Below are 71,794 nucleotides of genomic sequence, written 5' to 3'. Positions count from 1 at the left end.
CACACTGTCATAAGAATGCAGCTAGTTGAGAGCTGGCTTCTAGGCATGCTTCCCTGTGAGAGCTGAGGACAGGGCAGAACCCTCCCGCATCCTGCCTGACTGTAGACGTACCTGCTAACCTCCTTATGTTAGTGGCAGGGATAGGTTGTGAGAAAAGCCTGTGTAAGCATTGGGCCTGAACTCCTGTGTATCTGAGTTGAATAAAGCGATTTCCAACATCCTTCTTCAATAGGAGTGTAGCTAGGTTCCAACTCCCATGTCCGAGTGGGTAGCAGACATCTGCCTCCCATGCATACACACTTCTGAGAGTTGAGCTCATGGCCTGTAACCCTATATTATGCCTGACTCTACCTTTCGCTTCCAAAAGGCCTAGGCTCGCTGCTTGACGCAAGTGTTGGAGAGGTAACTGGAATCTCCCGGCACACAAGACGAGTGCCTCCAAGCTCAATCAAGCGATTTCCTAGTAATTCCTGGGGTAGACTGGTGCTACATACTAAGTTCCATACGTGAGTAGGTAGTTGAACGCCTTGTCCAAAAACATCTTACTTCTGAGAGTTGAGCTCACCCTCAGTCCCTCACAGTTCCACACTGCCTGCAGAGTGAGTTTCGCACGTCTTCACCAGAGACGTTTGCCAGAGGCTTCTGAGACGCAAGTTAACAATGCAGACCTGGAGGGTATCTCCAGGTGCAGTAGAGTGGTAATCTGGGAACCTCCTGTCTCAGAATACTGCTACCTTCACCCTGCCATAAGAATGCAGCTAGTTGACTGGTGGCTTCAAGGCATGCTTCCCTGTGAGAGCTAAGGACAGGGCACAACCCTCCCGCATCCTGCTTGACTGTAGAAGGAGCTGCTAACGTCCTCATGTTAGTGGCAGGGAAAGGTTGTGAGAAAAGCATGTGGAATCGTTGTGCCTGAACCCACGTATATCTGAGTTGAATACAGCGATTTCCAAAGTCCTTCTTCATCAGAGTGTAGCTAGGTTCCCACTCGCATGTCCGAGTGGGTAGCAGACATCTGCCTCCCATGCATACCCACTTCTGAGAGTTGAGCTTATGGCCTGTAACCCTACCTCCTGCCTGCAGCTACCTTTCGCTTCCAAAAGGCCTAGGCTCGCTGCTTCACCGAAGTGTTGGGTGAGGTAACTGGAATCTGCCGGCACACAAGACTAGTGCCTCCAAGCTCAATCCAGCGATTTCCCAGTAATTCCTGGGGTAGACTGGTGCTACATACTAAGTTCCATACGTGAGTAGGTAGTTGAACGCCTTGTCCAAAAACATCTTACTTCTGAGAGTTGAGCTCACTCTCAGTCCCTCACAGTTCCACACTGCCTGCAGAGTGAGTTTCGCACGTCTTCACCAGAGACATTTGCCAGAGGCTATGAGACGCAAGTTAACAATGTAGACCTGGAGGGTATCTCCAGGTGCAGTAGAGTGGTAATCTGGGAACCTCCTGTCTCAGAATACTGCTACCTTCACCCTGCCATAAGAATGCAGCTAGTTGACAGCTGGCTTCAAGGCATGCTTCCCTGTGAGAGCTAAGGAAAGGGCACAACCCTCCCGCATCCTGCTTGACTGTAGAAGGAGCTGCTAACGTCCTCATGTTAGTGGCAGGGAAAGGTTGTGAGAAAAGCATGTGGAATCGTTGTGCCTGAACCCACGTGTATCTGAGTTGAATACAGCGATTTCCAAAGTCCTTCTTCATCAGAGTGTAGCTAGGTTCCCACTCGCATGTCCGAGTGGGTAGCAGACATCTGCCTCCCATGCATACCCACTTCTGAGAGTTGAGCTTATGGCCTGTAACCCTACCTCCTGCCTGCAGCGACCTTTCGCTTCCAAAAGGCCTAGGCTCTCTGCTTCACCGAAGTGTTGGGAGAGGTAACTGGAATCTGCCGGCACACAAGACTAGTGCCTCCAAGCTCAATCCAGCGATTTACCAGTAATTCCTGGGGTAGACTGGTGCTACATACTAAGTTCCATATGTGAGAAGGTAGCTGAACGCCTTGTCCAAAATCATCTTACTGCTGAGAGTTGAGCTCACCCTCAGTCCCTCACAGTTCCACACTGCCTGCAGAGTGAGTTTCGCACGTCTTCACCAGAGACGTTTGCCAGAGGCTATGAGACGCAAGTTAACAATGCAGACCTGGAGGGAATCTCCAGGTGCAGTAGAGTGGTAATCTGGGAACCTCCTGTCTCAGAATACTGCTACCTTCACCCTGCCATAAGAATGCAGCTAGTTGACAGCTGGCTTCAAGGCATGCTTCCCTGTGAGAGCTAAGGACAGGGCACAACCCTCCCGCATCCTGCTTGACTGTAGAAGGAGCTGCTAACGTCCTCATGTTAGTGGCAGGGAAAGGTTGTGAGAAAAGCATGTGGAATCGTTGTGCCTGAACCCACGTGTATCTGAGTTGAATACAGCGATTTCCAAAGTCCTTCTTCATCAGAGTGTAACTAGGTTCCCACTCGCATGTCCGAGTGGGTAGCAGACATCTGCCTCCCATGCATACCCACTTCTGAGAGTTGAGCTTATGGCCTGTAACCCTACCTCCTGCCTGCAGCTACCTTTCGCTTCCAAAAGGCCTAGGCTCGCTGCTTCACCGAAGTGTTGGGAGAGGTAACTGGAATCTCCCGGCACACAAGACTAGTGCCTCCAAGCTCAATCCAGCGATTTCCCAGTAATTCCTGGGGTAGACTGGTGTTACATACTAAGTTCCATATGTGAGAAGGTAGCTGAACGCCTTGTCCAAAATCATCTTACTGCTGAGAGTTGAGCTCACCCTCAGTCCCTCACAGTTCCACACTGCCTGTAGAGTGAGTTTCCCACGTTTTCACCAGAGACTTTTGCCAGAGGCCTCTGAGACGCAAGTTAACAATGCAGACCTGGACGGTATCTCCAGGTGCAGTAGAGTGGTAATCTGGGAACCTCCTTACTCAGAATACTGCTACTTTCACACTGTCATAAGAATGCAGCTAGTTGAGAGCTGGCTTCTAGACATGCTTCCCTGTGAGAGCTGAGGACAGGGCAGAACCCTCCCGCATCCTGCCTGACTGTAGACGTACCTGCTAACCTCCTTATGTTAGTGGCAGGGATAGGTTGTGAGAAAAGCCTGTGTAAGCATTGGGCCTGAACTCCTGTGTATCTGAGTTGAATAAAGCGATTTCCAACATCCTTCTTCAATAGGAGTGTAGCTAGGTTCCAACTCCCATGTCCGAGTGGGTAGCAGACATCTGCCTCCCATGCATACACACTTCTGAGAGTTGAGCTCATGGCCTGTAACCCTATATTATGCCTGACTCTACCTTTCGCTTCCAAAAGGCCTAGGCTCGCTGCTTGACGCAAGTGTTGGAGAGGTAACTGGAATCTCCCGGCACACAAGACGAGTGCCTCCAAGCTCAATCAAGCGATTTCCCAGTAATTCCTGGGGTAGACTGGTGCTACATACTAAGTTCCATACGTGAGTAGGTAGTTGAACGCCTTGTCCAAAAACATCTTACTTCTGAGAGTTGAGCTCACCCTCAGTCCCTCACAGTTCCACACTGCCTGCAGAGTGAGTTTCGCACGTCTTCACCAGAGACGTTTGCCAGAGGCTTCTGAGACGCAAGTTAACAATGCAGACCTGGAGGGTATCTCCAGGTGCAGTAGAGTGGTAATCTGGGAACCTCCTGTCTCAGAATACTGCTACCTTCACCCTGCCATAAGAATGCAGCTAGTTGACTGGTGGCTTCAAGGCATGCTTCCCTGTGAGAGCTAAGGACAGGGCACAACCCTCCCGCATCCTGCTTGACTGTAGAAGGAGCTGCTAACGTCCTCATGTTAGTGGCAGGGAAAGGTTGTGAGAAAAGCATGTGGAATCGTTGTGCCTGAACCCACGTATATCTGAGTTGAATACAGCGATTTCCAAAGTCCTTCTTCATCAGAGTGTAGCTAGGTTCCCACTCGCATGTCCGAGTGGGTAGCAGACATCTGCCTCCCATGCATACCCACTTCTGAGAGTTGAGCTTATGGCCTGTAACCCTACCTCCTGCCTGCAGCTACCTTTCGCTTCCAAAAGGCCTAGGCTCGCTGCTTCACCGAAGTGTTGGGTGAGGTAACTGGAATCTGCCGGCACACAAGACTAGTGCCTCCAAGCTCAATCCAGCGATTTCCCAGTAATTCCTGGGGTAGACTGGTGCTACATACTAAGTTCCATACGTGAGTAGGTAGTTGAACGCCTTGTCCAAAAACATCTTACTTCTGAGAGTTGAGCTCACTCTCAGTCCCTCACAGTTCCACACTGCCTGCAGAGTGAGTTTCGCACGTCTTCACCAGAGACATTTGCCAGAGGCTATGAGACGCAAGTTAACAATGTAGACCTGGAGGGTATCTCCAGGTGCAGTAGAGTGGTAATCTGGGAACCTCCTGTCTCAGAATACTGCTACCTTCACCCTGCCATAAGAATGCAGCTAGTTGACAGCTGGCTTCAAGGCATGCTTCCCTGTGAGAGCTAAGGAAAGGGCACAACCCTCCCGCATCCTGCTTGACTGTAGAAGGAGCTGCTAACGTCCTCATGTTAGTGGCAGGGAAAGGTTGTGAGAAAAGCATGTGGAATCGTTGTGCCTGAACCCACGTGTATCTGAGTTGAATACAGCGATTTCCAAAGTCCTTCTTCATCAGAGTGTAGCTAGGTTCCCACTCGCATGTCCGAGTGGGTAGCAGACATCTGCCTCCCATGCATACCCACTTCTGAGAGTTGAGCTTATGGCCTGTAACCCTACCTCCTGCCTGCAGCTACCTTTCGCTTCCAAAAGGCCTAGGCTCGCTGCTTCACCGAAGTGTTGGGAGAGGTAACTGGAATCTGCCGGCACACAAGACTAGTGCCTCCAAGCTCAATCCAGCGATTTCCCAGTAATTCCTGGGGTAGACTGGTGCTACATACTAAGTTCCATATGTGAGAAGGTAGCTGAACGCCTTGTCCAAAATCATCTTACTGCTGAGAGTTGAACTCACCCTCAATCCCTCACAGTTCCACACTGCCTGCAGAGTGAGTTTCCCACGTCTTCACCAGAGACTTTTGCCAGAGGCCTCTGAGACGCAAGTTAAGAATGCATACCTGGACGGTATCTCCAGGTGCAGTAGAGTGGTAATCTGGGAACCTCCTTACTCAGAATACTGCTACCTTCACACTGTCATAAGAATGCAGCTAGTTGAGAGCTGGCTTCTAGGCATGCTTCCCTGTGAGAGCTGAGGACAGGGCAGAACCTTCCCGCATCCTGCCTGACTGTAGACGTACCTGCTAACCTCCTTATGTTAGTGGCTGGGATAGGTTGTGGGAAAAGCATGTGTAAGCATTGGGCCTGAACTCCCGTGTATCTGAGTTGAATACAGCGATTTCCAACATCCTTCTTCAATAGGAGTGTAGCTAGGTTCCAACTCCCATGTCCGAGTGGGAAGCAGACATCTGCCTCCCATGCATACACACTTCTGAGAGTTGAGCTCATGGCCTGTAACCCTACATCCTGCCTGCCGCTACCTTTCGCTTCCAAAAGGCCTAGGCTCGCTGCTTGACGCAAGTGTTGGGAGAGGTAACTGGAATCTCCCGGCACACAAGACGAGTGCCTCCAAGCTCAATCAAGCGATTTCCTAGTAATTCCTGGGGTAGACTGGTGCTACATACTAAGTTCCATACGTGAGTAGGTAGTTGAACGCCTCGTCCAAAAACATCATACTTCTGAGATTTGAGCTCACCCTCAGTCCCTCACAGTTCCACACTGCCTGCAGAGTGAGTTTCGCACTCTTCACCAGAGACATTTGCCAGAGGCCTCTAAGACGCAAGTTAACAATGCAGATCTGGAGGGTATCTCCAGGTGCAGTAGAGTGGTAATCTGGGAACCTCCTTACTCAGAATACTGCTACCTTCACACTGTCATAAGAATGCAGCTAGTTGAGAGCTGGCTTCTAGGCATGCTTCCCTGTGAGAGCTGAGGACAGGGCAGAACCCTCCCGCATCCTGCCTGACTGTAGACGTACCTGCTAACCTCCTTATGTTAGTGGCTGGGATAGGTTGTGGGAAAAGCATGTGGAAGCATTGGGCCTGAACTCCCGTGTATCTGAGTTGTATACAGCGATTTCCAACATCCTTCTTCAATAGGAGTGTAGCTAGGTTCCAACTCCCATGTCCGAGTGGGTAGCAGACATCTGCCTCCCATGCATACACACTTCTGAGAGTTGAGCTCATGGCCTGTAACCCTACATCATGCCTGACTCTACCTTTCGCTTCCAAAAGGCCTAGGCTCGCTGCTTGACGCAAGTGTTGGGAGAGGTAACTGGAATCTCCCGGCACACAAGACGAGTGCCTCCAAGCTCAATCAAGCGATTTCCTAGTAATTCCTGGGGTAGACTGGTGCTACATACTAAGTTCCATACGTGAGTAGGTAGTTGAACGCCTTGTCCAAAAACATCTTACTTCTGAGAGTTGAGCTCACCCTCAGTCCCTCACAGTTCCACACTGCCTGCAGAGTGAGTTTCGCACGTCTTCACCAGAGACGTTTGCCAGAGGCTTCTGAGACGCAAGTTAACAATGCAGACCTGGAGGGTATCTCCAGGTGCAGTAGAGTGGTAATCTGGGAACCTCCTGTCTCAGAATACTGCTACCTTCACCCTGCCATAAGAATGCAGCTAGTTGACAGCTGGCTTCAAGGCATGCTTCCCTGTGAGAGCTAAGGACAGGGCACAACCCTCCCGCATCCTGCTTGACTGTAGAAGGAGCTGCTAACGTCCTCATGTTAGTGGCAGGGAAAGGTTGTGAGAAAAGCATGTGGAATCGTTGTGCCTGAACCCACGTGTATCTGAGTTGAATACAGCGATTTCCAAAGTCCTTCTTCATCAGAGTGTAGCTAGGTTCCCACTCGCATGTCCGAGTGGGTAGCAGACATCTGCCTCCCATGCATACCCACTTCTGAGAGTTGAGCTTATGGCCTGTAACCCTACCTCCTGCCTGCAGCGACCTTTCGCTTCCAAAAGGCCTAGGCTCGCTGCTTCACCGAAGTGTTGGGAGAGGTAACTGGAATCTCCCGGCACACAAGACTAGTGCCTCCAAGCTCAATCCAGCGATTTCCCAGTAATTCCTGGGGTAGACTGGTGTTACATACTAAGTTCCATATGTGAGAAGGTAGCTGAACGCCTTGTCCAAAATCATCTTACTGCTGAGAGTTGAGCTCACCCTCAGTCCCTCACAGTTCCACACTGCCTGTAGAGTGAGTTTCCCACGTTTTCACCAGAGACTTTTGCCAGAGGCCTCTGAGACGCAAGTTAACAATGCAGACCTGGACGGTATCTCCAGGTGCAGTAGAGTGGTAATCTGGGAACCTCCTTACTCAGAATACTGCTACTTTCACACTGTCATAAGAATGCAGCTAGTTGAGAGCTGGCTTCTAGGCATGCTTCCCTGTGAGAGCTGAGGACAGGGCAGAACCCTCCCGCATCCTGCCTGACTGTAGACGTACCTGCTAACCTCCTTATGTTAGTGGCAGGGATAGGTTGTGAGAAAAGCCTGTGTAAGCATTGGGCCTGAACTCCTGTGTATCTGAGTTGAATAAAGCGATTTCCAACATCCTTCTTCAATAGGAGTGTAGCTAGGTTCCAACTCCCATGTCCGAGTGGGTAGCAGACATCTGCCTCCCATGCATACACACTTCTGAGAGTTGAGCTCATGGCCTGTAACCCTATATTATGCCTGACTCTACCTTTCGCTTCCAAAAGGCCTAGGCTCGCTGCTTGACGCAAGTGTTGGAGAGGTAACTGGAATCTCCCGGCACACAAGACGATTGCCTCCAAGCTCAATCAAGCGATTTCCTAGTAATTCCTGGGGTAGACTGGTGCTACATACTAAGTTCCATACGTGAGTAGGTAGTTGAACGCCTTGTCCAAAATCATCTTACTTCTGAGAGTTGAGCTCACCCTAAGTCCCTCACAGTTCCACACTGCCTGCAGAGTGAGTTTCGCACGTCTTCACCAGAGACGTTTGCCAGAGGCTTCTGAGACGCAAGTTAACAATGCAGACCTGGAGGGTATCTCCAGGTGCAGTAGAGTGGTAATCTGGGAACCTCCTGTCTCAGAATACTGCTACCTTCACCCTGCCATAAGAATGCAGCTAGTTGACTGGTGGCTTCAAGGCATGCTTCCCTGTGAGAGCTAAGGACAGGGCACAACCCTCCCGCATCCTGCTTGACTGTAGAAGGAGCTGCTAACGTCCTCATGTTAGTGGCAGGGAAAGGTTGTGAGAAAAGCATGTGGAATCGTTGTGCCTGAACCCACGTGTATCTGAGTTGAATACAGCGATTTCCAAAGTCCTTCTTCATCAGAGTGTAGCTAGGTTCCCACTCGCATGTCCGAGTGGGTAGCAGACATCTGCCTCCCATGCATACCCACTTCTGAGAGTTGAGCTTATGGCCTGTAACCCTACGTCCTGCCTGCAGCGACCTTTCGCTTCCAAAAGGCCTAGGCTCTCTGCTTCACCGAAGTGTTGGGAGAGGTAACTGGAATCTGCCGGCACACAAGACTAGTGCCTCCAAGCTCAATCCAGCGATTTCCCAGTAATTCCTGGGGTAGACTGGTGCTACATACTAAGTTCCATATGTGAGAAGGTAGCTGAACGCCTTGTCCAAAATCATCTTACTGCTGAGAGTTGAGCTCACCCTCAGTCCCTCACAGTTCCACACTGCCTACAGAGTGAGTTTCGCACGTCTTCACCAGAGACGTTTGCCAGAGGCTATGAGACGCAAGTTAACAATGCAGACCTGGAGGGTATCTCCAGGTGCAGTAGAGTGGTAATCTGGGAACCTCCTGTCTCAGAATACTGCTACCTTCACCCTGCCATAAGAATGCAGCTAGTTGACAGCTGGCTTCAAGGCATGCTTCCCTGTGAGAGCTAAGGACAGGGCACAACCCTCCCGCATCCTGCTTCACTGTGGAAGGAGCTGCTAACGTCCTCATGTTAGTGGCAGGGAAAGGTTGTGAGAAAAGCATGTGGAATCGTTGTGCCTGCACCCACGTGTATCTGAGTTGAATACAGCGATTTCCAAAGTCCTTCTTCATCAGAGTGTAGCTAGGTTCCCACTCGCATGTACGAGTGGGTAGCAGACATCTGCCTCCCATGCATACCCTCTTCTGAGAGTTGAGCTTATCGCCTGTAACCCTACCTCCTGCCTGCAGCTACCTTTCGCTTCCAAAAGGCCTAGGCTCGCTGCTTCACCGAAGTGTTGGGAGAGGTAACTGGAATCTGCCGGCACACAAGACTAGTGCCTCCAAGCTCAATCCAGCGATTTCCCAGTAATTCCTGGGGTAGACTGGTGCTACATACTAAGTTCCATATGTGAGAAGGTAGCTGAACGCCTTGTCCAAAATCATCTTACTGCTGAGAGTTGAACTCACCCTCAATCCCTCACAGTTCCACACTGCCTGCAGAGTGAGTTTCCCACGTCTTCACCAGAGACTTTTGCCAGAGGCCTCTGAGACGCAAGTTAAGAATGCATACCTGGACGGTATCTCCAGGTGCAGTAGAGTGGTAATCTGGGAACCTCCTTACTCAGAATACTGCTACCTTCACACTGTCATAAGAATGCAGCTAGTTGAGAGCTGGCTTCTAGGCATGCTTCCCTGTGAGAGCTGAGGACAGGGCAGAACCTTCCCGCATCCTGCCTGACTGTAGACGTACCTGCTAACCTCCTTATGTTAGTGGCTGGGATAGGTTGTGGGAAAAGCATGTGTAAGCATTGGGCCTGAACTCCCGTGTATCTGAGTTGAATACAGCGATTTCCAACATCCTTCTTCAATAGGAGTGTAGCTAGGTTCCAACTCCCATGTCCGAGTGGGAAGCAGACATCTGCCTCCCATGCATACACACTTCTGAGAGTTGAGCTCATGGCCTGTAACCCTACATCCTGCCTGCCGCTACCTTTCGCTTCCAAAAGGCCTAGGCTCGCTGCTTGACGCAAGTGTTGGGAGAGGTAACTGGAATCTCCCGGCACACAAGACGAGTGCCTCCAAGCTCAATCAAGCGATTTCCTAGTAATTCCTGGGGTAGACTGGTGCTACATACTAAGTTCCATACGTGAGTAGGTAGTTGAACGCCTCGTCCAAAAACATCATACTTCTGAGATTTGAGCTCACCCTCAGTCCCTCACAGTTCCACACTGCCTGCAGAGTGAGTTTCGCACTCTTCACCAGAGACATTTGCCAGAGGCCTCTAAGACGCAAGTTAACAATGCAGACCTGGAGGGTATCTCCAGGTGCAGTAGAGTGGTAATCTGGGAACCTCCTTACTCAGAATACTGCTACCTTCACACTGTCATAAGAATGCAGCTAGTTGAGAGCTGGCTTCTAGGCATGCTTCCCTGTGAGAGCTGAGGACAGGGCAGAACCCTCCCGCATCCTGCCTGACTGTAGACGTACCTGCTAACCTCCTTATGTTAGTGGCTGGGATAAGTTGTGGGAAAAGCATGTGGAAGCATTGGGCCTGAACTCCCGTGTATCTGAGTTGTATACAGCGATTTCCAACATCCTTCTTCAATAGGAGTGTAGCTAGGTTCCAACTCCCATGTCCGAGTGGGTAGCAGACATCTGCCTCCCATGCATACACACTTCTGAGAGTTGAGCTCATGGCCTGTAACCCTACATCATGCCTGACTCTACCTTTCGCTTCCAAAAGGCCTAGGCTCGCTGCTTGACGCAAGTGTTGGGAGAGGTAACTGGAATCTCCCGGCACACAAGACGAGTGCCTCCAAGCTCAATCAAGCGATTTCCTAGTAATTCCTGGGGTAGACTGGTGCTACATACTAAGTTCCATACGTGAGTAGGTAGTTGAACGCCTTGTCCAAAAACATCTTACTTCTGAGAGTTGAGCTCACCCTCAGTCCCTCACAGTTCCACACTGCCTGCAGAGTGAGTTTCGCACGTCTTCACCAGAGACGTTTGCCAGAGGCTTCTGAGACGCAAGTTAACAATGCAGACCTGGAGGGTATCTCCAGGTGCAGTAGAGTGGTAATCTGGGAACCTCCTGTCTCAGAATACTGCTACCTTCACCCTGCCATAAGAATGCAGCTAGTTGACAGCTGGCTTCAAGGCATGCTTCCCTGTGAGAGCTAAGGACAGGGCACAACCCTCCCGCATCCTGCTTGACTGTAGAAGGAGCTGCTAACGTCCTCATGTTAGTGGCAGGGAAAGGTTGTGAGAAAAGCATGTGGAATCGTTGTGCCTGAACCCACGTGTATCTGAGTTGAATACAGCGATTTCCAAAGTCCTTCTTCATCAGAGTGTAACTAGGTTCCCACTCGCATGTCCGAGTGGGTAGCAGACATCTGCCTCCCATGCATACCCACTTCTGAGAGTTGAGCTTATGGCCTGTAACCCTACCTCCTGCCTGCAGCGACCTTTCGCTTCCAAAAGGCCTAGGCTCGCTGCTTCACCGAAGTGTTGGGAGAGGTAACTGGAATCTCCCGGCACACAAGACTAGTGCCTCCAAGCTCAATCCAGCGATTTCCCAGTAATTCCTGGGGTAGACTGGTGTTACATACTAAGTTCCATATGTGAGAAGGTAGCTGAACGCCTTGTCCAAAATCATCTTACTGCTGAGAGTTGAGCTCACCCTCAGTCCCTCACAGTTCCACACTGCCTGTAGAGTGAGTTTCCCACGTTTTCACCAGAGACTTTTGCCAGAGGCCTCTGAGACGCAAGTTAACAATGCAGACCTGGACGGTATCTCCAGGTGCAGTAGAGTGGTAATCTGGGAACCTCCTTACTCAGAATACTGCTACTTTCACACTGTCATAAGAATGCAGCTAGTTGAGAGCTGGCTTCTAGGCATGCTTCCCTGTGAGAGCTGAGGACAGGGCAGAACCCTCCCGCATCCTGCCTGACTGTAGACGTACCTGCTAACCTCCTTATGTTAGTGGCAGGGATAGGTTGTGAGAAAAGCCTGTGTAAGCATTGGGCCTGAACTCCTGTGTATCTGAGTTGAATAAAGCGATTTCCAACATCCTTCTTCAATAGGAGTGTAGCTAGGTTCCAACTCCCATGTCCGAGTGGGTAGCAGACATCTGCCTCCCATGCATACACACTTCTGAGAGTTGAGCTTATGGCCTGTAACCCCACATCCTGCCTGCAGCTACCTTTCGCTTCCAAAAGGCCTAGGCTCGCTGCTTGACGCAAGTGTTGGGAGAGGTAACTGGAATCTCCCGGCACACAAGACGAGTGCCTCCAAGCTCAATCAAGCGATTTCCTAGTAATTCCTGGGGTAGACTGGTGCTACATACTAAGTTCCATACGTGAGTAGGTAGTTGAACGCCTCGTCCAAAAACATCATACTTCTGAGATTTGAGCTCACCCTCAGTCCCTCACAGTTCCACACTGCCTGCAGAGTGAGTTTCGCACTCTTCACCAGAGACATTTGCCAGAGGCCTCTGAGACGCAAGTTAACAATGCAGACCTGGAGGGTATCTCCAGGTGCAGTAGAGTGGTAATCTGGGAACCTCCTTACTCAGAATACTGCTACCTTCACACTGTCATAAGAATGCAGCTAGTTGAGAGCTGGCTTCTAGGCATGCTTCCCTGTGAGAGCTGAGGACAGGGCAGAACCCTCCCACATCCTGCCTGACTGTAGACGTACCTGCTAACCTCCTTATGTTAGTGGCTGGGATAGGTTGTGGGAAAAGCATGTGGAAGCATTGGGCCTGAACTCCCGTGTATCTGAGTTGTATACAGCGATTTCCAACATCCTTCTTCAATAGGAGTGTAGCTAGGTTCCAACTCCCATGTCCGAGTGGGTAGCAGACATCTGCCTCCCATGCATACACACTTCTGAGAGTTGAGCTCATGGCCTGTAATCCTATATTATGCCTGACTCTACCTTTCGCTTCCAAAAGGCCTAGGCTCGCTGCTTGACGCAAGTGTTGGGAGAGGTAACTGGAATCTCCCGGCACACAAGACGAGTGCCTCCAAGCTCAATCCAGCGATTTCCTAGTAATTCCTGGGGTAGACTGGTGCTACATACTAAGTTCCATACGTGAGTAGGTAGTTGAACGCCTCGTCCAAAAACATCATACTTCTGAGAGTTGAGCTCACCCTCAGTCCCACACAGTTCCACACTGCCTGCAGAGTGAGTTTCGCACTCTTCACCAGAGACGTTTGCCAGAGGCCTCTGAGACGTAAGTTAACAATGCAGACCTGGAGGGTATCTCCAGGTGCAGTAGAGTGGTAATCTGGGAACCTCCTGTCTCAGAATACTGCTACCTTCACCCTGCCATAAGAATGCAGCTAGTTGACAGCTGGCTTCAAGGCATGCTTCCCTGTGAGAGCTAAGGACAGGGCACAACCCTCCCGCATCCTGCTTCACTGTGGAAGGAGCTGCTAACGTCCTCATGTTAGTGGCAGGGAAAGGTTGTGAGAAAAGCATGTGGAATCGTTGTGCCTGCACCCACGTGTATCTGAGTTGAATACAGCGATTTCCAAAGTCCTTCTTCATCAGAGTGTAGCTAGGTTCCCACTCGCATGTACGAGTGGGTAGCAGACATCTGCCTCCCATGCATACCCTCTTCTGAGAGTTGAGCTTATCGCCTGTAACCCTACCTCCTGCCTGCAGCTACCTTTCGCTTCCAAAAGGCCTAGGCTCGCTGCTTCACCGAAGTGTTGGGAGAGGTAACTGGAATCTGCCGGCACACAAGACGAGTGCCTCCAAGCTCAATCCAGCGATTTCCCAGTAATTCCTGGGGTAGACTGGTGCTACATACTAAGTTCCATATGTGAGAAGGTAGCTGAACGCCTTGTCCAAAATCATCTTACTGCTGAGAGTTGAGCTCACCCTCAGTCCCTCACAGTTCCACACTGCCTGCAGAGTGAGTTTCCCACGTTTTCACCAGAGACTTTTGCCAGAGGCCTCTGAGACGAAAGTTAACAATGCAGACCTGGACGGTATCTCCAGGTGCAGTAGAGTGGTAATCTGGGAACCTCCTTACTCAGAATACTGCTACTTTCACACTGTCATAAGAATGCAGCTAGTTGAGAGCTGGCTTCTAGGCATGCTTCCCTGTGAGAGCTGAGGACAGGGCAGAACCCTCCCGCATCCTGCCTGACTGTAGACGTACCTGCTAACCTCCTTATATTAGTGGCAGGGATACGTTGTGGGAAAAGCATGTGTAAGCATTGGGCCTGAACTCCCGTGTATCTGAGTTGAATAAAGCGATTTCCAACATCCTTCTTCAATAGGAGTGTAGCTAGGTTCCAACTCCCATGACCGAGTGGGTAGCAGACATCTGCCTCCCATGCATACACACTTCTGAGAGTTGAGCTTATGGCCTGTAACCCCACATCCTGCCTGCTGCTACCTTTCGCTTCCTAAAGGCCTAGGCTCGCTGCTTGACGCAAGTGTTGGGAGAGGTAACTGGAATCTCCCGGCACACAAGACGAGTGCCTCCAAGCTCAATCAAGCGATTTCCTAGTAATTCCTGGGGTAGACTGGTGCTACATACTAAGTTCCATACGTGAGTAGGTAGTTGAACGCCTCGTCCAAAAACATCATACTTCTGAGATTTGAGCTCACCCTCAGTCCCTCACAGTTCCACACTGCCTGCAGAGTGAGTTTCGCACATTTCACCAGAGACGTTTGCCAGAGGCCTCTGAGACGTAAGTTAACAATGCAGACCTGGACGGTATCTCCAGGTGCAGGAGACTGGTAATCTGGGAACCTCCTGTCTCAGAATACTGCCACCTTCACCCTGCCATAAGAATGCAGCTAGTTGACAGCTGGGTTCAAGGCATGCTTCCCTGTGCGAGCTAAGGACAGGGCAGAACCCTCCCACATCCTGCCTGAATGTAGACGTACCTGCTAACCTTCTTATGTTAGTGGCTGGGATAAGTTGTGAGAAAAGCATGTGTAAGCATTGGGCCTGAAATCCCGTGTATCTGAGTTGAATACAGCGATTTCCAACATCCTTCTTCAATAGGAGTGTAGCTAGGTTCCAACTCCCATGTCCGAGTGGGTAGCAGACATCTGCCACCCATGCATACACACTTCTGAGAGTTGAGCTCATGGCCTGTAACCCTACATCATGTCTGACCCTACCTTTCGCTTCCAAAAGGCCTAGGCTCGCTGCTTGACGCAAGTGTTGGGAGAGGTAACTGGAATCTCCCGGCACACAAGACGAGTGCCTCCAAGCTCAATCAAGCGATTTCCTAGTAATTCCTGGGGTAGACTGGTGCTACATACTAAGTTCCATACGTGAGTAGGTAGTTGAACGCCTTGTCCAAAAACATCTTACTTCTGAGAGTTGAGCTTACTCTCAGTCCCTCACAGTTCCACACTGCCTGCAGAGTGAGTTTCGCACGTCTTCACCAGAGACGTTTGCCAGAGGCTTCTGAGACGCAAGTTAACAATGCAGACCTGGACGGTATCTCCAGGTGCAGTAGAGTGGTAATCAGGGAACCTCCTTACTCAGAATACTGCTACCTTCACACTGTCATAAGAATGCAGCTAGTTGTGAGCTGGCTTCTAGGCATGCTTCCCTGTGAGAGCTGAGGACAGGGCAGAACCCTCCCGCATCCTGCCTGACTGTAGACGTACCTGCTAACCTCCTTATGTTAGTGGCTGGGATAGGTTGTGGGAAAAGCATGTGGAAGCATTGGGCCTGAACTCCCGTGTATCTGAGTTGTATACAGCGATTTCCAACATCCTTCTTCAATAGGAGTGTAGCTAGGTTCCAACTCCCATGTCCGAGTGGGTAGCAGACATCTGCCTCCCATGCATACACACTTCTGAGAGTTGAGCTCATGGCCTGTAACCCTACATCATGCCTGACTCTACCTTTCGCTTCCAAAAGGCCTAGGCTCGCTGCTTGACGCAAGTGTTGGGAGAGGTAACTGGAATCTCCCGGCACACAAGACGAGTGCCTCCAAGCTCAATCAAGCTATTTCCTAGTAATTCCTGGGGTAGACTGGTGCTACATACTAAGTTCCATACGTGAGTAGGTAGTTGAACGCCTTGTCCAAAAACATCTTACTTCTGAGAGTTGAGCTCACCCTCAGTCCCTCACAGTTCCACACTGCCTGCAGAGTGAGTTTCGCACGTCTTCACCAGAGACGTTTGCCAGAGGCTTCTGAGACGCAAGTTAACAATGCAGACCTGGAGGGTATCTCCAGGTGCAGGAGAGTGGTAATCTGGGAACCTCCTGTCTCAGAATACTGCTACCTTCACCCTGCCATAAGAATGCAGCTAGTTGACAGCTGGCTTCAAGGCATGCTTCCCTGTGAGAGCTAAGGACAGGGCACAACCCTCCCGCATCCTGCTTGACTGTAGAAGGAGCTGCTAACGTCCTCATGTTTGTGGCAGGGAAAGGTTGTGAGAAAAGCATGTGGAATCGTTGTGCCTGAACCCACGTGTATCTGAGTTGAATACAGCGATTTCCAAAGTCCTTCTTCATCAGAGTGTAACTAGGTTCCCACTCGCATGTCCGAGTGGGTAGCAGACATCTGCCTCCCATGCATACCCACTTCTGAGAGTTGAGCTTATGGCCTGTAACCCTACCTCCTGCCTGCAGCGACCTTTCGCTTCCAAAAGGCCTAGGCTCGCTGCTTCACCGAAGTGTTGGGAGAGTTAACTGGAATCTCCCGGCACACAAGACTAGTGCCTCCAAGCTCAATCCAGCGATTTCCCAGTAATTCCTGGGGTAGACTGGTGTTACATACTAAGTTCCATATGTGAGAAGGTAGCTGAACGCCTTGTCCAAAATCATCTTTCTGCTGAGAGTTGAGCTCACCCTCAGTCCCTCACAGTTCCACACTGCCTGCAGAGTGAGTTTCCCACGTCTTCACCAGAGACTTTTGCCAGAGGCCTCTGAGACGCAAGTTAAGAATGCATACCTGGACGGTATCTCCAGGTGCAGTAGAGTGGTAATCTGGGAACCTCCTTACTCAGAATACTGCTACCTTCACACTGTCATAAGAATGCAGCTAGTTGAGAGCTGGCTTCTAGGCATGCTTCCCTGTGAGAGCTGAGGACAGGGCAGAACCCTCCCGCATCCTGCCTGACTGTAGACGTACCTGCTAACCTCCTTATGTTAGTGGCTGGGATAGGTTGTGGGAAAAGCATGTGTAAGCATTGGGCCTGAACTCCCGTGTATCTGAGTTGAATACAGCGATTTCCAACATCCTTCTTCAATAGGAGTGTAGCTAGGTTCCAACTCCCATGTCCGAGTGGGAAGCAGACATCTGCCTCCCATGCATACACACTTCTGAGAGTTGAGCTCATGGCCTGTAACCCTACATCCTGCCTGCCGCTACCTTTCGCTTCCAAAAGGCCTAGGCTCGCTGCTTGACGCAAGTGTTGGGAGAGGTAACTGGAATCTCCCGGCACACAAGACGAGTGCCTCCAAGCTCAATCAAGCGATTTCCTAGTAATTCCTGGGGTAGACTGGTGCTACATACTAAGTTCCATACGTGAGTAGGTAGTTGAACGCCTCGTCCAAAAACATCATACTTCTGAGATTTGAGCTCACCCTAGTCCCTCACAGTTCCACACTGCCTGCAGTGTGAGTTTCGCACTCTTCACCAGAGACATTTGCCAGAGGCCTCTGAGACGCAAGTTAACAATGCAGACCTGGAGGGTATCTCCAGGTGCAGTAGAGTGGTAATCTGGGAACCTCCTTACTCAGAATACTGCTACCTTCACACTGTCATAAGAATGCAGCTAGTTGAGAGCTGGCTTCTAGGCATGCTTCCCTGTGAGAGCTGAGGACAGGGCAGAACCCTCCTGCATCCTGCCTGACTGTAGACGTACCTGCTAACCTCCTTATGTTAGTGGCTGGGATAGGTTGTGGGAAAAGCATGTGGAAGCATTGGGCCTGAACTCCCGTGTATCTGAGTTGTATACAGCGATTTCCAACATCCTTCTTCAATAGGAGTGTAGCTAGGTTCCAACTCCCATGTCCGAGTGGGTAGCAGACATCTGCCTCCCATGCATACACACTTCTGAGAGTTGAGCTCATGGCCTGTAACCCTATATTATGCCTGACTCTACCTTTCGCTTCCAAAAGGCCTAGGCTCGCTGCTTGACGCAAGTGTTGGGAGAGGTAACTGGAATCTCCCGGCACACAAGACGAGTGCCTCCAAGCTCAATCAAGCGATTTCCTAGTAATTCCTGGGGTAGACTGGTGCTACATACTAAGTTCCATACGTGAGTAGGTAGTTGAACGCCTTGTCCAAAAACATCTTACTTCTGAGAGTTGAGCTCACTCTCAGTCCCTCACAGTTCCACACTGCCTGCAGAGTGAGTTTCGCACGTCTTCACCAGAGACGTTTGCCAGAGGCTTCTGAGACGCAAGTTAACAATGCAGACCTGGAGGGTATCTCCAGGTGCAGGAGAGTGGTAATCTGGGAACCTCCTGTCTCAGAATACTGCTACCTTCACCCTGCCATAAGAATGCAGCTAGTTGACAGCTGGCTTCAAGGCATGCTTCCCTGTGAGAGCTAAGGACAGGGCACAACCCTCCCGCATCCTGCTTGACTGTAGAAGGAGCTGCTAACATCCTCATGTTAGTGGCAGGGAAAGGTTGTGAGAAAAGCATGTGGAATCGTTGTGCCTGAACCCACGTGTATCTGAGTTGAATACAGCGATTTCCAAAGTCCTTCTTCATCAGAGTGTAACTAGGTTCCCACTCGCATGTCCGAGTGGGTAGCAGACATCTGCCTCCCATGCATACCCACTTCTGAGAGTTGAGCTTATGGCCTGTAACCCTACCTCCTGCCTGCAGCGAACTTTCGCTTCCAAAAGGCCTAGGCTCGCTGCTTCACCGAAGTGTTGGGAGAGGTAACTGGAATCTGCCGGCACACAAGACTAGTGCCTCCAAGCTCAATCCAGCGATTTCCCAGTAATTCCTGGGGTAGACTGGTGCTACATACTAAGTTCCATATGTGAGAAGGTAGCTGAACGCCTTGTCCAAAATCATCTTACTGCTGAGTGTTGAGCTCACCCTCAGTCCCTCACAGTTCCACACTGCCTGCAGAGTGAGTTTCGCACTCTTCACCAGAGACGTTTGCCAGAGGCCTCTGAGACGTAAGTTAACAATGCAGACCTGGACGGTATCTCCAGGTGCAGGAGAGTGGTAATCTGGGAACCTCCTGTCTCAGAATACTGCTACCTTCACCCTGCCATAAGAATGCAGCTAGTTGACAGCTGGCTTCAAGGCATGCTTCCCTGTGAGAGCTAAGGACAGGGCAGAACCCTCCCGCATCCTGCCTGACTGTAGACGTACCTGCTAACTTCCTTATGTTAGTGGCTGGGATAGGTTGTGAGAAAGCATGTGTAAGCATTGGGCCTGAAATCCCGTGTATCTGAGTTGAATACAGCGATTTCCAACATCCTTCTTCAATAGGAGTGTAGCTAGTTCCAACTCCCATGTCCGAGTGGGTAGCAGACATCTGCCACCCATGCATACACACTTCTGAGAGTTGAGCTCATGGCCTGTAACCCTACATCATGCCTGACCCTACCTTTCGCTTCCAAAAGGCCTAGGCTCGCTGCTTGACGCAAGTGTTGGGAGAGGTAACTGGAATCTCCCGGCACACAAGACGAGTGCCTCCAAGCTCAATCAAGCGATTTCCTAGTAATTCCTGGGGTAGACTAGTGCTACATACTAAGTTCCATACGTGAGTAGGTAGTTGAACGCCTTGTCCGAAAACATCTTACTTCTGAGAGTTGAGCTCACCCTCAGTCCCTCACAGTTCCACACTGCCTGCAGAGTGAGTTTCGCACGTCTTCACCAGAGACGTTTGCCAGAGGCTTCTGAGACGCAAGTTAACAATGCAGACCTGGAGGGTATCTCCAGGTGCAGTAGAGTGGTAATCTGGGAACCTCCTGTCTCAGAATACTGCTACCTTCACCCTGCCATAAGAATGCAGCTAGTTGACAGCTGGCTTCAAGGCATGCTTCCCTGTGAGAGCTAAGGAAAGGGCACAACCCTCCCGCATCCTGCTTGACTGTAGAAGGAGCTGCTAACGTCCTCATGTTAGTGGCAGGGAAAGGTTGTGAGAAAAGCATGTGGAATCGTTGTGCCTGAACCCACGTGTATCTGAGTTGAATACAGCGATTTCCAAAGTCCTTCTTCATCAGAGTGTAGCTAGGTTCCCACTCGCATGTCCGAGTGGGTAGCAGACATCTGCCTCCCATGCATACCCACTTCTGAGAGTTGAGCTTATGGCCTGTAACCCTACCTCCTGCCTGCAGCGACCTTTCGCTTCCAAAAGGCCTAGGCTCTCTGCTTCACCGAAGTGTTGGGAGAGGTAACTGGAATCTGCCGGCACACAAGACTAGTGCCTCCAAGCTCAATCCAGCGATTTCCCAGTAATTCCTGGGGTAGACTGGTGCTACATACTAAGTTCCATATGTGAGAAGGTAGCTGAACGCCTTGTCCAAAATCATCTTACTGCTGAGAGTGGAGCTCAACCTCAGTCCCTCACAGTTCCACACTGCCTGCAGAGTGAGTTTCGCACGTCTTCACCAGAGACGTTTGCCAGAGGCTATGAGACGCAAGTTAACAATGCAGACCTGGAGGGTATCTCCAGGTGCAGTAGAGTGGTAATCTGGGAACCTCCTGTCTCAGAATACTGCTACCTTCACCCTGCCATAAGAATGCAGCTAGTTGACAGCTGGCTTCAAGGCATGCTTCCCTGTGCGAGCTAAGGACAGGGCACAACCCTCCCGCATCCTGCTTCACTGTGGAAGGAGCTGCTAACGTCCTCATGTTAGTGGCAGGGAAAGGTTGTGAGAAAAGCATGTGGAATCGTTGTGCCTGCACCCACGTGTATCTGAGTTGAATACAGCGATTTCCAAAGTCCTTCTTCATCAGAGTGTAGCTAGGTTCCCACTCGCATGTACGAGTGGGTAGCAGACATCTGCCTCCCATGCATACCCTCTTCTGAGAGTTGAGCTTATCGCCTGTAACCCTACCTCCTGCCTGCAGCTACCTTTCGCTTCCAAAAGGCCTAGGCTCGCTGCTTCACCGAAGTGTTGGGAGAGGTAACTGGAATCTCCCGGCACACAAGACTAGTGCCTCCAAGCTCAATCCAGCGATTTCCCAGTAATTCCTGGGGTAGACTTGTGCTACATACTAAGTTCCATATGTGAGAAGGTAGCTGAACGCCTTGTCCAAAATCATCTTACTGCTGAGAGTTGAACTCACCCTCAATCCCTCACAGTTCCACACTGCCTGCAGAGTGAGTTTCCCACGTCTTCACCAGAGACTTTTGCCAGAGGCCTCTGAGACGCAAGTTAAGAATGCATACCTGGACGGTATCTCCAGGTGCAGTAGAGTGGTAATCTGGGAACCTCCTTACTCAGAATACTGCTACCTTCACACTGTCATAAGAATGCAGCTAGTTGAGAGCTGGCTTCTAGGCATGCTTCCCTGTGAGAGCTGAGGACAGGGCAGAACCCTCCCGCATCCTGCCTGACTGTAGACGTACCTGCTAACCTCCTTATGTTAGTGGCTGGGATAGGTTGTGGGAAAAGCATGTGTAAGCATTGGGCCTGAACTCCCGTGTATCTGAGTTGAATACAGCGATTTCCAACATCCTTCTTCAATAGGAGTGTAGCTAGGTTCCAACTCCCATGTCCGAGTGGGAAGCAGACATCTGCCTCCCATGCATACACACTTCTGAGAGTTGAGCTCATGGCCTGTAACCCTACATCCTGCCTGCCGCTACCTTTCGCTTCCAAAAGGCCTAGGCTCGCTGCTTGACGCAAGTGTTGGGAGAGGTAACTGGAATCTCCCGGCACACAAGACGAGTGCCTCCAAGCTCAATCAAGCGATTTCCTAGTAATTCCTGGGGTAGACTGGTGCTACATACTAAGTTCCATACGTGAGTAGGTAGTTGAACGCCTCGTCCAAAAACATCATACTTCTGAGATTTGAGCTCACCCTAGTCCCTCACAGTTCCACACTGCCTGCAGTGTGAGTTTCGCACTCTTCACCAGAGACATTTGCCAGAGGCCTCTGAGACGCAAGTTAACAATGCAGACCTGGAGGGTATCTCCAGGTGCAGTAGAGTGGTAATCTGGGAACCTCCTTACTCAGAATACTGCTACCTTCACACTGTCATAAGAATGCAGCTAGTTGAGAGCTGGCTTCTAGGCATGCTTCCCTGTGAGAGCTGAGGACAGGGCAGAACCCTCCTGCATCCTGCCTGACTGTAGACGTACCTGCTAACCTCCTTATGTTAGTGGCTGGGATAGGTTGTGGGAAAAGCATGTGGAAGCATTGGGCCTGAACTCCCGTGTATCTGAGTTGTATACAGCGATTTCCAACATCCTTCTTCAATAGGAGTGTAGCTAGGTTCCAACTCCCATGTCCGAGTGGGTAGCAGACATCTGCCTCCCATGCATACACACTTCTGAGAGTTGAGCTCATGGCCTGTAACCCTATATTATGCCTGACTCTACCTTTCGCTTCCAAAAGGCCTAGGCTCGCTGCTTGACGCAAGTGTTGGGAGAGGTAACTGGAATCTCCCGGCACACAAGACGAGTGCCTCCAAGCTCAATCAAGCGATTTCCTAGTAATTCCTGGGGTAGACTGGTGCTACATACTAAGTTCCATACGTGAGTAGGTAGTTGAACGCCTTGTCCAAAAACATCTTACTTCTGAGAGTTGAGCTCACTCTCAGTCCCTCACAGTTCCACACTGCCTGCAGAGTGAGTTTCGCACGTCTTCACCAGAGACGTTTGCCAGAGGCTTCTGAGACGCAAGTTAACAATGCAGACCTGGAGGGTATCTCCAGGTGCAGGAGAGTGGTAATCTGGGAACCTCCTGTCTCAGAATACTGCTACCTTCACCCTGCCATAAGAATGCAGCTAGTTGACAGCTGGCTTCAAGGCATGCTTCCCTGTGAGAGCTAAGGACAGGGCACAACCCTCCCGCATCCTGCTTGACTGTAGAAGGAGCTGCTAATATCCTCATGTTAGTGGCAGGGAAAGGTTGTGAGAAAAGCATGTGGAATCGTTGTGCCTGAACCCACGTGTATCTGAGTTGAATACAGCGATTTCCAAAGTCCTTCTTCATCAGAGTGTAACTAGGTTCCCACTCGCATGTCCGAGTGGGTAGCAGACATCTGCCTCCCATGCATACCCACTTCTGAGAGTTGAGCTTATGGCCTGTAACCCTACCTCCTGCCTGCAGCGAACTTTCGCTTCCAAAAGGCCTAGGCTCGCTGCTTCACCGAAGTGTTGGGAGAGGTAACTGGAATCTGCCGGCACACAAGACTAGTGCCTCCAAGCTCAATCCAGCGATTTCCCAGTAATTCCTGGGGTAGACTGGTGCTACATACTAAGTTCCATATGTGAGAAGGTAGCTGAACGCCTTGTCCAAAATCATCTTACTGCTGAGTGTTGAGCTCACCCTCAGTCCCTCACAGTTCCACACTGCCTGCAGAGTGAGTTTCGCACTCTTCACCAGAGACGTTTGCCAGAGGCCTCTGAGACGTAAGTTAACAATGCAGACCTGGACGGTATCTCCAGGTGCAGGAGAGTGGTAATCTGGGAACCTCCTGTCTCAGAATACTGCTACCTTCACCCTGCCATAAGAATGCAGCTAGTTGACAGCTGGCTTCAAGGCATGCTTCCCTGTGAGAGCTAAGGACAGGGCAGAACCCTCCCGCATCCTGCCTGACTGTAGACGTACCTGCTAACTTCCTTATGTTAGTGGCTGGGATAGGTTGTGAGAAAGCATGTGTAAGCATTGGGCCTGAAATCCCGTGTATCTGAGTTGAATACAGCGATTTCCAACATCCTTCTTCAATAGGAGTGTAGCTAGTTCCAACTCCCATGTCCGAGTGGGTAGCAGACATCTGCCACCCATGCATACACACTTCTGAGAGTTGAGCTCATGGCCTGTAACCCTACATCATGCCTGACCCTACCTTTCGCTTCCAAAAGGCCTAGGCTCGCTGCTTGACGCAAGTGTTGGGAGAGGTAACTGGAATCTCCCGGCACACAAGACGAGTGCCTCCAAGCTCAATCAAGCGATTTCCTAGTAATTCCTGGGGTAGACTAGTGCTACATACTAAGTTCCATACGTGAGTAGGTAGTTGAACGCCTTGTCCGAAAACATCTTACTTCTGAGAGTTGAGCTCACCCTCAGTCCCTCACAGTTCCACACTGCCTGCAGAGTGAGTTTCGCACGTCTTCACCAGAGACGTTTGCCAGAGGCTTCTGAGACGCAAGTTAACAATGCAGACCTGGAGGGTATCTCCAGGTGCAGTAGAGTGGTAATCTGGGAACCTCCTGTCTCAGAATACTGCTACCTTCACCCTGCCATAAGAATGCAGCTAGTTGACAGCTGGCTTCAAGGCATGCTTCCCTGTGAGAGCTAAGGAAAGGGCACAACCCTCCCGCATCCTGCTTGACTGTAGAAGGAGCTGCTAACGTCCTCATGTTAGTGGCAGGGAAAGGTTGTGAGAAAAGCATGTGGAATCGTTGTGCCTGAACCCACGTGTATCTGAGTTGAATACAGCGATTTCCAAAGTCCTTCTTCATCAGAGTGTAGCTAGGTTCCCACTCGCATGTCCGAGTGGGTAGCAGACATCTGCCTCCCATGCATACCCACTTCTGAGAGTTGAGCTTATGGCCTGTAACCCTACCTCCTGCCTGCAGCGACCTTTCGCTTCCAAAAGGCCTAGGCTCTCTGCTTCACCGAAGTGTTGGGAGAGGTAACTGGAATCTGCCGGCACACAAGACTAGTGCCTCCAAGCTCAATCCAGCGATTTCCCAGTAATTCCTGGGGTAGACTGGTGCTACATACTAAGTTCCATATGTGAGAAGGTAGCTGAACGCCTTGTCCAAAATCATCTTACTGCTGAGAGTGGAGCTCAACCTCAGTCCCTCACAGTTCCACACTGCCTGCAGAGTGAGTTTCGCACGTCTTCACCAGAGACGTTTGCCAGAGGCTATGAGACGCAAGTTAACAATGCAGACCTGGAGGGTATCTCCAGGTGCAGTAGAGTGGTAATCTGGGAACCTCCTTACTCAGAATACTGCTACCTTCACACTGTCATAAGAATGCAGCTAGTTGAGAGCTGGCTTCTAGGCATGCTTCCCTGTGAGAGCTGAGGACAGGGCAGAACCCTCCTGCATCCTGCCTGACTGTAGACGTACCTGCTAACCTCCTTATGTTAGTGGCTGGGATAGGTTGTGGGAAAAGCATGTGGAAGCATTGGGCCTGAACTCCCGTGTATCTGAGTTGTATACAGCGATTTCCAACATCCTTCTTCAATAGGAGTGTAGCTAGGTTCCAACTCCCATGTCCGAGTGGGTAGCAGACATCTGCCTCCCATGCATACACACTTCTGAGAGTTGAGCTCATGGCCTGTAACCCTATATTATGCCTGACTCTACCTTTCGCTTCCAAAAGGCCTAGGCTCGCTGCTTGACGCAAGTGTTGGGAGAGGTAACTGGAATCTCCCGGCACACAAGACGAGTGCCTCCAAGCTCAATCAAGCGATTTCCTAGTAATTCCTGGGGTAGACTGGTGCTACATACTAAGTTCCATACGTGAGTAGGTAGTTGAACGCCTTGTCCAAAAACATCTTACTTCTGAGAGTTGAGCTCACTCTCAGTCCCTCACAGTTCCACACTGCCTGCAGAGTGAGTTTCGCACGTCTTCACCAGAGACGTTTGCCAGAGGCTTCTGAGACGCAAGTTAACAATGCAGACCTGGAGGGTATCTCCAGGTGCAGGAGAGTGGTAATCTGGGAACCTCCTGTCTCAGAATACTGCTACCTTCACCCTGCCATAAGAATGCAGCTAGTTGACAGCTGGCTTCAAGGCATGCTTCCCTGTGAGAGCTAAGGACAGGGCACAACCCTCCCGCATCCTGCTTGACTGTAGAAGGAGCTGCTAACATCCTCATGTTAGTGGCAGGGAAAGGTTGTGAGAAAAGCATGTGGAATCGTTGTGCCTGAACCCACGTGTATCTGAGTTGAATACAGCGATTTCCAAAGTCCTTCTTCATCAGAGTGTAACTAGGTTCCCACTCGCATGTCCGAGTGGGTAGCAGACATCTGCCTCCCATGCATACCCACTTCTGAGAGTTGAGCTTATGGCCTGTAACCCTACCTCCTGCCTGCAGCGAACTTTCGCTTCCAAAAGGCCTAGGCTCGCTGCTTCACCGAAGTGTTGGGAGAGGTAACTGGAATCTGCCGGCACACAAGACTAGTGCCTCCAAGCTCAATCCAGCGATTTCCCAGTAATTCCTGGGGTAGACTGGTGCTACATACTAAGTTCCATATGTGAGAAGGTAGCTGAACGCCTTGTCCAAAATCATCTTACTGCTGAGTGTTGAGCTCACCCTCAGTCCCTCACAGTTCCACACTGCCTGCAGAGTGAGTTTCGCACTCTTCACCAGAGACGTTTGCCAGAGGCCTCTGAGACGTAAGTTAACAATGCAGACCTGGACGGTATCTCCAGGTGCAGGAGAGTGGTAATCTGGGAACCTCCTGTCTCAGAATACTGCTACCTTCACCCTGCCATAAGAATGCAGCTAGTTGACAGCTGGCTTCAAGGCATGCTTCCCTGTGAGAGCTAAGGACAGGGCAGAACCCTCCCGCATCCTGCCTGACTGTAGACGTACCTGCTAACTTCCTTATGTTAGTGGCTGGGATAGGTTGTGAGAAAAGCATGTGTAAGTATTGGGCCTGAAATCCCGTGTATCTGAGTTGAATACAGCGATTTCCAACATCCTTCTTCAATAGGAGTGTAGCTAGTTCCAACTCCCATGTCCGAGTGGGTAGCAGACATCTGCCACCCATGCGTACACACTTCTGAGAGTTGAGCTCATGGCCTGTAACCCTACATCATGCCTGACCCTACCTTTCGCTTCCAAAAGGCCTAGGCTCGCTGCTTGACGCAAGTGTTGGGAGAGGTAACTGGAATCTCCCGGCACACAAGACGAGTGCCTCCAAGCTCAATCAAGCGATTTCCTAGTAATTCCTGGGGTAGACTTGTGCTACATACTAAGTTCCATACGTGAGTAGGTAGTTGAACGCCTTGTCCAAAAACATCTTACTTCTGAGAGTTGAGCTCACCCTCAGTCCCTCACAGTTCCACACTGCCTGCAGAGTGAGTTTCGCACGTCTTCACCAGAGACGTTTGCCAGAGGCTTCTGAGACGCAAGTTAACAATGCAGACCTGGAGGGTATCTCCAGGTGCAGTAGAGTGGTAATCTGGGAACCTCCTGTCTCAGAATACTGCTACCTTCACCCTGCCATAAGAATGCAGCTAGTTGACAGCTGGCTTCAAGGCATGCTTCCCTGTGAGAGCTAAGGAAAGGGCACAACCCTCCCGCATCCTGCTTGACTGTGGAAGGAGCTGCTAACGTCCTCATGTTAGTGGCAGGGAAAGGTTGTGAGAAAAGCATGTGGAATCGTTGTGCCTGAACCCACGTGTATCTGAGTTGAATACAGCGATTTCCAAAGTCCTTCTTCATCAGAGTGTAGCTAGGTTCCCACTCGCATGTCCGAGTGGGTAGCAGACATCTGCCTCCCATGCATACCCACTTCTGAGAGTTGAGCTTATGGCCTGTAACCCTACCTCCTGCCTGCAGCGACCTTTCGCTTCCAAAAGGCCTAGGCTCTCTGCTTCACCGAAGTGTTGGGAGAGGTAACTGGAATCTGCCGGCACACAAGACTAGTGCCTCCAAGCTCAATCCAGCGATTTCCCAGTAATTCCTGGGGTAGACTGGTGCTACATACTAAGTTCCATATGTGAGAAGGTAGCTGAACGCCTTGTCCAAAATCATCTTACTGCTGAGAGTTGAGCTCACCCTCAGTCCCTCACAGTTCCACACTGCCTGCAGAGTGAGTTTCGCACGTCTTCACCAGAGACGTTTGCCAGAGGCTATGAGACGCAAGTTAACAATGCAGACCTGGAGGGTATCTCCAGGTGCAGTAGAGTGGTAATCTGGGAACCTCCTGTCTCAGAATACTGCTACCTTCACCCTGCCATAAGAATGCAGCTAGTTGACAGCTGGCTTCAAGGCAGGCTTCCCTGTGAGAGCTAAGGACAGGGCACAACCCTCCCGCATCCTGCTTGACTGTGGAAGGAGCTGCTAACGTCCTCATGTTAGTGGCAGGGAAAGGTTGTGAGAAAAGCATGTGGAATCGTTGTGCCTGCACCCACGTGTATCTGAGTTGAATACAGCGATTTCCAAAGTCCTTCTTCATCAGAGTGTAGCTAGGTTCCCACTCGCATGTACGAGTGGGTAGCAGACATCTGCCTCCCATGCATACCCTCTTCTGAGAGTTGAGCTTATCGCCTGTAACCCTACCTCCTGCCTGCAGCTACCTTTCGCTTCCAAAAGGCCTAGGCTCGCTGCTTCACCGAAGTGTTGGGAGAGGTAACTGGAATCTCCCGGCACACAAGACTAGTGCCTCCAAGCTCAATCCAGCGATTTCCCAGTAATTCCTGGGGTAGACTGGTGCTACATACTAAGTTCCATATGTGAGAAGGTAGCTGAACGCCTTGTCCAAAATCATCTTACTGCTGAGAGTTGAGCTCACCCTCAGTCCCTCACAGTTCCACACTGCCTGCAGAGTGAGTTTCCCACGTTTTCACCAGAGACTTTTGCCAGAGGCCTCTGAGACGCAAGTTAACAATGCAGACCTGGACGGTATCTCCAGGTGCAGTGGAGTGGTAATCTGGGAACCTCCTTACTCAGAATACTGCTACTTTCACACTGTCATAAGAATGCAGCTAGTTGAGAGCTGGCTTCTAGGCATGCTTCCCTGTGAGAGCTGAGGACAGGGCAGAACCCTCCCGCATCCTGCCTGACTGTAGACGTACCTGCTAACCTCCTTATATTAGTGGCAGGGATACGTTGTGGGAAAAGCATGTGTAAGCATTGGGCCTGAACTCCCGTGTATCTGAGTTGAATACAGCGATTTCCAACATCCTTCTTCAATAGGAGTGTAGCTAGGTTCCAACTCCCATGACCGAGTGGGTAGCAGACATCTGCCTCCCATGCATACACACTTCTGAGAGTTGAGCTTATGGCCTGTAACCCCACATCCTGCCTGCTGCTACCTTTCGCTTCCTAAAGGCCTAGGCTCGCTGCTTCACCGAAGTGTTGGGAGAGGTAACTGGAATCTCCCGGCACACAAGACGAGTGCCTCCAAGCTCAATCAAGCGATTTCCTAGTAATTCCTGGGGTAGACTGGTGCTACATACTAAGTTCCATACGTGAGTAGGTAGTTGAACGCCTCGTCCAAAAACATCATACTTCTGAGATTTGAGCTCACCCTCAGTCCCTCACAGTTCCACACTGCCTGCAGAGTGAGTTTCGCACATTTCACCAGAGACGTTTGCCAGAGGCCTCTGAGACGTAAGTTAACAATGCAGACCTGGACGGTATCTCCAGGTGCAGGAGACTGGTAATCTGGGAACCTCCTGTCTCAGAATACTGCTACCTTCACCCTGCCATAAGAATGCAGCTAGTTGACAGCTGGGTTCAAGGCATGCTTCCCTGTGCGAGCTAAGGACAGGGCAGAACCCTCCCACATCCTGCCTGAATGTAGACGTACCTGCTAACCTTCTTATGTTAGTGGCTGGGATAAGTTGTGAGAAAAGCATGTGTAAGCATTGGGCCTGAAATCCCGTGTATCTGAGTTGAATACAGCGATTTCCAACATCCTTCTTCAATAGGAGTGTAGCTAGGTTCCAACTCCCATGTCCGAGTGGGTAGCAGACATCTGCCACCCATGCATACACACTTCTGAGAGTTGAGCTCATGGCCTGTAACCCTACATCATGCCTGACCCTACCTTTCGCTTCCAAAAGGCCTAGGCTCGCTGCTTCACCGAAGTGTTGGGAGAGGTAACTGGAATCTGCCGGCACACAAGACTAGTGCCTCCAAGCTCAATCCAGCGATTTCCCAGTAATTCCTGGGGTAGACTGGTGCTACATACTAAGTTCCATATGTGAGAAGGTAGCTGAACGCCTTGTCCAAAATCATCTTACTGCTGAGTGTTGAGCTCACCCTCAGTCCCTCACAGTTCCACACTGCCTGCAGAGTGAGTTTCGCACTCTTCACCAGAGACGTTTGCCAGAGGCCTCTGAGACGTAAGTTAACAATGCAGACCTGGACGGTATCTCCAGGTGCAGGAGAGTGGTAATCTGGGAACCTCCTGTCTCAGAATACTGCTACCTTCACCCTGCCATAAGAATGCAGCTAGTTGACAGCTGGCTTCAAGGCATGCTTCCCTGTGAGAGCTAAGGACAGGGCAGAACCCTCCCGCATCCTGCCTGACTGTAGACGTACCTGCTAACTTCCTTATGTTAGTGGCTGGGATAGTTTGTGAGAAAGCATGTGTAAGCATTGGGCCTGAAATCCCGTGTATCTGAGTTGAATACAGCGATTTCCAACATCCTTCTTCAATAGGAGTGTAGCTAGTTCCAACTCCCATGTCCGAGTGGGTAGCAGACATCTGCCACCCATGCATACACACTTCTGAGAGTTGAGCTCATGGCCTGTAACCCTACATCATGCCTGACCCTACCTTTCGCTTCCAAAAGGCCTAGGCTCGCTGCTTGACGCAAGTGTTGGGAGAGGTAACTGGAATCTCCCGGCACACAAGACGAGTGCCTCCAAGCTCAATCAAGCGATTTCCTAGTAATTCCTGGGGTAGACTGGTGCTACATACTAAGTTCCATACGTGAGTAGGTAGTTGAACGCCTTGTCCAAAAACATCTTACTTCTGAGAGTTGAGCTCACCCTCAGTCCCTCACAGTTCCACACTGCCTGCAGAGTGAGTTTCGCACGTCTTCACCAGAGACGTTTGCCAGAGGCTTCTGAGACGCAAGTTAACAATGCAGACCTGGAGGATATCTCCAGGTGCAGTAGAGTGGTAATCTGGGAACCTCCTGTCTCAGAATACTGCTACCTTCACCCTGCCATAAGAATGCAGCTAGTTGACAGCTGGCTTCAAGGCATGCTTCCCTGTGAGAGCTAAGGAAAGGGCACAACCCTCCCGCATCCTGCTTGACTGTAGAAGGAGCTGCTAACGTCCTCATGTTAGTGGCAGGGAAAGGTTGTGAGAAAAGCATGTGGAATCGTTGTGCCTGAACCCACGTGTATCTGAGTTGAATACAGCGATTTCCAAAGTCCTTCTTCATCAGAGTGTAGCTAGGTTCCCACTCGCATGTCCGAGTGGGTAGCAGACATCTGCCTCCCATGCATACCCACTTCTGAGAGTTGAGCTTATGGCCTGTAACCCTACCTCCTGCCTGCAGCGACCTTTCGCTTCCAAAAGGCCTAGGCTCTCTGCTTCACCGAAGTGTTGGGAGAGGTAACTGGAATCTGCCGGCACACAAGACGAGTGCCTCCAAGCTCAATCCAGCGATTTCCCAGTAATTCCTGGGGTAGACTGGTGCTACATACTAAGTTCCATATGTGAGAAGGTAGCTGAACGCCTTGTCCAAAATCATCTTACTGCTGAGAGTTGAGCTCACCCTCAGTCCCTCACAGATCCACACTGCCTGCAGAGTGAGTTTCGCACGTCTTCACCAGAGACGTTTGCCAGAGGCTATGAGACGCAAGTTAACAATGCAGACCTGGAGGGTATCTCCAGGTGCAGTAGAGTGGTAATCTGGGAACCTCCTGTCTCAGAATACTGCTACCTTCACCCTGCCATAAGAATGCAGCTAGTTGTGAGCTGGCTTCTAGGCATGCTTCCCTGTGAGAGCTGAGGACAGGGCAGAACCCTCCCACATCCTGCCTGACTGTAGACGTACCTGCTAACCTCCTTATGTTAGTGGCTGGGATAGGTTGTGGGAAAAGCATGTGGAAGCATTGGGCCTGAACTCCCGTGTATCTGAGTTGTATACAGCGATTTCCAACATCCTTCTTCAATAGGAGTGTAGCTAGGTTCCAACTCCCATGTCCAAGTGGGTAGCAGACATCTGCCTCCCATGCATACACACTTCTGAGAGTTGAGCTCATGGCCTGTAACCCTACATCATGCCTGACTCTACCTTTCGCTTCCAAAAGGCCTAGGCTCGCTGCTTGACGCAAGTGTTGGGAGAGGTAACTGGAATCTCCCGGCACACAAGACGAGTGCCTCCAAGCTCAATCAAGCGATTTCCTAGTAATTCCTGGGGTAGACTGGTGCTACATACTAAGTTCCATACGTGAGTAGGTAGTTGAACGCCTTGTCCAAAAACATCTTACTTCTGAGAGTTGAGCTCACTCTCAGTCCCTCACAGTTCCACACTGCCTGCAGAGTGAGTTTCGCACGTCTTCACCAGAGACGTTTGCCAGAGGCTTCTGAGACGCAAGTTAACAATGCAGACCTGGAGGGTATCTCCAGGTGCAGTAGAGTGGTAATCAGGGAACCTCCTTACTCAGAATACTGCTACCTTCACACTGTCATAAGAATGCAGCTAGTTGTGAGCTGGCTTCTAGGCATGCTTCCCTGTGAGAGCTGAGGACAGGGCAGAACCCTCCCACATCCTGCCTGACTGTAGACGTACCTGCTAACCTCCTTATGTTAGTGGCTGGGATAGGTTGTGGGAAAAGCATGTGGAAGCATTGGGCCTGAACTCCCGTGTATCTGAGTTGAAGACAGCGATTTCCAACATCCTTCTTCAATAGGAGTGTAGCTAGGTTCCAACTCCCATGTCCGAGTGGGTAGCAGACATCTGCCTCCCATGCATACACACTTCTGAGAGTTGAGCTCATGGCCTGTAACCCTATATTATGCCTGACTCTACCTTTCGCTTCCAAAAGGCCTAGGCTCGCTGCTTGACGCAAGTGTTGGGAGAGGTAACTGGAATCTCCCGGCACACAAGACGAGTGCCTCCAAGCTCAATCAAGCGATTTCCTAGTAATTCCTGGGGTAGACTGGTGCTACATACTAAGTTCCATACGTGAGTAGGTAGTTGAACGCCTTGTCCAAAAACATCTTACTTCTGAGAGTTGAGCTCACTCTCAGTCCCTCACAGTTCCACACTGCCTGCAGAGTGAGTTTCGCACGTCTTCACCAGAGACGTTTGCCAGAGGCTTCTGAGACGCAAGTTAACAATGCAGACCTGGAGGGTATCTCCAGGTGCAGGAGAGTGGTAATCTGGGAACCTCCTGTCTCAGAATACTGCTACCTTCACCCTGCCATAAGAATGCAGCTAGTTGACAGCTGGCTTCAAGGCATGCTTCCCTGTGAGAGCTAAGGACAGGGCACAACCCTCCCGCATCCTGCTTGACTGTAGAAGGAGCTGCTAACATCCTCATGTTAGTGGCAGGGAAAGGTTGTGAGAAAAGCATGTGGAATCGTTGTGCCTGAACCCACGTGTATCTGAGTTGAATACAGCGATTTCCAAAGTCCTTCTTCATCAGAGTGTAACTAGGTTCCCACTCGCATGTCCGAGTGGGTAGCAGACATCTGCCTCCCATGCATACCCACTTCTGAGAGTTGAGCTTATGGCCTGTAACCCTACCTCCTGCCTGCAGCGAACTTTCGCTTCCAAAAGGCCTAGGCTCGCTGCTTCACCGAAGTGTTGGGAGAGGTAACTGGAATCTGCCGGCACACAAGACTAGTGCCTCCAAGCTCAATCCAGCGATTTCCCAGTAATTCCTGGGGTAGACTGGTGCTACATACTAAGTTCCATATGTGAGAAGGTAGCTGAACGCCTTGTCCAAAATCATCTTACTGCTGAGTGTTGAGCTCACCCTCAGTCCCTCACAGTTCCACACTGCCTGCAGAGTGAGTTTCGCACTCTTCACCAGAGACGTTTGCCAGAGGCCTCTGAGACGTAAGTTAACAATGCAGACCTGGACGGTATCTCCAGGTGCAGGAGAGTGGTAATCTGGGAACCTCCTGTCTCAGAATACTGCTACCTTCACCCTGCCATAAGAATGCAGCTAGTTGACAGCTGGCTTCAAGGCATGCTTCCCTGTGAGAGCTAAGGACAGGGCAGAACCCTCCCGCATCCTGCCTGACTGTAGACGTACCTGCTAACTTCCTTATGTTAGTGGCTGGGATAGGTTGTGAGAAAAGCATGTGTAAGTATTGGGCCTGAAATCCCGTGTATCTGAGTTGAATACAGCGATTTCCAACATCCTTCTTCAATAGGAGTGTAGCTAGTTCCAACTCCCATGTCCGAGTGGGTAGCAGACATCTGCCACCCATGCGTACACACTTCTGAGAGTTGAGCTCATGGCCTGTAACCCTACATCATGCCTGACCCTACCTTTCGCTTCCAAAAGGCCTAGGCTCGCTGCTTGACGCAAGTGTTGGGAGAGGTAACTGGAATCTCCCGGCACACAAGACGAGTGCCTCCAAGCTCAATCAAGCGATTTCCTAGTAATTCCTGGGGTAGACTTGTGCTACATACTAAGTTCCATACGTGAGTAGGTAGTTGAACGCCTTGTCCAAAAACATCTTACTTCTGAGAGTTGAGCTCACCCTCAGTCCCTCACAGTTCCACACTGCCTGCAGAGTGAGTTTCGCACGTCTTCACCAGAGACGTTTGCCAGAGGCTTCTGAGACGCAAGTTAACAATGCAGACCTGGAGGGTATCTCCAGGTGCAGTAGAGTGGTAATCTGGGAACCTCCTGTCTCAGAATACTGCTACCTTCACCCTGCCATAAGAATGCAGCTAGTTGACAGCTGGCTTCAAGGCATGCTTCCCTGTGAGAGCTAAGGAAAGGGCACAACCCTCCCGCATCCTGCTTGACTGTGGAAGGAGCTGCTAACGTCCTCATGTTAGTGGCAGGGAAAGGTTGTGAGAAAAGCATGTGGAATCGTTGTGCCTGAACCCACGTGTATCTGAGTTGAATACAGCGATTTCCAAAGTCCTTCTTCATCAGAGTGTAGCTAGGTTCCCACTCGCATGTCCGAGTGGGTAGCAGACATCTGCCTCCCATGCATACCCACTTCTGAGAGTTGAGCTTATGGCCTGTAACCCTACCTCCTGCCTGCAGCGACCTTTCGCTTCCAAAAGGCCTAGGCTCTCTGCTTCACCGAAGTGTTGGGAGAGGTAACTGGAATCTGCCGGCACACAAGACTAGTGCCTCCAAGCTCAATCCAGCGATTTCCCAGTAATTCCTGGGGTAGACTGGTGCTACATACTAAGTTCCATATGTGAGAAGGTAGCTGAACGCCTTGTCCAAAATCATCTTACTGCTGAGAGTTGAGCTCACCCTCAGTCCCTCACAGTTCCACACTGCCTGCAGAGTGAGTTTCGCACGTCTTCACCAGAGACGTTTGCCAGAGGCTATGAGACGCAAGTTAACAATGCAGACCTGGAGGGTATCTCCAGGTGCAGTAGAGTGGTAATCTGGGAACCTCCTGTCTCAGAATACTGCTACCTTCACCCTGCCATAAGAATGCAGCTAGTTGACAGCTGGCTTCAAGGCAGGCTTCCCTGTGAGAGCTAAGGACAGGGCACAACCCTCCCGCATCCTGCTTGACTGTGGAAGGAGCTGCTAACGTCCTCATGTTAGTGGCAGGGAAAGGTTGTGAGAAAAGCATGTGGAATCGTTGTGCCTGCACCCACGTGTATCTGAGTTGAATACAGCGATTTCCAAAGTCCTTCTTCATCAGAGTGTAGCTAGGTTCCCACTCGCATGTACGAGTGGGTAGCAGACATCTGCCTCCCATGCATACCCTCTTCTGAGAGTTGAGCTTATCGCCTGTAACCCTACCTCCTGCCTGCAGCTACCTTTCGCTTCCAAAAGGCCTAGGCTCGCTGCTTCACCGAAGTGTTGGGAGAGGTAACTGGAATCTCCCGGCACACAAGACTAGTGCCTCCAAGCTCAATCCAGCGATTTCCCAGTAATTCCTGGGGTAGACTGGTGCTACATACTAAGTTCCATATGTGAGAAGGTAGCTGAACGCCTTGTCCAAAATCATCTTACTGCTGAGAGTTGAGCTCACCCTCAGTCCCTCACAGTTCCACACTGCCTGCAGAGTGAGTTTCCCACGTTTTCACCAGAGACTTTTGCCAGAGGCCTCTGAGACGCAAGTTAACAATGCAGACCTGGACGGTATCTCCAGGTGCAGTGGAGTGGTAATCTGGGAACCTCCTTACTCAGAATACTGCTACTTTCACACTGTCATAAGAATGCAGCTAGTTGAGAGCTGGCTTCTAGGCATGCTTCCCTGTGAGAGCTGAGGACAGGGCAGAACCCTCCCGCATCCTGCCTGACTGTAGACGTACCTGCTAACCTCCTTATATTAGTGGCAGGGATACGTTGTGGGAAAAGCATGTGTAAGCATTGGGCCTGAACTCCCGTGTATCTGAGTTGAATACAGCGATTTCCAACATCCTTCTTCAATAGGAGTGTAGCTAGGTTCCAACTCCCATGACCGAGTGGGTAGCAGACATCTGCCTCCCATGCATACACACTTCTGAGAGTTGAGCTTATGGCCTGTAACCCCACATCCTGCCTGCTGCTACCTTTCGCTTCCTAAAGGCCTAGGCTCGCTGCTTCACCGAAGTGTTGGGAGAGGTAACTGGAATCTCCCGGCACACAAGACGAGTGCCTCCAAGCTCAATCAAGCGATTTCCTAGTAATTCCTGGGGTAGACTGGTGCTACATACTAAGTTCCATACGTGAGTAGGTAGTTGAACGCCTCGTCCAAAAACATCATACTTCTGAGATTTGAGCTCACCCTCAGTCCCTCACAGTTCCACACTGCCTGCAGAGTGAGTTTCGCACATTTCACCAGAGACGTTTGCCAGAGGCCTCTGAGACGTAAGTTAACAATGCAGACCTGGACGGTATCTCCAGGTGCAGGAGACTGGTAATCTGGGAACCTCCTGTCTCAGAATACTGCTACCTTCACCCTGCCATAAGAATGCAGCTAGTTGACAGCTGGGTTCAAGGCATGCTTCCCTGTGCGAGCTAAGGACAGGGCAGAACCCTCCCACATCCTGCCTGAATGTAGACGTACCTGCTAACCTTCTTATGTTAGTGGCTGGGATAAGTTGTGAGAAAAGCATGTGTAAGCATTGGGCCTGAAATCCCGTGTATCTGAGTTGAATACAGCGATTTCCAACATCCTTCTTCAATAGGAGTGTAGCTAGGTTCCAACTCCCATGTCCGAGTGGGTAGCAGACATCTGCCACCCATGCATACACACTTCTGAGAGTTGAGCTCATGGCCTGTAACCCTACATCATGCCTGACCCTACCTTTCGCTTCCAAAAGGCCTAGGCTCGCTGCTTCACCGAAGTGTTGGGAGAGGTAACTGGAATCTGCCGGCACACAAGACTAGTGCCTCCAAGCTCAATCCAGCGATTTCCCAGTAATTCCTGGGGTAGACTGGTGCTACATACTAAGTTCCATATGTGAGAAGGTAGCTGAACGCCTTGTCCAAAATCATCTTACTGCTGAGTGTTGAGCTCACCCTCAGTCCCTCACAGTTCCACACTGCCTGCAGAGTGAGTTTCGCACTCTTCACCAGAGACGTTTGCCAGAGGCCTCTGAGACGTAAGTTAACAATGCAGACCTGGACGGTATCTCCAGGTGCAGGAGAGTGGTAATCTGGGAACCTCCTGTCTCAGAATACTGCTACCTTCACCCTGCCATAAGAATGCAGCTAGTTGACAGCTGGCTTCAAGGCATGCTTCCCTGTGAGAGCTAAGGACAGGGCAGAACCCTCCCGCATCCTGCCTGACTGTAGACGTACCTGCTAACTTCCTTATGTTAGTGGCTGGGATAGTTTGTGAGAAAGCATGTGTAAGCATTGGGCCTGAAATCCCGTGTATCTGAGTTGAATACAGCGATTTCCAACATCCTTCTTCAATAGGAGTGTAGCTAGTTCCAACTCCCATGTCCGAGTGGGTAGCAGACATCTGCCACCCATGCATACACACTTCTGAGAGTTGAGCTCATGGCCTGTAACCCTACATCATGCCTGACCCTACCTTTCGCTTCCAAAAGGCCTAGGCTCGCTGCTTGACGCAAGTGTTGGGAGAGGTAACTGGAATCTCCCGGCACACAAGACGAGTGCCTCCAAGCTCAATCAAGCGATTTCCTAGTAATTCCTGGGGTAGACTGGTGCTACATACTAAGTTCCATACGTGAGTAGGTAGTTGAACGCCTTGTCCAAAAACATCTTACTTCTGAGAGTTGAGCTCACCCTCAGTCCCTCACAGTTCCACACTGCCTGCAGAGTGAGTTTCGCACGTCTTCACCAGAGACGTTTGCCAGAGGCTTCTGAGACGCAAGTTAACAATGCAGACCTGGAGGATATCTCCAGGTGCAGTAGAGTGGTAATCTGGGAACCTCCTGTCTCAGAATACTGCTACCTTCACCCTGCCATAAGAATGCAGCTAGTTGACAGCTGGCTTCAAGGCATGCTTCCCTGTGAGAGCTAAGGAAAGGGCACAACCCTCCCGCATCCTGCTTGACTGTAGAAGGAGCTGCTAACGTCCTCATGTTAGTGGCAGGGAAAGGTTGTGAGAAAAGCATGTGGAATCGTTGTGCCTGAACCCACGTGTATCTGAGTTGAATACAGCGATTTCCAAAGTCCTTCTTCATCAGAGTGTAGCTAGGTTCCCACTCGCATGTCCGAGTGGGTAGCAGACATCTGCCTCCCATGCATACCCACTTCTGAGAGTTGAGCTTATGGCCTGTAACCCTACCTCCTGCCTGCAGCGACCTTTCGCTTCCAAAAGGCCTAGGCTCTCTGCTTCACCGAAGTGTTGGGAGAGGTAACTGGAATCTGCCGGCACACAAGACGAGTGCCTCCAAGCTCAATCCAGCGATTTCCCAGTAATTCCTGGGGTAGACTGGTGCTACATACTAAGTTCCATATGTGAGAAGGTAGCTGAACGCCTTGTCCAAAATCATCTTACTGCTGAGAGTTGAGCTCACCCTCAGTCCCTCACAGATCCACACTGCCTGCAGAGTGAGTTTCGCACGTCTTCACCAGAGACGTTTGCCAGAGGCTATGAGACGCAAGTTAACAATGCAGACCTGGAGGGTATCTCCAGGTGCAGTAGAGTGGTAATCTGGGAACCTCCTGTCTCAGAATACTGCTACCTTCACCCTGCCATAAGAATGCAGCTAGTTGTGAGCTGGCTTCTAGGCATGCTTCCCTGTGAGAGCTGAGGACAGGGCAGAACCCTCCCACATCCTGCCTGACTGTAGACGTACCTGCTAACCTCCTTATGTTAGTGGCTGGGATAGGTTGTGGGAAAAGCATGTGGAAGCATTGGGCCTGAACTCCCGTGTATCTGAGTTGTATACAGCGATTTCCAACATCCTTCTTCAATAGGAGTGTAGCTAGGTTCCAACTCCCATGTCCAAGTGGGTAGCAGACATCTGCCTCCCATGCATACACACTTCTGAGAGTTGAGCTCATGGCCTGTAACCCTACATCATGCCTGACTCTACCTTTCGCTTCCAAAAGGCCTAGGCTCGCTGCTTGACGCAAGTGTTGGGAGAGGTAACTGGAATCTCCCGGCACACAAGACGAGTGCCTCCAAGCTCAATCAAGCGATTTCCTAGTAATTCCTGGGGTAGACTGGTGCTACATACTAAGTTCCATACGTGAGTAGGTAGTTGAACGCCTTGTCCAAAAACATCTTACTTCTGAGAGTTGAGCTCACTCTCAGTCCCTCACAGTTCCACACTGCCTGCAGAGTGAGTTTCGCACGTCTTCACCAGAGACGTTTGCCAGAGGCTTCTGAGACGCAAGTTAACAATGCAGACCTGGAGGGTATCTCCAGGTGCAGTAGAGTGGTAATCAGGGAACCTCCTTACTCAGAATACTGCTACCTTCACACTGTCATAAGAATGCAGCTAGTTGTGAGCTGGCTTCTAGGCATGCTTCCCTGTGAGAGCTGAGGACAGGGCAGAACCCTCCCACATCCTGCCTGACTGTAGACGTACCTGCTAACCTCCTTATGTTAGTGGCTGGGATAGGTTGTGGGAAAAGCATGTGGAAGCATTGGGCCTGAACTCCCGTGTATCTGAGTTGTATACAGCGATTTCCAACATCCTTCTTCAATAGGAGTGTAGCTAGGTTCCAACTCCCATGTCCGAGTGGGTAGCAGACATCTGCCTCCCATGCATACACACTTCTGAGAGTTGAGCTCATGGCCTGTAACCCTACATCATGCCTGACTCTACCTTTCGCTTCCAAAAGGCCTAGGCTCGCTGCTTGACGCAAGTGTTGGGAGAGGTAACTGGAATCTCCCGGCACACAAGACGAGTGCCTCCAAGCTCAATCAAGCGATTTCCTAGTAATTCCTGGGGTAGACTGGTGCTACATACTAAGTTCCATACGTGAGTAGGTAGTTGAACGCCTTGTCCAAAAACATCTTACTTCTGAGAGTTGAGCTCACTCTCAGTCCCTCACAGTTCCACACTGCCTGCAGAGTGAGTTTCGCACGTCTTCACCAGAGACGTTTGCCAGAGGCTTCTGAGACGCAAGTTAACAATGCAGACCTGGAGGGTATCTCCAGGTGTAGTAGAGTGGTAATCTGGGAACCTCCTGTCTCAGAATACTGCTACCTTCACCCTGCCATAAGAATGCAGCTAGTTGACAGCTGGCTTCAAGGCATGCTTCCCTGTGAGAGCTAAGGACAGGGCACAACCCTCCCGCATCCTGCTTGACTGTAGAAGGAGCTGCTAACGTCCTCATGTTAGTGGCAGGGAAAGGTTGTGAGAAAAGCATGTGGAATCGTTGTGCCTGAACCCACGTGTATCTGAGTTGAATACAGCGATTTCCAAAGTCCTTCTTCATCAGAGTGTAACTAGGTTCCCACTCGCATGTCCGAGTGGGTAGCAGACATCTGCCTCCCATGCATACCCACTTCTGAGAGTTGAGCTTATGGCCTGTAACCCTACCTCCTGCCTGCAGCGACCTTTCGCTTCCAAAAGGCCTAGGCTCGCTGCTTCACCGAAGTGTTGGGAGAGGTAACTGGAATCTCCCGGCACACAAGACTAGTGCCTCCAAGCTCAATCCAGCGATTTCCCAGTAATTCCTGGGGTAGACTGGTGTTACATACTAAGTTCCATATGTGAGAAGGTAGCTGAACGCCTTGTCCAAAATCATCGTACTGCTGAGAGTTGAGCTCACCCTCAGTCCCTCACAGTTCCACACTGCCTGTAGAGTGAGTTTCCCACGTTTTCACCAGAGACTTTTGCCAGAGGCCTCTGAGACGCAAGTTAACAATGCAGACCTGGACGGTATCACCAGGTGCAGTAGAGTGGTAATCTGGGAACCTCCTTACTCAGAATACTGCTACTTTCACACTGTCATAAGAATGCAGCTAGTTGAGAGCTGGCTTCTAGGCATGCTTCCCTGTGAGAGCTGAGGACAGGGCAGAACCCTCCCGCATCCTGCCTGACTGTAGACGTACCTGCTAACCTCCTTATGTTAGTGGCAGGGATAGGTTGTGAGAAAAGCATGTGTAAGCATTTGGCCTGAACTCCTGTGTATCTGAGTTGAATAAAGCGATTTCCAACATCCTTCTTCAATAGGAGTGTAGCTAGGTTCCAACTCCCATGTCCGAGTGGGTAGCAGACATCTGCCTCCCATGCATACACACTTCTGAGAGTTGAGCTTATGGCCTGTAACCCCACATCCTGCCTGCTGCTACCTTTCGCTTCCAAAAGGCCTAGGCTCGCTGCTTGACGCAAGTGTTGGGAGAGGTAACTGGAATCTCCCGGCACACAAGACGAGTGCCTCCAAGCTCAATCAAGCGATTTCCTAGTAATTCCTGGGGTAGACTGGTGCTACATACTAAGTTCCATACGTGAGTAGGTAGTTGAACGCCTCGTCCAAAAACATCTTACTACTGAGAGTTGAGCTCACCCTCAGTCCCTCACAGTTCCACACTGCCTGCAGAGTGAGTTTCGCACGTCTTCACCAGAGACGTTTGCCAGAGGCTTCTGAGACGCAAGTTAACAATGCAGATCTGGAGGGTATCTCCAGGTGCAGTAGAGTGGTAATCTGGGAACCTCCTTACTCAGAATACTGCTACCTTCACACTGTCATAAGAATGCAGCTAGTTGAGAGCTGGCTTCTAGGCATGCTTCCCTGTGAGAGCTGAGGACAGGGCAGAACCCTCCCGCATCCTGCCTGACTGTAGACGTACCTGCTAACCTCCTTATGTTAGTGGCTGGGATAGGTTGTGGGAAAAGCATGTGGAAGCATTGGGCCTGAACTCCCGTGTATCTGAGTTGTATACAGCGATTTCCAACATCCTTCTTCAATAGGAGTGTACCTAGGTTCCAACTCCCATGTCCGAGTGGGTAGCAGACATCTGCCTCCCATGCATACACACTTCTGAGAGTTGAGCTCATGGCCTGTAACCCTATATTATGCCTGACTCTACCTTTCGCTTCCAAAAGGCCTAGGCTCGCTGCTTGACGCAAGTGTTGGGAGAGGTAACTGGAATCTCCCGGCACACAAGACGATTGCCTCCAAGCTCAATCAAGCGATTTCCTAGTAATTCCTGGGGTAGACTGGTGCTACATACTAAGTTCCATACGTGAGTAGGTAGTTGAACGCCTTGTCCAAATACATCTTACTTCTGAGAGTTGAGCTCACCCTCAGTCCCTCACAGTTCCACACTGCCTGCAGAGTGAGTTTCGCACGTCTTCACCAGAGACGTTTGCCAGAGGCTTCTGAGACGCAAGTTAACAATGCAGACCTGGAGGGTATCTCCAGGTGCAGTAGAGTGGTAATCTGGGAACCTCCTGTCTCAGAATACTGCTACCTTCACCCTGCCATAAGAATGCAGCTAGTTGACTGGTGGCTTCAAGGCATGCTTCCCTGTGAGAGCTAAGGACAGGGCACAACCCTCCCGCATCCTGCTTGACTGTAGAAGGAGCTGCTAACGTCCTCATGTTAGTGGCAGGGAAAGGTTGTGAGAAAAGCATGTGGAATCGTTGTGCTTGAACCCACGTGTATCTGAGTTGAATACACCGATTTCCAAAGTCCTTCTTCATCAGAGTGTAGCTAGGTTCCCACTCGCATGTCCGAGTGGGTAGCAGACATCTGCCTCCCATGCATACCCACTTCTGAGAGTTGAGCTTATGGCCTGTAACCCTACCTCCTGCCTGCAGCTACCTTTCGCTTCCAAAAGGCCTAGGCTCGCTGCTTCACCGAAGTGTTGGGAGAGGTAACTGGAATCTCCCGGCACACAAGACTAGTGCCTCCAAGCTCAATCCAGCGATTTCCCAGTAATTCCTGGGGTAGACTGGTGCTACATACTAAGTTCCATATGTGAGAAGGTAGCTGAACGCCTTGTCCAAAATCATCTTACTGCTGAGAGTTGAGCTCACCCTCAGTCCCTCACAGTTCCACACTGCCTGCAGAGTGAGTTTCCCACGTTTTCACCAGAGACTTTTGCCAGAGGCCTCTGAGACGCAAGTTAACAATGCAGACCTGGACGGTATCTCCAGGTGCAGTGGAGTGGTAATCTGGGAACCTCCTTACTCAGAATACTGCTACTTTCACACTGTCATAAGAATGCAGCTAGTTGAGAGCTGGCTTCTAGGCATGCTTCCCTGTGAGAGCTGAGGACAGGGCAGAACCCTCCCGCATCCTGCCTGACTGTAGACGTACCTGCTAACCTCCTTATATTAGTGGCAGGGATACGTTGTGGGAAAAGCATGTGTAAGCATTGGGCCTGAACTCCCGTGTATCTGAGTTGAATACAGCGATTTCCAACATCCTTCTTCAATAGGAGTGTAGCTAGGTTCCAACTCCCATGACCGAGTGGGTAGCAGACATCTGCCTCCCATGCATACACACTTCTGAGAGTTGAGCTTATGGCCTGTAACCCCACATCCTGCCTGCTGCTACCTTTCGCTTCCTAAAGGCCTAGGCTCGCTGCTTGACGCAAGTGTTGGGAGAGGTAACTGGAATCTCCCGGCACACAAGACGAGTGCCTCCAAGCTCAATCAAGCGATTTCCTAGTAATTCCTGGGGTAGACTGGTGCTACATACTAAGTTCCATACGTGAGTAGGTAGTTGAACGCCTCGTCCAAAAACATCATACTTCTGAGATTTGAGCTCACCCTCAGTCCCTCACAGTTCCACACTGCCTGCAGAGAGAGTTTCGCACATTTCACCAGAGACGTTTGCCAGAGGCCTCTGAGACGTAAGTTAACAATGCAGACCTGGACGGTATCTCCAGGTGCAGGAGACTGGTAATCTGGGAACCTCCTGTCTCAGAATACTGCTACCTTCACCCTGCCATAAGAATGCAGCTAGTTGACAGCTGGGTTCAAGGCATGCTTCCCTGTGATAGCTAAGGACAGGGCAGAACCCTCCCACATCCTGCCTGAATGTAGACGTACCTGCTAACCTTCTTATTTTAGTGGCTGGGATAAGTTGTGAGAAAAGCATGTGTAAGCATTGGGCCTGAAATCCCGTGTATCTGAGTTGAATACAGCGATTTCCAACATCCTTCTTCAATAGGAGTGTAGCTAGGTTCCAACTCCCATGTCCGAGTGGGTAGCAGACATCTGCCACCCATGCATACACACTTCTGAGAGTTGAGCTCATGGCCTGTAAACCTACATCATGCCTGACCCTACCTTTCGCTTCCAAAAGGCCTAGGCTCGCTGCTTGACGCAAGTGTTGGGAGAGGTAACTGGAATCTCCCGGCACACAAGACGAGTGCCTCCAAGCTCAATCAAGCGATTTCCTAGTAATTCCTGGGGTAGACTGGTGCTACATACTAAGTTCCATACGTGAGTAGGTAGTTGAACGCCTTGTCCAAAAACATCTTACTTCTGGGAGTTGAGCTCACTCTCAGTCCCTCACAGTTCCACACTGCCTGCAGAGTGAGTTTCCCACGTCTTCACCAGAGACTTTTGCCAGAGGCCTCTGAGACGCAAGTTAAGAATGCATACCTGGACGGTATCTCCAGGTGCAGTAGAGTGGTAATCTGGGAACCTCCTTACTCAGAATACTGCTACCTTCACACTGTCATAAGAATGCAGCTAGTTGAGAGCTGGCTTCTAGGCATGCTTCCCTGTGAGAGCTGAGGACAGGGCAGAACCCTCCCGCATCCTGCCTGACTGTAGACGTACCTGCTAACCTCCTTATGTTAGTGGCTGGGATAGGTTGTGGGAAAAGCATGTGTAAGCATTGGGCCTGAACTCCCGTGTATCTGAGTTGAATACAGCGATTTCCAACATCCTTCTTCAATAGGAGTGTAGCTAGGTTCCAACTCCCATGTCCGAGTGGGAAGCAGACATCTGCCTCCCATGCATACACACTTCTGAGAGTTGAGCTCATGGCCTGTAACCCTACATCCTGCCTGCCGCTACCTTTCGCTTCCAAAAGGCCTAGGCTCGCTGCTTGACGCAAGTGTTGGGAGAGGTAACTGGAATCTCCCGGCACACAAGACGAGTGCCTCCAAGCTCAATCAAGCGATTTCCTAGTAATTCCTGGGGTAGACTGGTGCTACATACTAAGTTCCATACGTGAGTAGGTAGTTGAACGCCTCGTCCAAAAACATCATACTTCTGAGATTTGAGCTCACCCTCAGTCCCTCACAGTTCCACACTGCCTGCAGAGTGAGTTTCGCACTCTTCACCAGAGACATTTGCCAGAGGCCTCTGAGACGCAAGTTAACAATGCAGACCTGGAGGGTATCTCCAGGTGCAGTAGAGTGGTAATCTGGGAACCTCCTTACTCAGAATACTGCTACCTTCACACTGTCATAAGAATGCAGCTAGTTGAGAGCTGGCTTCTAGGCATGCTTCCCTGTGAGAGCTGAGGACAGGGCAGAACCCTCCCGCATCCTGCCTGACTGTAGACGTACCTGCTAACCTCCTTATGTTAGTGGCTGGGATAGGTTGTGGGAAAAGCATGTGGAAGCATTGGGCCTGAACTCCCGTGTATCTGAGTTGTATACAGCGATTTCCAACATCCTTCTTCAATAGGAGTGTAGCTAGGTTCCAACTCCCATGTCCGAGTGGGTAGCAGACATCTGCCTCCCATGCATACACACTTCTGAGAGTTGAGCTCATGGCCTGTAACCCTATATTATGCCTGACTCTACCTTTCGCTTCCAAAAGGCCTAGGCTCGCTGCTTGACGCAAGTGTTGGGAGAGGTAACTGGAATCTCCCGGCACACAAGACGAGTGCCTCCAAGCTCAATCAAGCGATTTCCTAGTAATTCCTGGGGTAGACTGGTGCTACATACTAAGTTCCATACGTGAGTAGGTAGTTGAACGCCTTGTCCAAAAACATCTTACTTCTGAGAGTTGAGCTCACTCTCAGTCCCTCACAGTTCCACACTGCCTGCAGAGTGAGTTTCGCACGTCTTCACCAGAGACGTTTGCCAGAGGCTTCTGAGACGCAAGTTAACAATGCAGACCTGGAGGGTATCTCCAGGTGCAGGAGAGTGGTAATCTGGGAACCTCCTGTCTCAGAATACTGCTACCTTCACCCTGCCATAAGAATGCAGCTAGTTGACAGCTGGCTTCAAGGCATGCTTCCCTGTGAGAGCTAAGGACAGGGCACAACCCTCCCGCATCCTGCTTGACTGTAGAAGGAGCTGCTAACATCCTCATGTTAGTGGCAGGGAAAGGTTGTGAGAAAAGCATGTGGAATCGTTGTGCCTGAACCCACGTGTATCTGAGTTGAATACAGCGATTTCCAAAGTCCTTCTTCATCAGAGTGTAACTAGGTTCCCACTCGCATGTCCGAGTGGGTAGCAGACATCTGCCTCCCATGCATACCCACTTCTGAGAGTTGAGCTTATGGCCTGTAACCCTACCTCCTGCCTGCAGCGAACTTTCGCTTCCAAAAGGCCTAGGCTCGCTGCTTCACCGAAGTGTTGGGAGAGGTAACTGGAATCTGCCGGCACACAAGACTAGTGCTTCCAAGCTCAATCCAGCGATTTCCCAGTAATTCCTGGGGTAGACTGGTGCTACATACTAAGTTCCATATGTGAGAAGGTAGCTGAACGCCTTGTCCAAAATCATCTTACTGCTGAGAGTTGAGCTCACCCTCAGTCCCTCACAGTTCCACACTGCCTGCAGAGTGAGTTTCGCACTCTTCACCAGAGACGTTTGCCAGAGGCCTCTGAGACGTAAGTTAACAATGCAGACCTGGACGGTATCTCCAGGTGCAGGAGAGTGGTAATCTGGGAACCTCCTGTCTCAGAATACTGCTACCTTCACCCTGCCATAAGAATGCAGCTAGTTGACAGCTGGCTTCAAGGCATGCTTCCCTGTGAGAGCTAAGGACAGGGCAGAACCCTCCCGCATCCTGCCTGACTGTAGACGTACCTGCTAACTTCCTTATGTTAGTGGCTGGGATAGGTTGTGAGAAAAGCATGTGTAAGCATTGGGCCTGAAATCCCGTGTATCTGAGTTGAATACAGCGATTTCCAACATCCTTCTTCAATAGGAGTGTAGCTAGTTCCAACTCCCATGTCCGAGTGGGTAGCAGACATCTGCCACCCATGCATACACACTTCTGAGAGTTGAGCTCATGGCCTGTAACCCTACATCATGCCTGACCCTACCTTTCGCTTCCAAAAGGCCTAGGCTCGCTGCTTGACGCAAGTGTTGGGAGAGGTAACTGGAATCTCCCGGCACACAAGACGAGTGCCTCCAAGCTCAATCAAGCGATTTCCTAGTAATTCCTGGGGTAGACTGGTGCTACATACTAAGTTCCATACGTGAGTAGGTAGTTGAACGCCTTGTCCAAAAACATCTTACTTCTGAGAGTTGAGCTCACCCTCAGTCCCTCACAGTTCCACACTGCCTGCAGAGTGAGTTTCGCACGTCTTCACCAGAGACGTTTGCCAGAGGCTTCTGAGACGCAAGTTAACAATGCAGACCTGGAGGGTATCTCCAGGTGCAGTAGAGTGGTAATCTGGGAACCTCCTGTCTCAGAATACTGCTACCTTCACCCTGCCATAAGAATGCAGCTAGTTGACAGCTGGCTTCAAGGCATGCTTCCCTGTGAGAGCTAAGGAAAGGGCACAACCCTCCCGCATCCTGCTTGACTGTGGAAGGAGCTGCTAACGTCCTCATGTTAGTGGCAGGGAAAGGTTGTGAGAAAAGCATGTGGAATCGTTGTGCCTGAACCCACGTGTATCTGAGTTGAATACAGCGATTTCCAAAGTCCTTCTTCATCAGAGTGTAGCTAGGTTCCCACTCGCATGTCCGAGTGGGTAGCAGACATCTACCTCCCATGCATACCCACTTCTGAGAGTTGAGCTTATGGCCTGTAACCCTACCTCCTGCCTGCAGCGACCTTTCGCTTCCAAAAGGCCTAGGCTCTCTGCTTCACCGAAGTGTTGGGAGAGGTAACTGGAATCTGCCGGCACACAAGACGAGTGCCTCCAAGCTCAATCCAGCGATTTCCCAGTAATTCCTGGGGTAGACTGGTGCTACATACTAAGTTCCATATGTGAGAAGGTAGCTGAACGCCTTGTCCAAAATCATCTTACTGCTGAGAGTTGAGCTCACCCTCAGTCCCTCACAGTTCCACACTGCCTGCAGAGTGAGTTTCGCACGTCTTCACCAGAGACGTTTGCCAAAGGCTATGAGACGGAAGTTAACAATGCAGACCTGGAGGGTATCTCCAGGTGCAGTAGAGTGGTAATCTGGGAACCTCCTGTCTCAGAATACTGCTACCTTCACCCTGCCATAAGAATGCAGCTAGTTGACAGCTGGCTTCAAGGCATGCTTCCCTGTGAGAGCTAAGGACAGGGCAAAACCCTCCCGCATCCTGCTTGACTGTGGAAGGAGCTGCTAACGTCCTCATGTTAGTGGCAGGGAAAGGTTGTGAGAAAAGCATGTGGAATCGTTGTGCCTGCACCCACGTGTATCTGAGTTGAATACAGCGATTTCCAAAGTCCTTCTTCATCAGAGTGTAGCTAGGTTCCCACTCGCATGTACGAGTGGGTAGCAGACATCTGCCTCCCATGCATACCCTCTTCTGAGAGTTGAGCTTATCGCCTGTAACCCTACCTCCTGCCTGCAGCTACCTTTCGCTTCCAAAAGGCCTAGGCTCGCTGCTTCACCGAAGTGTTGGGAGAGGTAACTGGAATCTCCCGGCACACAAGACTAGTGCCTCCAAGCTCAATCCAGCGATTTCCCAGTAATTCCTGGGGTAGACTGGTGCTACATACTAAGTTCCATATGTGAGAAGGTAGCTGAACGCCTTGTCCAAAATCATCTTACTGCTGAGAGTTGAGCTCACCCTCAGTCCCTCACAGTTCCACACTGCCTGCAGAGTGAGTTTCCCACGTTTTCACCAGAGACTTTTGCCAGAGGCCTCTGAGACGCAAGTTAACAATGCAGACCTGGACGGTATCTCCAGGTGCAGTGGAGTGGTAATCTGGGAACCTCCTTACTCAGAATACTGCTACTTTCACACTGTCATAAGAATGCAGCTAGTTGAGAGCTGGCTTCTAGGCATGCTTCCCTGTGAGAGCTGAGGACAGGGCAGAACCCTCCCGGATCCTGCCTGACTGTAGACGTACCTGCTAACCTCCTTATATTAGTGGCAGGGATACGTTGTGGGAAAAGCATGTGGAAGCATTGGGCCTGAACTCCCGTGTATCTGAGTTGAATACAGCGATTTCCAACATCCTTCTTCAATAGGAGTGTAGCTAGGTTCCAACTCCCATGACCGAGTGGGTAGCAGACATCTGCCTCCCATGCATACACACTTCTGAGAGTTGAGCTTATGGCCTGTAACCCCACATCCTGCCTGCTGCTACCTTTCGCTTCCTAAAGGCCTAGGCTCGCTGCTTGACGCAAGTGTTGGGAGAGGTAACTGGAATCTCCCGGCACACAAGACGAGTGCCTCCAAGCTCAATCAAGCGATTTCCTAGTAATTCCTGGGGTAGACTGGTGCTACATACTAAGTTCCATACGTGAGTAGGTAGTTGAACGCCTCGTCCAAAAACATCATACTTCTGAGATTTGAGCTCACCCTCAGTCCCTCACAGTTCCACACTGCCTGCAGAGTGAGTTTCGCACATTTCACCAGAGACGTTTGCCAGAGGCCTCTGAGACGTAAGTTAACAATGCAGACCTGGACGGTATCTCCAGGTGCAGGAGACTGGTAATCTGGGAACCTCCTGTCTCAGAATACTGCTACCTTCACCCTGCCATAAGAATGCAGCTAGTTGACAGCTGGGTTCAAGGCATGCTTCCCTGTGCGAGCTAAGGACAGGGCAGAACCCTCCCACATCCTGCCTGAATGTAGACGTACCTGCTAACCTTCTTATGTTAGTGGCTGGGATAAGTTGTGAGAAAAGCATGTGTAAGCATTGGGCCTGAAATCCCGTGTATCTGAGTTGAATACAGCGATTTCCAACATCCTTCTTCAATAGGAGTGTAGCTAGGTTCCAACTCCCATGTCCGAGTGGGTAGCAGACATCTGCCACCCATGCATACACACTTCTGAGAGTTGAGCTCATGGCCTGTAACCCTACATCATGCCTGACCCTACCTTTCGCTTCCAAAAGGCCTAGGCTCGCTGCTTGACGCAAGTGTTGGGAGAGGTAACTGGAATCTCCCGGCACACAAGACGAGTGCCTCCAAGCTCAATCAAGCGATTTCCTAGTAATTCCTGGGGTAGACTGGTGCTACATACTAAGTTCCATACGTGAGTAGGTAGTTGAACGCCTTGTCCAAAAACATCTTACTTCTGAGAGTTGAGCTCACTCTCAGTCCCTCACAGTTCCACACTGCCTGCAGAGTGAGTTTCGCACGTCTTCACCAGAGACGTTTGCCAGAGGCTTCTGAGACGCAAGTTAACAATGCAGACCTGGAGGGTATCTCCAGGTGCAGTAGAGTGGTAATCAGGGAACCTCCTTACTCAGAATACTGCTACCTTCACACTGTCATAAGAATGCAGCTAGTTGTGAGCTGGCTTCTAGGCATGCTTCCCTGTGAGAGCTGAGGACAGGGCAGAACCCTCCCGCATCCTGCCTGACTGTAGACGTACCTGCTAACCTCCTTATGTTAGTGGCTGGGATAGGTTGTGGGAAAAGCATGTGGAAGCATTGGGCCTGAACTCCCGTGTATCTTAGTTGTATACAGCGATTTCCAACATCCTTCTTCAATAGGAGTGTAGCTAGGTTCCAACTCCCATGTCCGAGTGGGTAGCAGACATCTGCCTCCCATGCATACACACTTCTGAGAGTTGAGCTCATGGCCTGTAACCCTACATCATGCCTGACTCTACCTTTCGCTTCCAAAAGGCCTAGGTTCGCTGCTTGACGCAAGTGTTGGGAGAGGTAACTGGAATCTCCCGGCACACAAGACGAGTGCCTCCAAGCTCAATCAAGCGATTTCCTAGTAATTCCTGGGGTAGACTGGTGCTACATACTAAGTTCCATACGTGAGTAGGTAGTTGAACGCCTTGTCCAAAAACATCTTACTTCTGAGAGTTGAGCTCACTCTCAGTCCCTCACAGTTCCACACTGCCTGCAGAGTGAGTTTCGCACGTCTTCACCAGAGACGTTTGCCAGAGGCTTCTGAGACGCAAGTTAACAATGCAGACCTGGAGGGTATCTCCAGGTGCAGGAGAGTGGTAATCTGGGAACCTCCTGTCTCAGAATACTGCTACCTTCACCTGCCATAAGAATGCAGCTAGTTGACAGCTGGCTTCAAGGCATGCTTCCCTGTGAGAGCTAAGGACAGGGCACAACCCTCCCGCATCCTGCTTGACTGTAGAAGGAGCTGCTAACATCCTCATGTTAGTGGCAGGGAAAGGTTGTGAGAAAAGCATGTGGAATCGTTGTGCCTGAACCCACGTGTATCTGAGTTGAATACAGCGATTTCCAAAGTCCTTCTTCATCAGAGTGTAACTAGGTTCCCACTCGCATGTCCGAGTGGGTAGCAGACATCTGCCTCCCATGCATACCCACTTCTGAGAGTTGAGCTTATGGCCTGTAACCCTACCTCCTGCCTGCAGCGAACTTTCGCTTCCAAAAGGCCTAGGCTCGCTGCTTCACCGAAGTGTTGGGAGAGGTAACTGGAATCTGCCGGCACACAAGACTAGTGCTTCCAAGCTCAATCCAGCGATTTCCCAGTAATTCCTGGGGTAGACTGGTGCTACATACTAAGTTCCATATGTGAGAAGGTAGCTGAACGCCTTGTCCAAAATCATCTTACTGCTGAGAGTTGAGCTCACCCTCAGTCCCTCACAGTTCCACACTGCCTGCAGAGTGAGTTTCGCACTCTTCACCAGAGACGTTTGCCAGAGGCCTCTGAGACGTAAGTTAACAATGCAGACCTGGACGGTATCTCCAGGTGCAGGAGAGTGGTAATCTGGGAACCTCCTGTCTCAGAATACTGCTACCTTCACCCTGCCATAAGAATGCAGCTAGTTGACAGCTGGCTTCAAGGCATGCTTCCCTGTGAGAGCTAAGGACAGGGCAGAACCCTCCCGCATCCTGCCTGACTGTAGACGTACCTGCTAACTTCCTTATGTTAGTGGCTGGGATAGGTTGTGAGAAAAGCATGTGTAAGCATTGGGCCTGAAATCCCGTGTATCTGAGTTGAATACAGCGATTTCCAACATCCTTCTTCAATAGGAGTGTAGCTAGTTCCAACTCCCATGTCCGAGTGGGTAGCAGACATCTGCCACCCATGCATACACACTTCTGAGAGTTGAGCTCATGGCCTGTAACCCTACATCATGCCTGACCCTACCTTTCGCTTCCAAAAGGCCTAGGCTCGCTGCTTGACGCAAGTGTTGGGAGAGGTAACTGGAATCTCCCGGCACACAAGACGAGTGCCTCCAAGCTCAATCAAGCGATTTCCTAGTAATTCCTGGGGTAGACTGGTGCTACATACTAAGTTCCATACGTGAGTAGGTAGTTGAACGCCTTGTCCAAAAACATCTTACTTCTGAGAGTTGAGCTCACCCTCAGTCCCTCACAGTTCCACACTGCCTGCAGAGTGAGTTTCGCACGTCTTCACCAGAGACGTTTGCCAGAGGCTTCTGAGACGCAAGTTAACAATGCAGACCTGGAGGGTATCTCCAGGTGCAGTAGAGTGGTAATCTGGGAACCTCCTGTCTCAGAATACCGCTACCTTCACCCTGCCATAAGAATGCAGCTAGTTGACAGCTGGCTTCAAGGCATGCTTCCCTGTGAGAGCTAAGGAAAGGGCACAACCCTCCCGCATCCTGCTTGACTGTGGAAGGAGCTGCTAACGTCCTCATGTTAGTGGCAGGGAAAGGTTGTGAGAAAAGCATGTGGAATCGTTGTGCCTGAACCCACGTGTATCTGAGTTGAATACAGCGATTTCCAAAGTCCTTCTTCATCAGAGTGTAGCTAGGTTCCCACTCGCATGTCCGAGTGGGTAGCAGACATCTGCCTCCCATGCATACCCACTTCTGAGAGTTGAGCTTATGGCCTGTAACCCTACCTCCTGCCTGCAGCGACCTTTCGCTTCCAAAAGGCCTAGGCTCTCTGCTTCACCGAAGTGTTGGGAGAGGTAACTGGAATCTGCCGGCACACAAGACGAGTGCCTCCAAGCTCAATCCAGCGATTTCCCAGTAATTCCTGGGGTAGACTGGTGCTACATACTAAGTTCCATATGTGAGAAGGTAGCTGAACGCCTTGTCCAAAATCATCTTACTGCTGAGAGTTGAGCTCACCCTCAGTCCCTCACAGTTCCACACTGCCTGCAGAGTGAGTTTCGCACGTCTTCACCAGAGACGTTTGCCAAAGGCTATGAGACGGAAGTTAACAATGCAGACCTGGAGGGTATCTCCAGGTGCAGTAGAGTGGTAATCTGGGAACCTCCTGTCTCAGAATACTGCTACCTTCACCCTGCCATAAGAATGCAGCTAGTTGACAGCTGGCTTCAAGGCATGCTTCCCTGTGAGAGCTAAGGACAGGGCACAACCCTCCCGCATCCTGCTTCACTGTGGAAGGAGCTGCTAACGTCCTCATGTTAGTGGCAGGGAAAGGTTGTGAGAAAAGCATGTGGAATCGTTGTGCCTGCACCCACGTGTATCTGAGTTGAATACAGCGATTTCCAAAGTCCTTCTTCATCAGAGTGTAGCTAGGTTCCCACTCGCATGTACGAGTGGGTAGCAGACATCTGCCTCCCATGCATACCCTCTTCTGAGAGTTGAGCTTATCGCCTGTAACCCTACCTCCTGCCTGCAGCTACCTTTCGCTTCCAAAAGGCCTAGGCTCGCTGCTTCACCGAAGTGTTGGGAGAGGTAACTGGAATCTCCCGGCACACAAGACTAGTGCCTCCAAGCTCAATCCAGCGATTTCCCAGTAATTCCTGGGGTAGACTGGTGCTACATACTAAGTTCCATATGTGAGAAGGTAGCTGAACGCCTTGTCCAAAATCATCTTACTGCTGAGAGTTGAGCTCACCCTCAGTCCCTCACAGTTCCACACTGCCTGCAGAGTGAGTTTCCCACGTTTTCACCAGAGACTTTTGCCAGAGGCCTCTGAGACGCAAGTTAACAATGCAGACCTGGACGGTATCTCCAGGTGCAGTGGAGTGGTAATCTGGGAACCTCCTTACTCAGAATACTGCTACTTTCACACTGTCATAAGAATGCAGCTAGTTGAGAGCTGGCTTCTAGGCATGCTTCCCTGTGAGAGCTGAGGACAGGGCAGAACCCTCCCGGATCCTGCCTGACTGTAGACGTACCTGCTAACCTCCTTATATTAGTGGCAGGGATACGTTGTGGGAAAAGCATGTGGAAGCATTGGGCCTGAACTCCCGTGTATCTGAGTTGAATACAGCGATTTCCAACATCCTTCTTCAATAGGAGTGTAGCTAGGTTCCAACTCCCATGTCCGAGTGGGTAGCAGACATCTGCCTCCCATGCATACACACTTCTGAGAGTTGAGCTTATGGCCTGTAACCCCACATCCTGCCTGCTGCTACCTTTCGCTTCCTAAAGGCCTAGGCTCGCTGCTTGACGCAAGTGTTGGGAGAGGTAACTGGAATCTCCCGGCACACAAGACGAGTGCCTCCAAGCTCAATCAAGCGATTTCCTAGTAATTCCTGGGGTAGACTGGTGCTACATACTAAGTTCCATACGTGAGTAGGTAGTTGAACGCCTCGTCCAAAAACATCATACTTCTGAGATTTGAGCTCACCCTCAGTCCCTCACAGTTCCACACTGCCTGCAGAGTGAGTTTCGCACATTTCACCAGAGACGTTTGCCAGAGGCCTCTGAGACGTAAGTTAACAATGCAGACCTGGACGGTATCTCCAGGTGCAGGAGACTGGTAATCTGGGAACCTCCTGTCTCAGAATACTGCTACCTTCACCCTGCCATAAGAATGCAGCTAGTTGACAGCTGGGTTCAAGGCATGCTTCCCTGTGCGAGCTAAGGACAGGGCAGAACCCTCCCACATCCTGCCTGAATGTAGACGTACCTGCTAACCTTCTTATGTTAGTGGCTGGGATAAGTTGTGAGAAAAGCATGTGTAAGCATTGGGCCTGAAATCCCGTGTATCTGAGTTGAATACAGCGATTTCCAACATCCTTCTTCAATAGGAGTGTAGCTAGGTTCCAACTCCCATGTCCGAGTGGGTAGCAGACATCTGCCACCCATGCATACACACTTCTGAGAGTTGAGCTCATGGCCTGTAACCCTACATCATGCCTGACCCTACCTTTCGCTTCCAAAAGGCCTAGGCTCGCTGCTTGACGCAAGTGTTGGGAGAGGTAACTGGAATCTCCCGGCACACAAGACGAGTGCCTCCAAGCTCAATCAAGCGATTTCCTAGTAATTCCTGGGGTAGACTGGTGCTACATACTAAGTTCCATACGTGAGTAGGTAGTTGAACGCCTTGTCCAAAAACATCTTACTTCTGAGAGTTGAGCTCACTCTCAGTCCCTCACAGTTCCACACTGCCTGCAGAGTGAGTTTCGCACGTCTTCACCAGAGACGTTTGCCAGAGGCTTCTGAGACGCAAGTTAACAATGCAGACCTGGAGGGTATCTCCAGGTGCAGTAGAGTGGTAATCAGGGAACCTCCTTACTCAGAATACTGCTACCTTCACACTGTCATAAGAATGCAGCTAGTTGTGAGCTGGCTTCTAGGCATGCTTCCCTGTGAGAGCTGAGGACAGGGCAGAACCCTCCCGCATCCTGCCTGACTGTAGACGTACCTGCTAACCTCCTTATGTTAGTGGCTGGGATAGGTTGTGGGAAAAGCATGTGGAAGCATTGGGCCTGAACTCCCGTGTATCTGAGTTGTATACAGCGATTTCCAACATCCTTCTTCAATAGGAGTGTAGCTAGGTTCCAACTCCCATGTCCGAGTGGGTAGCAGACATCTGCCTCCCATGCATACACACTTCTGAGAGTTGAGCTCATGGCCTGTAACCCTACATCATGCCTGACTCTACCTTTCGCTTCCAAAAGGCCTAGGCTCGCTGCTTGACGCAAGTGTTGGGAGAGGTAACTGGAATCTCCCGGCACACAAGACGAGTGCCTCCAAGCTCAATCAAGCGATTTCCTAGTAATTCCTGGGGTAGACTGGTGCTACATACTAAGTTCCATACGTGAGTAGGTAGTTGAACGCCTTGTCCAAAAACATCTTACTTCTGAGAGTTGAGCTCACTCTCAGTCCCTCACAGTTCCACACTGCCTGCAGAGTGAGTTTCGCACGTCTTCACCAGAGACGTTTGCCAGAGGCTTCTGAGACGCAAGTTAACAATGCAGACCTGGAGGGTATCTCCAGGTGCAGGAGAGTGGTAATCTGGGAACCTCCTGTCTCAGAATACTGCTACCTTCACCCTGCCATAAGAATGCAGCTAGTTGACAGCTGGCTTCAAGGCATGCTTCCCTGTGAGAGCTAAGGACAGGGCACAACCCTCCCGCATCCTGCTTGACTGTAGAAGGAGCTGCTAACATCCTCATGTTAGTGGCAGGGAAAGGTTGTGAGAAAAGCATGTGGAATCGTTGTGCCTGAACCCACGTGTATCTGAGTTGAATACAGCGATTTCCAAAGTCCTTCTTCATCAGAGTGTAACTAGGTTCCCACTCGCATGTCCGAGTGGGTAGCAGACATCTGCCTCCCATGCATACCCACTTCTGAGAGTTGAGCTTATGGCCTGTAACCCTACCTCCTGCCTGCAGCGAACTTTCGCTTCCAAAAGGCCTAGGCTCGCTGCTTCACCGAAGTGTTGGGAGAGGTAACTGGAATCTGCCGGCACACAAGACTAGTGCTTCCAAGCTCAATCCAGCGATTTCCCAGTAATTCCTGGGGTAGACTGGTGCTACATACTAAGTTCCATATGTGAGAAGGTAGCTGAACGCCTTGTCCAAAATCATCTTACTGCTGAGAGTTGAGCTCACCCTCAGTCCCTCACAGTTCCACACTGCCTGCAGAGTGAGTTTCGCACTCTTCACCAGAGACGTTTGCCAGAGGCCTCTGAGACGTAAGTTAACAATGCAGACCTGGACGGTATCTCCAGGTGCAGGAGAGTGGTAATCTGGGAACCTCCTGTCTCAGAATACTGCTACCTTCACCCTGCCATAAGAATGCAGCTAGTTGACAGCTGGCTTCAAGGCATGCTTCCCTGTGAGAGCTAAGGACAGGGCAGAACCCTCCCGCATCCTGCCTGACTGTAGACGTACCTGCTAACTTCCTTATGTTAGTGGCTGGGATAGGTTGTGAGAAAAGCATGTGTAAGCATTGGGCCTGAAATCCCGTGTATCTGAGTTGAATACAGCGATTTCCAACATCCTTCTTCAATAGGAGTGTAGCTAGTTCCAACTCCCATGTCCGAGTGGGTAGCAGACATCTGCCACCCATGCATACACACTTCTGAGAGTTGAGCTCATGGCCTGTAACCCTACATCATGCCTGACCCTACCTTTCGCTTCCAAAAGGCCTAGGCTCGCTGCTTGACGCAAGTGTTGGGAGAGGTAACTGGAATCTCCCGGCACACAAGACGAGTGCCTCCAAGCTCAATCAAGCGATTTCCTAGTAATTCCTGGGGTAGACTGGTGCTACATACTAAGTTCCATACGTGAGTAGGTAGTTGAACGCCTTGTCCAAAAACATCTTACTTCTGAGAGTTGAGCTCACCCTCAGTCCCTCACAGTTCCACACTGCCTGCAGAGTGAGTTTCGCACGTCTTCACCAGAGACGTTTGCCAGAGGCTTCTGAGACGCAAGTTAACAATGCAGACCTGGAGGGTATCTCCAGGTGCAGTAGAGTGGTAATCTGGGAACCTCCTGTCTCAGAATACTGCTACCTTCACCCTGGCATAAGAATGCAGCTAGTTGACAGCTGGCTTCAAGGCATGCTTCCCTGTGAGAGCTAAGGAAAGGGCACAACCCTCCCGCATCCTGCTTGACTGTGGTAGGAGCTGCTAACGTCCTCATGTTAGTGGCAGGGAAAGGTTGTGAGAAAAGCATGTGGAATCGTTGTGCCTGAACCCACGTGTATCTGAGTTGAATACAGCGATTTCCAAAGTCCTTCTTCATCAGAGTGTAGCTAGGTTCCCACTCGCATGTCCGAGTGGGTAGCAGACATCTGCCTCCCATGCATACCCACTTCTGAGAGTTGAGCTTATGGCCTGTAACCCTACCTCCTGCCTGCAGCGACCTTTCGCTTCCAAAAGGCCTAGGCTCGCTGCTTCACCGAAGTGTTGGGAGAGGTAACTGGAATCTGCCGGCACACAAGACGAGTGCCTCCAAGCTCAATCCAGCGATTTCCCAGTAATTCCTGGGGTAGACTGGTGCTACATACTAAGTTCCATATGTGAGAAGGTAGCTGAACGCCTTGTCCAAAATCATCTTACTGCTGAGAGTTGAGCTCACCCTCAGTCCCTCACAGTTCCACCCTGCCTGCAGAGTGAGTTTCGCACGTCTTCACCAGAGACGTTTGCCAGAGGCTATGAGACGGAAGTTAACAATGCAGACCTGGAGGGTATCTCCAGGTGCAGTAGAGTGGTAATCTGGGAACCTCCTGTCTCAGAATACTGCTACCTTCACCCTGCCATAAGAATGCAGCTAGTTGACAGCTGGCTTCAAGGCATGCTTCCCTGTGAGAGCTAAGGAAAGGGCACAACCCTCCCGCATCCTGCTTGACTGTGGAAGGAGCTGCTAACGTCCTCATGTTAGTGGCAGGGAAAGGTTGTGAGAAAAGCATGTGGTATCGTTGTGCCTGCACCCACGTGTATCTGAGTTGAATACAGCGATTTCCAAAGTCCTTCTTCATCAGAGTGTAGCTAGGTTCCCACTCGCATGTACGAGTGGGTAGCAGACATCTGCCTCCCATGCATACCCTCTTCTGAGAGTTGAGCTTATCGCCTGTAACCCTACCTCCTGCCTGCAGCTACCTTTCGCTTCCAAAAGGCCTAGGCTCGCTGCTTCACCGAAGTGTTGGGAGAGGTAACTGGAATCTCCCGGCACACAAGACTAGTGCCTCCAAGCTCAATCCAGCGATTTCCCAGTAATTCCTGGGGTAGACTGGTGCTACATACTAAGTTCCATATGTGAGAAGGTAGCTGAACGCCTTGTCCAAAATCATCTTACTGCTGAGAGTTGAGCTCACCCTCAGTCCCTCACAGTTCCACACTGCCTGCAGAGTGAGTTTCCCACGTTTTCACCAGAGACTTTTGCCAGAGGCCTCTGAGACGCAAGTTAACAATGCAGACCTGGACGGTATCTCCAGGTGCAGTGGAGTGGTAATCTGGGAACCTCCTTACTCAGAATACTGCTACCTTCACACTGTCATAAGAATGCAGCTAGTTGAGAGCTGGCTTCTAGGCATGCTTCCCTGTGAGAGCTGAGGACAGGGCAGAACCCTCCCGGATCCTGCCTGACTGTAGACGTACCTGCTAACCTCCTTATATTAGTGGCAGGGATACGTTGTGGGAAAAGCATGTGGAAGCATTGGGCCTGAACTCCCGTGTATCTGAGTTGAATACAGCGATTTCCAACATCCTTCTTCAATAGGAGTGTAGCTAGGTTCCAACTCCCATGACCGAGTGGGTAGCAGACATCTGCCTCCCATGCATACACACTTCTGAGAGTTGAGCTTATGGCCTGTAACCCCACATCCTGCCTGCTGCTACCTTTCGCTTCCTAAAGGCCTAGGCTCGCTGCTTGACGCAAGTGTTGGGAGAGGTAACTGGAATCTCCCGGCACACAAGACGAGTGCCTCCAAGCTCAATCAAGCGATTTCCTAGTAATTCCTGGGGTAGACTGGTGCTACATACTAAGTTCCATACGTGAGTAGGTAGTTGAACGCCTCGTCCAAAAACATCATACTTCTGAGATTTGAGCTCACCCTCAGTCCCTCACAGTTCCACACTGCCTGCAGAGTGAGTTTCGCACATTTCACCAGAGACGTTTGCCAGAGGCCTCTGAGACGTAAGTTAACAATGCAGACCTGGACGGTATCTCCAGGTGCAGGAGACTGGTAATCTGGGAACCTCCTGTCTCAGAATACTGCTACCTTCACCCTGCCATAAGAATGCAGCTAGTTGACAGCTGGGTTCAAGGCATGCTTCCCTGTGCGAGCTAAGGACAGGGCAGAACCCTCCCACATCCTGCCTGAATGTAGACGTACCTGCTAACCTTCTTATGTTAGTGGCTGGGATAAGTTGTGAGAAAAGCATGTGTAAGCATTGGGCCTGAAATCCCGTGTATCTGAGTTGAATACAGCGATTTCCAACATCCTTCTTCAATAGGAGTGTAGCTAGGTTCCAACTCCCATGTCCGAGTGGGTAGCAGACATCTGCCACCCATGCATACACACTTCTGAGAGTTGAGCTCATGGCCTGTAACCCTACATCATGCCTGACCCTACCTTTCGCTTCCAAAAGGCCTAGGCTCGCTGCTTGACGCAAGTGTTGGGAGAGGTAACTGGAATCTCCCGGCACACAAGACGAGTGCCTCCAAGCTCAATCAAGCGATTTCCTAGTAATTCCTGGGGTAGACTGGTGCTACATACTAAGTTCCATACGTGAGTAGGTAGTTGAACGCCTTGTCCAAAAACATCTTACTTCTGAGAGTTGAGCTAACTCTCAGTCCCTCACAGTTCCACACTGCCTGCAGAGTGAGTTTCGCACGTCTTCACCAGAGACGTTTGCCAGAGTCTTCTGAGACGCAAGTTAACAATGCAGACCTGGAGGGTATCTCCAGGTGCAGTAGAGTGGTAATCAGGGAACCTCCTTACTCAGAATACTGCTACCTTCACACTGTCATAAGAATGCAGCTAGTTGTGAGCTGGCTTCTAGGCATGCTTCCCTGTGAGAGCTGAGGACAGGGCAGAACCCTCCCACATCCTGCCTGACTGTAGACGTACCTGCTAACCTCCTTATGTTAGTGGCTGGGATAGGTTGTGGGAAAAGCATGTGGAAGCATTGGGCCTGAACTCCCGTGTATCTGAGTTGTATACAGCGATTTCCAACATCCTTCTTCAATAGGAGTGTAGCTAGGTTCCAACTCCCATGTCCGAGTGGGTAGCAGACATCTGCCTCCCATGCATACACACTTCTGAGAGTTGAGCTCATGGCCTGTAACCCTACATCATGCCTGACTCTACCTTTCGCTTCCAAAAGGCCTAGGCTCGCTGCTTGACGCAAGTGTTGGGAGAGGTAACTGGAATCTCCCGGCACACAAGACGAGTGCCTCCAAGCTCAATCAAGCGATTTCCTAGTAATTCCTGGGGTAGACTGGTGCTACATACTAAGTTCCATACGTGAGTAGGTAGTTGAACGCCTTGTCCAAAAACATCTTACTTCTGAGAGTTGAGCTCACTCTCAGTCCCTCACAGTTCCACACTGCCTGCAGAGTGAGTTTCGCACGTCTTCACCAGAGACGTTTGCCAGAGGCTTCTGAGACGCAAGTTAACAATGCAGACCTGGAGGGTATCTCCAGGTGCAGTAGAGTGGTAATCTGGGAACCTCCTGTCTCAGAATACTGCTACCTTCACCCTGCCATAAGAATGCAGCTAGTTGACAGCTGGCTTCAAGGCATGCTTCCCTGTGAGAGCTAAGGACAGGGCACAACCCTCCCGCATCCTGCTTGACTGTAGAAGGAGCTGCTAACGTCCTCATGTTAGTGGCAGGGAAAGGTTGTGAGAAAAGCATGTGGAATCGTTGTGCCTGAACCCACGTGTATCTGAGTTGAATACAGCGATTTCCAAAGTCCTTCTTCATCAGAGTGTAACTAGGTTCCCACTCGCATGTCCGAGTGGGTAGCAGACATCTGCCTCCCATGCATACCCACTTCTGAGAGTTGAGCTTATGGCCTGTAACCCTACCTCCTGCCTGCAGCGACCTTTCGCTTCCAAAAGGCCTAGGCTCGCTGCTTCACCGAAGTGTTGGGAGAGGTAACTGGAATCTCCCGGCACACAAGACTAGTGCCTCCAAGCTCAATCCAGCGATTTCCCAGTAATTCCTGGGGTAGACTGGTGTTACATACTAAGTTCCATATGTGAGAAGGTAGCTGAACGCCTTGTCCAAACTCATCGTACTGCTGAGAGTTGAGCTCACCCTCAGTCCCTCACAGTTCCACACTGCCTGTAGAGTGAGTTTCCCACGTTTTCACCAGAGACTTTTGCCAGAGGCCTCTGAGACGCAAGTTAACAATGCAGCCCTGGACGGTATCTCCAGGTGCAGTAGAGTGGTAATCTGGGAACCTCCTTACTCAGAATACTGCTACTTTCACACTGTCATAAGAATGCAGCTAGTTGAGAGCTGGCTTCTAGGCATGCTTCCCTGTGAGAGCTGAGGACAGGGCAGAACCCTCCCGCATCCTGCCTGACTGTAGACGTACCTGCTAACCTCCTTATGTTAGTGGCAGGGATAGGTTGTGAGAAAAGCATGTGTAAGCATTTGGCCTGAACTCCTGTGTATCTGAGTTGAATAAAGCGATTTCCAACATCCTACTTCAATAGGAGTGTAGCTAGGTTCCAACTCCCATGTCCGAGTGGGTAGCAGACATCTGCCTCCCATGCATACACACTTCTGAGAGTTGAGCTTATGGCCTGTAACCCCACATCCTGCCTGCTGCTACCTTTCGCTTCCAAAAGGCCTAGGCTCGCTGCTTGACGCAAGTGTTGGGAGAGGTAACTGGAATCTCCCGGCACACAAGACGAGTGCCTCCAAGCTCAATCAAGCGATTTCCTAGTAATTCCTGGGGTAGACTGGTGCTACATACTAAGTTCCATACGTGGGTAGGTAGTTGAACGCCTCGTCCAAAAACATCTTACTTCTGAGAGTTGAGCTCACCCTCAGTCCCTCACAGTTCCACACTGCCTGCAGAGTGAGTTTCGCACGTCTTCACCAGAGACGTTTGCCAGAGGCTTCTGAGACGCAAGTTAACAATGCAGATCTGGAGGGTATCTCCAGGTGCAGTAGAGTGGTAATCTGGGAACCTCCTTACTCAGAATACTGCTACCTTCACACTGTCATAAGAATGCAGCTAGTTGAGAGCTGGCTTCTAGGCATGCTTCCCTGTGAGAGCTGAGGACAGGGCAGAACCCTCCCGCATCCTGCCTGACTGTAGACGTACCTGCTAACCTCCTTATGTTAGTGGCTGGGATAGGTTGTGGGAAAAGCATGTGGAAGCATTGGGCCTGAACTCCCGTGTATCTGAGTTGTATACAGCGATTTCCAACATCCTTCTTCAATAGGAGTGTACCTAGGTTCCAACTCCCATGTCCGAGTGGGTAGCAGACATCTGCCTCCCATGCATACACACTTCTGAGAGTTGAGCTCATGGCCTGTAACCCTATATTATGCCTGACTCTACCTTTCGCTTCCAAAAGGCCTAGGCTCGCTGCTTGACGCAAGTGTTGGGAGAGGTAACTGGAATCTCCCGGCACACAAGACGATTGCCTCCAAGCTCAATCAAGCGATTTCCTAGTAATTCCTGGGGTAGACTGGTGCTACATACTAAGTTCCATACGTGAGTAGGTAGTTGAACGCCTTGTCCAAATACATCTTACTTCTGAGAGTTGAGCTCACCCTCAGTCCCTCACAGTTCCACACTGCCTGCAGAGTGAGTTTCGCACGTCTTCACCAGAGACGTTTGCCAGAGGCTTCTGAGACGCAAGTTAACAATGCAGACCTGGAGGGTATCTCCAGGTGCAGTAGAGTGGTAATCTGGGAACCTCCTGTCTCAGAATACTGCTACCTTCACCCTGCCATAAGAATGCAGCTAGTTGACTGGTGGCTTCAAGGCATGCTTCCCTGTGAGAGCTAAGGACAGGGCACAACCCTCCCGCATCCTGCTTGACTGTAGAAGGAGCTGCTAACGTCCTCATGTTAGTGGCAGGGAAAGGTTGTGAGAAAAGCATGTGGAATCGTTGTGCTTGAACCCACGTGTATCTGAGTTGAATACAGCGATTTCCAAAGTCCTTCTTCATCAGAGTGTAGCTAGGTTCCCACTCGCATGTCCGAGTGGGTAGCAGACATCTGCCTCCCATGCATACCCACTTCTGAGAGTTGAGCTTATGGCCTGTAACCCTACCTCCTGCCTACAGCTACCTTTCGCTTCCAAAAGGCCTAGGCTCGCTGCTTCACCGAAGTGTTGGGTAGGTAACTGGAATCTGCCGGCACACAAGACTAGTGCCTCCAAGCTCAATCCAGCGATTTCCCAGTAATTCCTGGGGTAGACTGGTGCTACATACTAAGTTCCATACGGGAGTAGGTAGTTGAACGCCTTGTCCAAAAACATCTTACTTCTGAGAGTTGAGCTCACCCTCAGTCCCTCACAGTTCCACACTGCCTGCAGAGTGAGTTTCGCACGTCTTCACCAGAGACGTTTGCCAGAGGCTATGAGACGCAAGTTAACAATGCAGACCTGGAGGGTATCTCCAGGTGCAGTAGAGTGGTAATCTGGGAACCTCCTGTCTCAGAATACTGCTACCTTCACCCTACCATAAGAATGCAGCTAGTTGACAGCTGGCTTCAAGGCATGCTTCCCTGTGAGAGCTAAGGACAGGGCACAACCCTCCCGCATCCTGCTTGACTGTGGAAGGAGCTGCTAACGTCCTCATGTTAGTGGCAGGGAAAGGTTGTGAGAAAAGCATGTGGAATCGTTGTGCCTGCACCCACGTGTATCTGAGTTGAATACAGCGATTTCCAAAGTCCTTCTTCATCAGAGTGTAGCTAGGTTCCCACTCGCATGTACGAGTGGGTAGCAGACATCTGCCTCCCATGCATACCCTCTTCTGAGAGTTGAGCTTATCGCCTGTAACCCTACCTCCTGCCTGCAGCTACCTTTCGCTTCCAAAAGGCCTAGGCTCGCTGCTTCACCGAAGTGTTGGGAGAGGTAACTGGAATCTGCCGGCACACAAGACTAGTGCCTCCAAGCTCAATCCAGCGATTTCCCAGTAATTCCTGGGGTAGACTGGTGCTACATACTAAGTTCCATATGTGAGAAGGTAGCTGAACGCCTTGTCCAAAATCATCTTACTGCTGAGAGTTGAACTCACCCTCAATCCCTCACAGTTCCACACTGCCTGCAGAGTGAGTTTCCCACGTCTTCACCAGAGACTTTTGCCAGAGGCCTCTGAGACGCAAGTTAAGAATGCATACCTGGACGGTATCTCCAGGTGCAGTAGAGTGGTAATCTGGGAACCTCCTTACTCAGAATACTGCTACCTTCACACTGTCATAAGAATGCAGCTAGTTGAGAGCTGGCTTCTAGGCATGCTTCCCTGTGAGAGCTGAGGACAGGGCAGAACCCTCCCGCATCCTGCCTGACTGTAGACGTCCCTGCTAACCTCCTTATGTTAGTGGCTGGGATAGGTTGTGGGAAAAGCATGTGTAAGCATTGGGCCTGAACTCCCGTGTATCTGAGTTGAATACAGCGATTTCCAACATCCTTCTTCAATAGGAGTGTAGCTAGGTTCCAACTCCCATGTCCGAGTGGGAAGCAGACAACTGCCTCCCATGCATACACACTTCTGAGAGTTGAGCTTATGGCCTGTAACCCTACCTCCTGCCTGCAGCGACCTTTCGCTTCCAAAAGGCCTAGGCTCTCTGCTTCACCGAAGTGTTGGGAGAGGTAACTGGAATCTGCTGGCACACAAGACTAGTGCCTCCAAGCTCAATCCAGCGATTTCCCAGTAATTCCTGGGGTAGACTGGTGCTACATACTAAGTTCCATATGTGAGAAGGTAGCTGAACGCCTTGTCCAAAATCATCTTACTGCTGAGAGTTGAGCTCACCCTCAGTCCCTCACAGTTCCACACTGCCTGCAGAGTGAGTTTCGCACGTCTTCACCAGAGACGTTTGCCAGAGGCTATGAGACGCAAGTTAACAATGCAGACCTGGAGGGTATCTCCAGGTGCAGTAGAGTGGTAATCTGGGAACCTCCTGTCTCAGAATACTGCTACCTTCACCCTGCCATAAGAATGCAGCTAGTTGACAGCTGGCTTCAAGGCATGCTTCCCTGTGAGAGCTAAGGACAGGGCACAACCCTCCCGCATCCTGCTTGACTGTGGAAGGAGCTGCTAACGTCCTCATGTTAGTGGCAGGGAAAGGTTGTGAGAAAAGCATGTGGAATCGTTGTGCCTGCACCCACGTGTATCTGAGTTGAATACAGCGATTTCCAAAGTCCTTCTTCATCAGAGTGTAGCTAGGTTCCCACTCGCATGTACGAGTGGGTAGCAGACATCTGCCTCCCATGCATACCCTCTTCTGAGAGTTGAGCTTATCGCCTGTAACCCTACCTCCTGCCTGCAGCTACCTTTCGCTTCCAAAAGGCCTATGCTCGCTGCTTCACCGAAGTGTTGGGAGAGGTAACTGGAATCTCCCGGCACACAAGACTAGTGCCTCCAAGCTCAATCCAGCGATTTCCCAGTAATTCCTGGGGTAGACTGGTGCTACATACTAAGTTCCATATGTGAGAAGGTAGCTGAACGCCTTGTCCAAAATCATCTTACTGCTGAGAGTTGAGCTCACCCTCAGTCCCTCACAGTTCCACACTGCCTGCAGAGTGAGTTTCCCACGTTTTCACCAGAGACTTTTGCCAGAGGCCTCTGAGACGCAAGTTAACAATGCAGACCTGGACGGTATCTCCAGGTGCAGTGGAGTGGTAATCTGGGAACCTCCTTACTCAGAATACTGCTACTTTCACACTGTCATAAGAATGCAGCTAGTTGAGAGCTGGCTTCTAGGCATGCTTCCCTGTGAGAGCTGAGGACAGGGCAGAACCCTCCCGCATCCTGCCTGACTGTAGACGTACCTGCTAACCTCCTTATATTAGTGGCAGGGATACGTTGTGGGAAAAGCATGTGTAAGCATTGGGCCTGAACTCCCGTGTATCTGAGTTAAATACAGCGATTTCCAACATCCTTCTTCAATAGGAGTGTAGCTAGGTTCCAACTCCCATGACCGAGTGGGTAGCAGACATCTGCCTCCCATGCATACACACTTTTGAGAGTTGAGCTTATGGCCTGTAACCCCACATCCTGCCTGCTGCTACCTTTCGCTTCCTAAAGGCCTAGGCTCGCTGCTTGACGCAAGTGTTGGGAGAGGTAACTGGAATCTCCCGGCACACAAGACGAGTGCCTCCAAGCTCAATCAAGCGATTTCCTAGTAATTCCTGGGGTAGACTGGTGCTACATACTAAGTTCCATACGTGAGTAGGTAGTTGAACGCCTCGTCCAAAAACATCATACTTCTGTAATTTGAGCTCACCCTCAGTCCCTCACAGTTCCACACTGCCTGCAGAGAGAGTTTCGCACATTTCACCAGAGACGTTTGCCAGAGGCCTCTGAGACGTAAGTTAACAATGCAGACCTGGACGGTATCTCCAGGTGCAGGAGACTGGTAATCTGGGAACCTCCTGTCTCAGAATACTGCTACCTTCACCCTGCCATAAGAATGCAGCTAGTTGACAGCTGGGTTCAAGGCATGCTTCCCTGTGATAGCTAAGGACAGGGCAGAACCCTCCCACATCCTGCCTGAATGTAGACGTACCTGCTAACCTTCTTATGTTAGTGGCTGGGATAAGTTGTGAGAAAAGCATGTGTAAGCATTGGGCCTGAAATCCCGTGTATCTGAGTTGAATACAGCGATTTCCAACATCCTTCTTCAATAGGAGTGTAGCTAGGTTCCAACTCCCATGTCCGAGTGGGTAGCAGACATCTGCCACCCATGCATACACACTTCTGAGAGTTGAGCTCATGGCCTGTAACCCTACATCATGCCTGACCCTACCTTTCGCTTCCAAAAGGCCTAGGCTCGCTGCTTGACGCAAGTGTTGGGAGAGGTAACTGGAATCTCCCGGCACACAAGACGAGTGCCTCCAAGCTCAATCAAGCGATTTCCTAGTAATTCCTGGGGTAGACTGGTGCTACATACTAAGTTCCATACGTGAGTAGGTAGTTGAACGCCTTGTCCAAAAACATCTTACTTCTGAGAGTTGAGCTCACTCTCAGTCCCTCACAGTTCCACACTGCCTGCAGAGTGAGTTTCGCACGTCTTCACCAGAGACGTTTGCCAGAGGCTTCTGAGACGCAAGTTAACAATGCAGACCTGGACGGTATCTCCAGGTGCAGTAGAGTGGTAATCAGGGAACCTCCTTACTCAGAATACTGCTACCTTCACACTGTCATAAGAATGCAGCTAGTTGTGAGCTGGCTTCTAGGCATGCTTCCCTGTGAGAGCTGAGGACAGGGCAGAACCCTCCCACATCCTGCCTGACTGTAGACGTACCTGCTAACCTCCTTATGTTAGTGGCTGGGATAGGTTGTGGGAAAAGCATGTGGAAGCATTGGGCCTGAACTCCCGTGTATCTGAGTTGTATACAGCGATTTCCAACATCCTTCTTCAATAGGAGTGTAGCTAGGTTCCAACTCCCATGTCCGAGTGGGTAGCAGACATCTGCCTCCCATGCATACACACTTCTGAGAGTTGAGCTCACGGCCTGTAACCCTACATCATGCCTGACTCTACCTTTCGCTTCCAAAAGGCCTAGGCTCGCTGCTTGACGCAAGTGTTGGGAGAGGTAACTGGAATCTCCCGGCACACAAGACGAGTGCCTCCAAGCTCAATCAAGCGATTTCCTAGTAATTCCTGGGGTAGACTGGTGCTACATACTAAGTTCCATACGTGAGTAGGTAGTTGAACGCCTTGTCCAAATACATCTTACTTCTGAGAGTTGAGCTCACCCTCAGTCCCTCACAGTTCCACACTGCCTGCAGAGTGAGTTTCGCACGTCTTCACCAGAGACGTTTGCCAGAGGCTTCTGAGACGCAAGTTAACAATGCAGACCTGGAGGGTATCTCCAGGTGCAGTAGAGTGGTAATCTGGGAACCTCCTGTCTCAGAATACTGCTACCTTCACCCTGCCATAAGAATGCAGCTAGTTGACAGCTGGCTTCAAGGCATGCTTCCCTGTGAGAGCTAAGGACAGGGCACAACCCTCCCGCATCCTGCTTGACTGTAGAAGGAGCTGCTAACGTCCTCATGTTAGTGGCAGGGAAAGGTTGTGAGAAAAGCATGTGGAATCGTTGTGCCTGAACCCACGTGTATCTGAGTTGAATACAGCGATTTCCAAAGTCCTTCTTCATCAGAGTGTAACTAGGTTCCCACTCGCATGTCCGAGTGGGTAGCAGACATCTGCCTCCCATGCATACCCACTTCTGAGAGTTGAGCTTATGGCCTGTAACCCTACCTCCTGCCTGCAGCGACCTTTCGCTTCCAAAAGGCCTAGGCTCGCTGCTTCACCGAAGTGTTGGGAGAGGTAACTGGAATCTCCCGGCACACAAGACTAGTGCCTCCAAGCTCAATCCAGCGATTTCCCAGTAATTCCTGGGGTAGACTGGTGTTACATACTAAGTTCCATATGTGAGAAGGTAGCTGAACGCCTTGTCCAAAATCATCGTACTGCTGAGAGTTGAGCTCACCCTCAGTCCCTCACAGTTCCACACTGCCTGTAGAGTGAGTTTCCCACGTTTTCACCAGAGACTTTTGCCAGAGGCCTCTGAGACGCAAGTTAACAATGCAGACCTGGACGGTATCTCCAGGTGCAGTAGAGTGGTAATCTGGGAACCTCCTTACTCAGAATACTGCTACTTTCACACTGTCATAAGAATGCAGCTAGTTGAGAGCTGGCTTCTAGGCATGCTTCCCTGTGAGAGCTGAGGACAGGGCAGAACCCTCCCGCATCCTGCCTGACTGTAGACGTACCTGCTAACCTCCTTATGTTAGTGGCAGGGATAGGTTGTGAGAAAAGCATGTGTAAGCATTTGGCCTGAACTCCTGTGTATCTGAGTTGAATAAAGCGATTTCCAACATCCTTCTTCAATAGGAGTGTAGCTAGGTTCCAACTCCCATGTCCGAGTGGGTAGCAGACATCTGCCTCCCATGCATACACACTTCTGAGAGTTGAGCTTATGGCCTGTAACCCCACATCCTGCCTGCTGCTACCTTTCGCTTCCAAAAGGCCTAGGCTCGCTGCTTGACGCAAGTGTTGGGAGAGGTAACTGGAATCTCCCGGCACACAAGACGAGTGCCTCCAATCTCAATCAAGCGATTTCCTAGTAATTCCTGGGGTAGACTGGTGCTACATACTAAGTTCCATACGTGAGTAGGTAGTTGAACGCCTCGTCCAAAAACATCTTACTTCTGAGAGTTGAGCTCACCCTCAGTCCCTCACAGTTCCACACTGCCTGCAGAGTGAGTTTCGCACGTCTTCACCAGAGACGTTTGCCAGAGGCTTCTGAGACGCAAGTTAACAATGCAGATCTGGAGGGTATCTCCAGGTGCAGTAGAGTGGTAATCTGGGAACCTCCTTACTCAGAATACTGCTACCTTCACACTGTCATAAGAATGCAGCTAGTTGAGAGCTGGCTTCTAGGCATGCTTCCCTGTGAGAGCTGAGGACAGGGCAGAACCCTCCCGCATCCTGCCTGACTGTAGACGTACCTGCTAACCTCCTTATGTTAGTGGCTGGGATAGGTTGTGGGAAAAGCATGTGGAAGCATTGGGCCTGAACTCCCGTGTATCTGAGTTGTATACAGCGATTTCCAACATCCTTCTTCAATAGGAGTGTACCTAGGTTCCAACTCCCATGTCCGAGTGGGTAGCAGACATCTGCCTCCCATGCATACACACTTCTGAGAGTTGAGCTCATGGCCTGTAACCCTATATTATGCCTGACTCTACCTTTCGCTTCCAAAAGGCCTAGGCTCGCTGCTTGACGCAAGTGTTGGGAGAGGTAACTGGAATCTCCCGGCACACAAGACGATTGCCTCCAAACTCAATCAAGCGATTTCCTAGTAATTCCTGGGGTAGACTGGTGCTACATACTAAGTTCCATACGTGAGTAGGTAGTTGAACGCCTTGTCCAAATACATCTTACTTCTGAGAGTTGAGCTCACCCTCAGTCCCTCACAGTTCCACACTGCCTGCAGAGTGAGTTTCGCACGTCTTCACCAGAGACGTTTGCCAGAGGCTTCTGAGACGCAAGTTAACAATGCAGACCTGGAGGGTATCTCCAGGTGCAGTAGAGTGGTAATCTGGGAACCTCCTGTCTCAGAATACTGCTACCTTCACCCTGCCATAAGAATGCAGCTAGTTGACAGCTGGCTTCAAGGCATGCTTCCCTGTGAGAGCTAAGGACAGGGCACAACCCTCCCGCATCCTGCTTGACTGTAGAAGGAGCTGCTAACGTCCTCATGTTAGTGGCAGGGAAAGGTTGTGAGAAAAGCATGTGGAATCGTTGTGCCTGAACCCACGTGTATCTGAGTTGAATACAGCGATTTCCAAAGTCCTTCTTCATCAGAGTGTAGCTAGGTTCCCACTCGCATGTCCGAGTGGGTAGCAGACATCTGCCTCCCATGCATACCCACTTCTGAGA

The sequence above is a fragment of the Canis lupus genome, chromosome 12 (genome assembly GCF_048164855.1).
Source record: "Canis lupus baileyi chromosome 12, mCanLup2.hap1, whole genome shotgun sequence".
NCBI classification, from domain to species: domain Eukaryota; kingdom Metazoa; phylum Chordata; class Mammalia; order Carnivora; family Canidae; genus Canis; species Canis lupus.
This window is presented reverse-complemented; position numbering follows the sequence as displayed.